This window comes from Protomyctophum parallelum (genome assembly GCF_964188405.1).
Source record: "Protomyctophum parallelum genome assembly, chromosome: 3".
NCBI lineage: Eukaryota > Metazoa > Chordata > Actinopteri > Myctophiformes > Myctophidae > Protomyctophum > Protomyctophum parallelum.
Genome location: NC_139698.1, coordinates 18,186,264 through 18,258,352, shown reverse-complemented (window position 1 = coordinate 18,258,352; position 72,089 = coordinate 18,186,264). Strand labels below are relative to the sequence as shown.

Genomic DNA, 72,089 nt, shown 5'->3' with positions numbered 1-72,089 from the left:
GACTATGAATGAGCCTTTACACCCCCCTCCGATTGATTGAATTCTTTGTATTTTGACCTGTACATAGTTATCATGTTTTTGAGATTGCCCTTGTTATGTTTGTGAATTAATGCATGGGACCCGAATGGAAACAATCCTTTTGTGCTTTGACTGTACCCTGTACTGTTTGCATTTTCTATTGTCTAATACAATAGTCAATCAAATCAATCAATCTTTAGTGAGGATTCACATGGTTGTTGTTCATTATGTCATCTATGTTACTTTGTTTGTTTGCTCGGCTATGACTACTGCTCTAGTGACTGTTTCTACAGCTCGTTATCTGAACTAATCAATCTACAGACCCTCATGAGACATGCAGCATGTCTGTTTCCTAGTTCCATGTGGGCAGATTATCATATGTAAACTGTGAATCCCTGTTGTTCAATGAGCCAGGTTTCCATTGCATTGACAGGTGAACAGGTCATGCAAAGTTTTGGCTCGATCCTTACTCGGGTAAAATCACTCAATCTTTTGTCTGAATTCTTGTCTTGGACTCTTGGCCTCATTTGCAGATCTACACGCTCACACCGCTTGTAGGCCTGGAACTTTATGGCAAAGTCAAGAGATAGGGTACAGAGGAACACATGAGGGGGCGTACTGTACCATAGTACTGATCCCACCCCGGTCAATAAAGTATGTGGGATTGTGACATTAAAAAAAAAAAGTTTTTGTAATTTTTCTTAATTATTTTTAGGTTTTCTGAGCTCAATTGCACCCAAAACACCTGAACTAGATTTTCTGTGTCCTGGGGTTTTCTGGCTCAAACAAGTGCTCTGATTTTCCTGCTGTTTGTGATGTCACAGGGATGTCACCGTTTTCACTTGTTTTGCCTGTTTTCATTGCAGCTCAAAAGTCTTCCAAACCACAGAGAAAACTCCAGACCACAGAAAATCCACTGAATGTTCAAAGTTCAGGTTTTTTGGGTATAATTGAAGTCATAAAACTTAAAATAATAACCTAAAATAAATGAAAATTAATGTCATGAAGCCTTTAAAGCCTGATTACTTAGGGCGCGTTCGGAAATAGCACACTGAGCGCACTGTGCAATGCAAACGAATAGGCGAGTGCGCTCCCGGTGCGCATTTCCGAACGCACCCTTTAGTGTCTTGCTGGTGTTGAATGCCATAAAATAGCAGATCTACAAGCTCACAGTGAGCTTGTAGATCTGCTATTTACTGAGCACGACACGGACACGCAACTACAACAAGTATACTGTATAACTGTCTGAGGCGGACATTTTGACACTAACCACTAACCAGAGAGGCTATAGAGCGGATTGAACTGAGGAGGACCCTCCGGTTCCCCAGTGACTGCTCTCTACCTCCTCCTGGGTCCCTGCCGGCCCATTTCATTAATGCACTGCAGCCTCATTTCCCTCCATTTGCGTGGCCGACAGAGTCGACTTCCCTGGACGCCATTGTGGCCGAGCAAGCAGGGTGGGGACAGCTGGCCCGGTAATGTCCTATTTGCAGCCCGGCCTATGCCTATTATAGCGTAATATGCCCGGTTCCTGTTTACACAACCGAATATTACCATTTAAGGGTGGCTCGCTGTACTAACGCGAGAATGGCAGCCCTATACTCTCTATGTGCGAGGAACACTAAAGTATAACAAGAATTTGCTCCCTGGGACTTAGGAGTTCTGGTTTGAAGGAGGGACAGAGAGGAGAGTATTTTAGCTCAATATAGGCCTTGAGGGCTATTGGGCTATGCTAGAAAACAAGGCTGCTGCTTGCGTTTTTTTTTTTATGTTTTCTTCTTCTTCTTCTTCTACTTCTTGTTCGATGAACTTTACCCCCTATGCCTTCACCCTGAGTGGAGGTCCGTCCAAAAGGTTTCCATGACAATAAACAACAACACTGTTCCTCGCTCCCAGCAGGCCTAAGGGAGAGGAAATTATCACCCCCCCCCCCTTTACTCCCCTTTTTTCCATTTTCTATTTTGTGATGATATTGAATCATATTGTCATGTTTATGAATTGAATACATAGGACCAGGGAATGGAAATGAGACCCTAAGGACTTTTTTTTGGTGCCAGATATCCTTTTGGATTAAGTGTTTGACTGTACTCTGTACCGTTTGGCAAATAAAAATGGCAAATAACTTAAAGGGATATATGGGAGGTATCTCTTCGCCGAAAATGGCCGCAACGCAGTGCATTGTGAGCTTATAGATTGCTTACTTCCGCAGAATGTTTAGCATTATTATTTATGGCATGCCCAGAATAGGGGCCACTAGTGCTGGGCATGTACATGTGTGGTTGAAAACAGAAAGTGCTTGGGTTGGATGCACGCAGGCTCTGGGCGGTGGCACAGAGTGGGTTTGCTTTTAGCAGAGAGAGAGAGAGAGAGAGAGAGAGAGAGAGAGAGAGAGAGAGAGAGAGAGAGAGAGTGATGACGAACAGATGACAACGCTAATGACCGACTGGTAACTAAAGAGGTCATTAACGGAGGCTAATGGAACTGATGAATGTCTAAGGAGGGCATGCTTCCTTCCACATCCTGTAGGCCTATAAGCTCATCTCTGTTTTCACCACGGCAACAGAGAAGACATGGGCCGCGTCAGATTTTGATTCAGGATGTTGCACGCGCGCGCACGCACACGCACGCAGGCACTCACGTACGCACACGGCCACACGCACACATACGTGTCTTTACCCAGAATTAGATTAATAGTAATTGATAGCCGTTTCATTGAATGAACCTCGCTCACGCCTGTGGTGTAACAGATAAAAATATACAAGCTATACTATAAACAAAGTATGAAATGAGAGTACTTTTTCCACAGTTTAGCGTTGGAGTTGGGATTGGGGGGTTAGGTTGGGGTCAGTGTAGGAGTCATGCAGGAATCAAACCAGGAACCTATAGTTTCCAGAAGGCTGCTCTTTTCTCTCTACTTCCTGAGCCATATAGTCCATAGATATAGTGCTGCTGGATTCATGAATTATATAATAGAAGATATGAATGAATTTGAGAACAGACACAACAGGAGGGCTTGTTCACCGTCAACGCTCAGAGAAAGAGAGGCGCTCTGGCATGAGTGATACGACAACAATACTTTTCACCATGTAAGCCCAATTCCCTCTGGAGGGAGGGAGAGAGAGAGAGAGAGAGAGAGAGAGAGAGAGAGAGAGAGAGAGAGAGAGAGAGAGAGAGAGAGAGAGAGAGAGAGAGAGAGAGAGAGAGAGAGAGAGAGAGAGAGAGAGAGAGAGGATCCCATAGTTCACAGGGATGGCCCGCCTCACTATTTCTACCAGTGAGTGGGCGTGGTAGAATTAGCAGAATAAAACTTAATATTAATATTGTATTACTATTCCTCTTGGTGTTCATACTCATAGCATGTAAAGCAACTAATTACATTTACTCAAGTACTGTAGGCTACTTGAGTTTTTTTTTTTTTTTTACTTTAATTTTCAAGACTTTTTACTTTTGTAAAATGTTTGATTACTTCTTTTTTCCACTATATGGGCGCGTTCCGGTGCGGAATTTTCCGAACGCGCCCCCAGCTAAAAATAACATACCGGGCCGTTGCCCTGACAACCGCGCCAACCAACAAATCACAGTCAAGCCACGGCCCCCCGGGCAATGGGAACCTATAAGAGTACCCTGTTAATGGACTCTTGTTTCACGAAAAAAGGAAAAAGGGGGCGAGAGAGCTCCACCCTTGAAACATCAACGGGTGCACACACACACACACACACACACACACACACACACGTCACACACACACACGCAGTAGTTAGTTGTTAATACTGATCGTTAAATAAAATAGTTACACATTGTAACTTTTTTAGTGTCAGAAAATAATCATGTCGCACACCGTGGTGACAACGACCACCACCACCTCCTCCTCTTCGGATGGGAGTTTTCTAAACCTGGGATACAGCCGATCCGTGCCGGGATTACTGAAAATAGCACAAATCGTAAGTTAAAAAAAAGAAACAAGAAGTTGTTCAAACTCAGAGTTGGTTGTGAAAGTATGGAGTATTATAATCTACAAATTTACGACGCGTCATCACTTCGAGCAGTGTTTTTTTTTTCTCCAACCTTTTTCATTTTGACCATTTGTTATTCTGCTTTTTTTGAGAGACGGACCACCATTAGATGACATTTAGCCTCTCGATCAGACCCAAAACGTTGAATATTTTGTTGTGTGTCGTTGTCGTTGGATAAGATATTGTGTCCATAATTCCATGCAGTATTGATGTTGGTATAGGAGAGAGATAACAGGCATCAATTCTTCTATATTCTGTAATTGTGTAGAGTTGATCGTGTAAATAATAATAATACATTTTATTTATAACGCACTTTACATTTGAAACAAATCTCAAAGTGCTAAATGAAGTAATACAGATGTTTAACAAAAAAGTAGCCTACAGTTTACTAATTTTTACACTCCAGTGTTAAAGCTCTATAACGGTCCATTTGGTTACCAACTCCCCATCATTTAAGACCACCTGTAACCCCCTCAAGAACCACTGGCGGTCCCCGGAACACTGGTTGAGAACCAATGTTCTATACAACTTTAGCTACTCGAGTATAAACTCCCTTTATATTGCTTGTATGTAGGCTATATTCCACTAAAACGGTTTAACGACATTAATGAGCAATAATTAGTTCAATAGGTCAATATGAAATGACATACTGTGTGTGTGTGTGTGTGTGTGTGTGTGTGTGTGTGTGTGTGACTGTGTGTGTGTGACTGTGTGCGTGTGCGTGTGCGTGCGTGCGTGTGCGTGTGCGTGCCTATATAGTATTATGCAGGGCATGAATTCCAGGACACAGAATCAACTAGTGTGTGTCTTTGGGGAAAAGAAGCAGCTGTTACATGATGATCTGACAGAGACATGACTATAGCTCTATATGAGAGACAGACAGAGAGGCAGACAGAGAGGCAGACAGAGAGAGAGACAGACAGACACTTCTTGAAGTGGGATCCACAGTGGGCGTGTCACTAATATATTCAGGTTCAGAACCCTCGTAAAAATAAAGAACGGAACCTAGCTCTATAACAATAATATAATAATAATAATAAACAATAATAATAAAGCTCGTATAGCGCAGCACTCGGTGCCTAAAGTATGACATTATGCTTAAAACACCAAGAGGGGTTCCCGGTGCCAGAATGGGTTAAAGCCAAGGTTCAGGTCATTCCAGAGTCTGGGGCGCCCGGGCAGCAAAAGGCCAGGTTGCCCATGGCGACCAGGCGAGTCCAGGGAACTTCCAACTATTAGTTGGAAGTTCCCTGGACTCGCCTGGTTTGGCCCTCTTAACCCATTGACGCCTGGTGTAACGTATACGTTGTTCTACCCTTGATGCCGGCGCGCTCTCTGTGTCTCATCAGCTATTGCTATACATGTAGCAACATAACATTTTTTTTTTTAAATCATCAGAATTTGAAGGTTTTCAGAAACCTTAGGTCAGGCCCTAGAAGGCGTTCCCAGATTCGGCATCAGGCATCAATGGGTTAAAGAGGGCCAAACCTGAGGATCTATAGACCAATTCAGAAACGGTATAGGTACAAGGCTGCTGTACTTCATACCTCCATAGTCCATACTAAGCGGAGCCGACATAGCTGCGGTGGTAAACCTGCACCTCTTCTACTACAGTGAATGGTAGAGTGACTGATGTTAGTCTGCTCAAACGTTACTATTTTACCCTGCTTTTTACTAACACTAACTTCACAAAGATGCCCAGAACATCTGGATGAACCTGTGTAGTTTATGGCTGCTCCAACAGTGGTGGCGACATTCAACTTTTTGGAGAAAAACGGAATGTCGAAAAATACAGAGAGCAGAGCCATAGAGTAATGGTTGAGACAAAGCAGTGAAAGGTCCTGAAAGATACATAACGTCAGTCTTACCCAATACCCAATCTTTCTGTTTCATGAACACAAGGCTGCTGTACTTTCATACTTGAAATGCTTAATATGAGGTATATAGAGTACAGCAGCCTTGTGTTCATACAACAGAAAGATTGGGCATTGGGTAAGACTGACGTTAATGTATCTTTTGACATTCTGTTTTTCTCCAAAAAGTTGAATGTCGCCACCACTGTTGGGAGCAGCCATAAACTACACAGGTTCATCCAGATCAGGGGTGCCCACTCTTTTTTGACATGAGAGCTATTTTCAAAATGACCAGCTCAACAAGATCTACTCACTTAAAACATTATAATACCATTGCTGAAAATGTCTTTGGAAGAGCTAGCGCAGCGCTGGCATTACATTTAAGACAAATGCACCTGGAATGGGAAAGGGGAGAAATGGAATAGGTAGTTTTCTTTTTTGTATTTCATTTGTAATCTACCGTCATTTGTGCGCATGAGCAACACTCTTGAAAACAAAGTATTGCATTATGGGTTTGAGCTGACAGGCACTTTTTTCAATCAATCAAGTCAACTTAATTCAAGTGGCAGATGCCAAAATTGTTTTTATATTTAAATTAAATATATTTTAGGGGCATGTCATCGTCATGTGATCTACCTGCACAGCCTTTGAGATCTACTGGTAGATCACAATCTACCTTTTGGGCACCCCTGATCCAGATGTTCTGGGCATCTTTGTAAAGTTAGTGTTAGTAAAAAGCAGGTAAAAGAGTAACGTTTGAGCAGACTAACAGTCTCTCTACCATTCACTGTAGTAGAAGAGGTGCAGGTTTACACAGAAGATAGATTGGCCTATGTCGTCTCCGCCTACAGGAAATACGTTCGCTGGGACCATGGGGGACCCGGCGTTTCTGAATTGGGTCCATAAGGGTGTGTGGCGTGCGGTGCTGGCCTGTATGATTCCAGCATATCCCAGATATAAGCAGGCCTCGCCTCAGTTCTAGAACCAAAGTTCTTTTGATGAGAGAGAGAGAGAGAGAGAGAGAGAGAGAGAGACTGAAACATAAACATGCTGATCGGCCGTGTCAGTTGTCAGCATGCCATTAACCCCGGCAACTGTGTGTATATTTGTGCGTGTGTGTGTTTATACTGTACGTACTGTATATATGCTGACCACATGTCCCTGTCCTTACAGTTGGTTGCATTAGAACTTTCTATAGAAGGCCAGCTAAATGACTGCGTGTGTGTGTGTGTGCAAACACAGCAGCAAGATTTGTGAGTTGCTGTGATAGGAGAAGGATATCAAATGGAACACAACCACCCTAAAGACTAATCATTGTGTATATTCCTATGCAACTATACCTGCATCGAGTGATCTTGGTACATAGAAGTTGATCTATTGAATATTCTGACCTTCAAATGTACGTAATTTTTTGTTTTGATTGTATTGCTGTATTGTTCTTCTGCTTTGGCAATGTAAACGTATGTTTTCTCATGCCAATAAAGCCCATTGAATTGAAGTGTGTGTGCGTGTGTGTGTGTGTGTGTGTGTGTGTGTGTGTGTGTGTGTGTGTGTGTGTGTGCGTGTGTGCGTGCGCGCGCGCAGATCACCCTCCTCATAGCCTTCCTGTGCGTGCACTGTGCACGTGGGTGGACGGACTACTCGGCATACCGCTACTTCGAGGTGGTGACGCTCTGGTTCCTCTTCGCCTTCCTCATCTTCTTCCTCATGTACATCTTCAGGCTGCAGAAGAAGATCCCCTGCATCAACTGGCCTCTCACTGTGAGTAAACGGTGTGTGTGTGTGTGTGCACGTGAGTGTGTGTGCGCGCATACGTGTGTGTGTGTGTAACCAATGTGTAGCGTGCAGTGCAAAGGATGTGGTTATAGTGTGTTTATCTGTACTGTGTAATGTGTATATCATGCGTTGCCATGGCAAATAATGAAGCAAAAAGCCCTCTTCACAATGATCATCATTCATTGCTGTGTTTTACTAGATTAATATTGATGATGATGTCACGTGCTCCATCCCTGATGATGTCACATGCCTCATCCCTGATGATGTCACATGCTCTCTCACCCCGACCAGAGCCATAGAGTAAAGGTCCCTTCACACTCGGACTCGTTCTTCCGAGTTTTTCCGTCGGTTTTTCCGAAATAAACGGGTCCAGTGTGCAACCACCGTAACCCATTTTGAGATCAGATTAAAAAAATGTCTGTTTGAAAATGACAGTTTTCTGAAAAAGCTACGTTTCCATGTCAGTCGTTCTTCGATTTTTCAAAAATAGCAGACCTACAAGCTCGTAGCGCGCCACTCGGTGGCGCGCTATGAGCTTGTAGATCTGCTATTTTTCAATAGCTAAAGCATAGCATAATGCTAACACCTAAATGGGTTAAGAGTTACACAAACTCTGTTCACTTCATGGGGCTTCAGTCCAATGGCGGCGGCTCTTCTACATAGACATCTATTGGTTTGTCCCTAATTGAAGGCTCCACATATATATAGGGACAACCGGAAAGTTTACGGAATGCATTGGAGTCTATGGGGGAACGCGCGAGCACGTGAACCACGTGACGGGGCTGTTTTCTGCCCCCTCAATGTCGCAACTCTTCTATTAGACGGCTCTGACCCCGACCGACCAACCAACTGACCAACCAACACACACGATTCCATAGTTAACTGTGACTTTCGGTCGCTACAAGTGTCAGTAATTTCGTGGTATATTTCAGTCATTTGCCGTATCTGCCCCGTGCACTTTTTTAATACGAAGCCTAAAAGGCAAAACGGAATTGTCATTTCTAATTCTATTCATATTGTTCCAATATCCAATCCCCAAAACAATTAGGCCTGCAACGATTCATCGATTAATCGTAATTTAATCGATTATTCAATTAGTTGTCAACTAATTTAGTAATCGAATCGGCAAATAATCACTAGAGTTTTTTGCAATTTATCATAGATGATTTACAATCTGATGATAGTTGCACAGTACCGACTGCAAAGCAAAATATGACACAACGATTATAGTATCAACATATCGCTTTTTTTCATGACCGATTTTTAAATGACCTATTTGAGTTCAGAAGAGTACTGTTCCTTTAAGACACATGTGTAGCCATTCTTTAATCAAATGTATGCAGCCAGAATAAGCCTAAAGACACCATGAGTTGCTTTAATTAATTTAAATTTTGTTAGTTAGAACATGTCTAAAATAACCTAAAATATATATTTTAAGGTGATAGCTAAATAAGTGTCATAATCCGATTAATCGTTTAAATAATCGGCAGATGAATCGATTATGAAAATAATCGTTAGTTGCAGCCCTAAAAACAATGAAACCGCCAATTACAATTATTTCCGTGACAATTAATCGTAATCGCGACAGCCCTAAGAGTGTACTACAAAGTCTCCCTGAGTCTCGTTAGCTCTGAGATTGAACAAACGTCTCATTATTTTATGTGTGTGTGTGTGTGTGTGTGTAAAGTAAAGCATCCTGTACAAAGGCTGATCTCAACATTCTGAGAACTGTAGAGAGAAAAAAAGAAGAAAAAAACGTAAGAAAAGAGATGTCCATGAAAGAAAGAAAGTAGTGTTTAACCATGCACTTATAAGGGTCATGTAGTCCCCTAGGCTGATTTTGTAGTTTGTTTTCCAGTTTAGCCCATTTAGACTTGAGAACGATTCTACAAAATGCCTTCTAAATTCTGTCAGTTTTCTATGTCAGTGGTTCTCAAGCATTTTCATGTCAAGTACCCTAAAACATATCTGTAATTGGCCGCCGGTCCCAATCTGAAAATATGGTGTTCCAGGGAACCCCCCAGAAGCAAAGATTTGATTTTAAAACGTTCGCTCTCAAAGAATATATATTCAAAGATTTGCACCACATTTTCACGATTTTTCAAAAATAGCAGACCACACACACACACACACACACACACACACACACACACACACACACACACACACAACACTGTGGCCGCGTTTGGAAATAGCACACTGTGCAATGCAAACTAATAGGCGAGTGCGCTCCGGTGCAGTATTTCCGAACGTGCTCACAGTGTCTTACTCAGTCTCCGCTCCGCAGTTCATACAGCCATGCAGTTGATAATACACAATACACCGGAAACACCTGGGCCCAGGCCCAGGTAGGACCAGGTGTGCATATACGCCCCTGCGTGGAAGGAACACGTTATCCTGACCAGTTCCTTTCCCCTCCATCAGGTGCCCCGGCTGGCCAGGGGGAGGTAGTTTAGAGACCAGGATTACTGCATGTTTTTTGTGAGGGTACCTACAACCCTAGGGGACACGGGGAGAACATGTGAGGGTACCTACAACCCTAGGGGACACGGGGAGAACATGTGAGGGTATACCTACCCTGTCAAAATCAACTCTTCTCTAATTAAACTGTTCTACAGTGCATTTTTTGAGTCAATTATCTCCTCCATCATTTGCTGGTACAGAAACCTGAACATAAAGGGACAAAAATTGCCGGAGTACATTTTAGTAGCCTGGATCATCTTTAAAAACCAGGTGCTTAACCCATTTTGGACGGGAACCCTTTGAGCTATTGAAAAATAGCAGATCTACAAGCTCATACAAGCTTGTAGGTCTGCTATTTTTGAAAAATCGTGAAAATGTGGCACAGATCTTTGAATATATTTGAGTTTGAGTTTTTAACTCAAATCTTTACTTCTGGGGGGAGGTCCCTGGAACAACATATTTTCAGATGGGGGTCCGCGGCCAATTACATATAATCTTGGGGGTCCTTGACATGAAAATGTTTGAGAACCACTGACATAGAAATATAGGGTTTTTTTTCAGAAGACTGTCATGATTTAGAACACATTTGTAGAATCGTTCCCAGGTCAAAGTGTTAAGAAAGCCAAGTCCATTTGTACGGACAACTCTCATCCCCTCAGCTCTGAGTACATGCTGCTTCCTTCCGGCCTTCGCATAAAAGGTTCCAGGGGCCAAAAGTAACAGGTATAAATCCTCCTTTGTGCCTGACTGTGTCTATCCAGGCTTTAAATGCCGATATGAGGAGGAGGTAACTTTGTCGCTGTTATGAAACCCCATTGCTACACTGTATACCTTAGAACTGCCATCCTGTTTTTATTTTCTACATTTACGTGTACTTTTTTTTACTGTGTTTTATGTGATTCATGTTGTCTGCCTGTTATGCTTTGCTGTAACACCAAATCGCCCTTCGGCGACAAACAAATAAATGAAACTGAACCTGAACTGGTTCAGGTTCAAGGTTTTACCTTGATTGGTCAACGCCACTGCTGTCGGCGAACTTGAAATGCCAATTTTTTTATAAACGGTGCCCATGCAGGGTGTCGTTATGGGAGTGCTTAAGAAAGTGATCCATTTTTTGGGCCAAAAACTAGTGTTAAAGGACCACTTCACCACTTTTCAACTTATCTTCATATAATTGGTCCTCACTAATGTTCATGATAAAATACCACAATTCTTTTCCCTACTCAGTCTGGCTCTCATAGGAGGGCTGTGCGCAGTTCAGAAACCCGTCCACCAGTGACATCATCGTTAGGCAGATTAACAAGATTAAAAAAATATATAATAGTTAGATTTTTATTATCATGAGAACGATGGCTTCCATTATCGTATTGCAACTTTTCAGGAATTGAAAGACTGCAGTTTCTATTAGCTTCGATTCCCCCATTGATGATGTCACTGGTGGACGGGTGTCTGAACGGCCCACAGCCCTCCTATGAGACACAGACTGAGTAGAAATAAATTGTGGAATTGAACATTAGTGAGGACCAATTATATGAAGGCAGGTTGAAAAGTGGTGAAGTGGTCCTTTAAACGTATATTCAATGATTTCACTTAGTTCAAAAATCACTTATTTTTTTGTTTTGTTGTGATAATCCTCCCTACTATAGAGTAATATAAGGAGTTCCTCCCTGTCCCCAGTTAAACCCTGGGGTAAAAAAAACGTAGGTTTAATTTTTGGCTATAGGTGGCCCAGTCTTCATCCAATCAGGATAGACGGGGGCCTTCCGCCAATCATGATCGAGTGGGGGGCGGGCCTTGGTGTGTGTGCTGTTGGCCTGTTACGTGTCCCCCCCCCCCCCCCCACTGTAGTGGGTGCATGTGCACATCTTGTTACCGGGGCGGACCGGGGGAGTTTTCCAAATCACCCAAATCACTGAATGCTCCTTTAAACAATATAGAAATAATGGAGTGTTGGTTCAGGAACAAGAGGTCTCCCCGTCTCCCGGGAGCTGGTGAGACAGACTGGTTGAAAACCCCCAACCAAAAGATGTGCATCAACTGTTGCGTAAACCAGGGACGTGCACACATAGACATCAAAGACTTCAACAAGCATGAGCTTGACGAACAACTTCACAAGCATGAGTTCAAGTCCGTTGCTCTCCCCATGTCCCTCATATATAGGGATTAGGTTGGCGGAGGGTGTGTAGAGCCCAGGATCACATTAGATAATTGACACAGGGGTGAAAAATGGGTTACAAAATCGTGGGATAGAAAATTATTAAAAAAAAAAGGGGGCTTCAGCCCCTGCCCTTTTACCCGTCTGTAAAACAACTGCCCTCTCCAGACCACGAATGCAGCATTTTACTACGGTGAAAGAAATGCGAAATGCCTCTCCTTCCCTTGCCATGCCTGAAGGCAGCATTCAGGAGAATTGCTTTTTTCCCCCGAAAGTCTCCTGAACTTTGGAACGCACCATTTTGCGTTGAACAAATCTGTTTCGAAATCCATGTCGTTTACACCGCATCTCCCCCCAGCTAAAGAGTGCTGGGAATTGCGCCCCGAAAAAAATAGCTGATCTACAAGCTCTCAACGCGTCGCAGCGTGACGTGTTGTGAGCTTGTAGATCTGCTATTTTCGCAATTTTTGCCCCTGCCTCTGTAACAACCATGCACGTGTCTCCATTCTGTAGGAGTTCCTGCACTACGCGGTGGGGACCCTCCTCATCCTCATCGCTTCCATCGTTGCCGCCGTGAAGAGCGGAGGCTGGTCTGAGTTAGTGGCTGGATCGGTACGTACACAGCACAGCACACACTCCTTTGTACACCCCCCCCCCCACACACACACACACTGGTTTATACTGGTTTGGACTGGTTCATACTGGTACTGTATTGGTACGTACAGCACAGCACAGCGCACACTCCTTTGTACACCCCCACACACACACACACACACTGGTTTATACTGGTTTGGACTGGTCCATACTGGCACTGTATTGGTACGTACAGCACAGCACAGCGCACACTCCTTTGGACACCACACAAACACTGGTTTATACTGGTTTGGACTGGTCCATACTGGTACTGTATTGGTACGTACAGCACAGCACACACTGCTTTGTACACCCCCCCCAAACACACACACACACACACACACACACTGGTTTATACTGGTTTGGACTGGTTCATACTGGTACTGTATGTATTGGTACGAACAGCACAGCACAGCACACACTCCTTTGGACACCACACACACACACACACTGGTTTATACTGGTTTGGACTGGTTCATACTGGTACTGTATTGGTACGTACAGCACAGCACACACTCCTTTAGGCACCACACACACACACAGACTGGTTCATAGTGGTTTGGACCGGTTCCTACTGGTACTGTATGTATTGGTACGAACAGCACACACTGCTTTGTACACACACACACACACACACACACACACACACACACACACACACACACACACACACACACACACACACACACACACACACACTGGTTCATAGTGGTTTGGACTGGTCTGAGTTAAGGCCTATTCATAGTTTGGGTTTTCGGCGGTGTGGTGACCACCAAAGTGGTGGTTTGGATGTCGACCAATGTTGTGGTTGGATGAGCGCAGGTGAGTAAAAACAGAGAGAAGGGCTGCATGGGGAGAGCATTGGTTTGTTCTTCACCGCGGCTCAGTGACGTCATGTTGTAGTTGCGGTGGTCACCCCACCACCCAAAATCCAGACTATGAAAGAGCCTTTAGTGGCAGTACAGTGACGGCACACACTGCTTTTGTACACTACACACACACACTCACTGGTTCATAGTGGTCTGCAGTGTTGTTTTCGTCGACTAATACTATGACGAAAGATTTCCGGTGGTCGACTACCTTTTTTTCCACTGACAAAAACTACATAAAAACGAAGCCATGATGACTAAAACTATGACTAAATATACTGACAATTTCGTCAACAAATTAGACTCAAATGTTAGGAAGGATCCAGTATAAGTCATTTTACACTTGGTTGCATGCTGAAAATAGCAGATCTACAAGCTCTGCGACGCGTTGTGCAAGTGTAAAAACAGTCATTACGACGGAATCAACGCCCACCAAAATACATTTTAGTCGACTAAATCAACAGTAGATTTAGTCGACTAAAATCGTATAATATTTCGTCGACTGAAACTAGACTAACACTAAAACATTCCGCGTGACTAAAATGTGACTAAAACTAAATGGAAGCCATTCAAGAGACTAGGGGCTCCTATTCCGTCACCGCCAAACCCCTTATCCCTACATTTCTTTGCCTTTTTTTTTACTATTTTGAAAAAAACATTTTTTAATAGTTCAACTAGCCAATCTACATTGACACGTTGTGAGCTTGTAGACATATAAGTACCGTGTGCGCCTTTGAACCATGTGCAGATGGAAAGATACCGTCTCTCACTGATGTTTCCACCGGTGTTGATTTTGTCGACTAAAACTAAGACGACTACCTTATTTCACCGACGAAAACTAAGCTATGCTGACTAAAACTAAGACTAAATATACTGACAATTTCGTCAACAAATAAAAACTAGACAAAAATGTTAGCAAGGGACTAGTGGACAAGAAATCGGTATGCAACGCTACCGTCCCGGATACTTTTGTACTTTTACTCAAGGACATTTTCAATCCCATACTTTTACTCGCAACGAAGTGCTTCTAAATTGCAGTATTGGTACTTTTACCTAAGTAAAACAATTGAGTACTTTTTCCACCACTGCCTAGCAGGCAGATAAAGTGCTAAAAGTCCCCCAAAATAGCATTTGTAATTCAAAACTGCTTTAGACGTCCCCACCATGTTTTAGTAATTCAATTGTGTGTCCCTGTGTGTATGAACAATACAATACTAACTACTGTCTATTGTTAATTTTTGCAGGTGTTTGGTTTCATCGCTACATTCCTGCTGGCCGTCAGTCTGTGGACTTCTTACAGAGTCACCTGTGGCTCCCAGCAGACAGGTAAACAACACTGCTACGCCTGATCCTAGATCAGTTACCTGTGGCTCCCGGCAGACAGGTAAACAGCTGCTACGTCTGATCCTAGATCAGTTACCTGTGGCTCCAGGCAGACAGGTAAACAGCTGCTACGTCTGATCCTAGATCAGTTACCTGTGGCTCCAGGCAGACAGGTAAACAGCTGCTACGTCTGATCCTAGATCAGTTACCTGTGGCTCCCAGCAGACAGGTAAACAGCTGCTACGCCTGATCCTAGATCAGCCACGTTACAATATATTGGTCTCACGGAGTCAGACGGTTGCCTCGCACAGTTTTCAAATTCTTCCCGTCATACGGTCTGAAGCAACGGAAGCTCTGATTAGGAGGATATAGCAGGGGGTGTGACGCGGTTCGGTTTGGTTTTAGAACGTCTTAAAGGGATAGTTCAGATTTTTTTTTACTTAAGCTGTATTAAATACTTGCCATTAATATAGTGGTTGCAACTGTATTAACTGATTGCCCGAGTCCCGTGGTGGGAGTTCTGCTCTGGTTTTGGTCAATATTAAGTAGTTCCGGTCATTTTGTGTGGGGCACTGGGGGCCACGCATTAAAAGTAAATTAATCCACAAAACTAACGTTATTTGTATTGTTGACCTATTTCTAAAATATCACTACGCCAAAAAAAATGTGATAGAGGGGTCAAAGTTGAACGAAAGTATTTCATGCAGCTTAACCCCTGGCCTACAATTAACGGAAAAAACGGAATTAATCTAAAAATCTAAACCTCCCGTTTACGGAAAAAACGGAATGACAATCAATATCAGTTATCGCGGGGTCAAAAGAGCAAAAAATAATATTTTTTCGCTAATATCACTAATGTTGGATGTAATTTACCAAAAAACGGCTGAAATCCGCGTGATCGTGCGCTATCGTGCACGCGCGCCGTCTCTATGTGTGTCGCTGTAAAAAATGTGATATTTCGCGATCTTTTGGGGTTGATTTGAGGTTAATTTGACTTAGTTATGAAAAATATAGCATTAGCTTAGCAATCCGTACCAGCCAAGCTATTGACTAGGGTCAAAATACTACAGGATGTTGTTGATCGTTGAACCGGAAGTGACTTAGGAAGATTCGTCTATTTTGGCCAAAATCAGCATAATGGTGCTTTCCCGCCATCTGGTGGAAATTCGAGAGAATACACTATCAATGAAAAAAAAAATACATCTTTTCAAACCACCAGATCTTTCTTGTATGTTAAAACGATGAATTAAAAATATGCCAATTTCGTGCAAACCTAAACCTAACCGCAAGCACGGGAGCAGTGCATGTTCGGACTAACGGGACTTCGGATCTATGGGCAGTTCCCCACAGGACTACTTCCTCAAAGGGAAACGGTAATGCCGATGCGTAATGTGATAAGCGTGAGTCAACTGCCAACACAATGGGGACTTGGGTTACTTTCAGAATGATTCATAGGAGGAAATGGTGCATTGGTAGTAGTGAAGAAGCGGGTCGGTGCAGCTGGGATTCAATGCAGCTGGAGGGAGGGAGCCGGTATCATGGCTGAAATCGGATGTTGAATCTGAGGCTAACCGACAATTCTACAAATGCCTTCTAAATCCTGACAGTTTTCTGAAAAAACTATGTTTCTATGTCAGTCACCCCCAAAAATATATGTAATTGGCCGCCGACCCCCCATCTAGAAGCAAAGATTTGAGTTAAAAATGTTTGCTCTGAAAGAATATACATTCAATGATTTGTGCCACATTTCCACGATTTTTCAAAAATAGCAGATCTACAAGCTTGTATATCTGCTATTTTTCAATAGCTAAAGTATAACAATGCTAGAATAGAAACACCAAAAGGGCTTCCCGTCCTGAATTGGTTTTTGGATTTTCGGTGGTGAGGTGCCCACCGAACTACAACATGACGTCACGAGCCGCGGTGAAGAGTAAACCACCGCTCCAGCCCTTCTCTCTGTTTTTACTCACCACCGCTCAGCGTTATTTCAGCTCCGGTGGTCAGCTCACCACCGGAGGGGTGGTCACCTCACCAACGAAAATCCAGACTATGAATAAGCCTTATGTTGTAGACGTAGAGGGTGTCGGTGTTGATTTCGTCGATTGAAACTAAGACGAAAAATGTTCGTCGACTAACTTTTGTCACGGATGAAAACTAAACGGAAACTAAATGAAATCTAAGCTATGATGACTGACAATTTCGTCAACAAATAAAAACTAGACTCAAATGTTAGGAAGGGACTATAGTGGACAAGAAGTATCTGCGTAGCTGCGTTTTTCCTTCTGTTTTTCCGAAGAAAACACCTTTATTCTGTAAAACGTATACACGTCAAATGATGAATACTGCTGTTCTCTCCTCTCCCTTCCTCTGCAGGTGCAGCAGTTTAAACTTTAACGGGGATCGTTGTTGGAGAATGTTACAGAGGTAATGGACTACTGATCTAGGACCAGTGACCTCAGAGCAGCTGCAATTACAAACACGCACGCACGCACGCACACACGCACAAAACCTTGATAACAGAGACATTTCATTTGACCTAAGCTACACGTTTTGAAAGTCAGACGGCAGTTTCAGTTCTGACCTTTTCAGCAGGATGAAAGACAAGCACTCGAGAGCCTAATTTGATATGCTGTATGATGGAAATTGAATTACATTTCAAACCTCTTTACCGGACATTGCTGCAATCAGTCGCTTTTTGAGCTGGTGAAGGGGGGGGTGGGGGAGAGAGGTGATGAAGTGATTTTAAGTTTTTGTTTTTTAATTTGAAGAAGAACGTTTTGGAGTTGTGTGTTGCTTTTTCTGCGCATGTTAAAATAACTGATTTGAACTGTTTTGGGTTTTTGCACGTTTACACATTGAAGGCTCACTTAAAGGACCACTTCACCACTATTCAACCTATCTTCATATAATAGGTCCTCACTAATAATAATCACTATGAGGCACTCGGTCCGTGTCTCATAGGAGGGGCTGTGGGCAGTTAAGAAACCCGTCCACCAGTGACATCATCTGACATCATCGATGGGGGAATCTAAGCCAATAGAAACTGCAGGCTTTCGAGTACTGAAAAGTTGCAATGCGAAAATGGAAGCCATCGTTCTCACGATAACAAAAATCTAAACATTTTTGAACAAAAAATAAAAACATATCTGCCTAACGATGATGCCACTGGTGAACGGGTTTGTGAAATGCCCACAGCCCCTCCTATGAGACAAAGAGTAGAAAGAGTAGGGAAAAAATGGTGGCATTTTATCATGATTTATTAGTGAGGACCAGTTATATGAAGATAAGTTGAAAAGTGGTGAAGTCAGCTCATTTTAGAAATGGGTCCAATCATTTCATATAATCGGAGCTCTGAGTGCCCGTCGAGGACTGACTTAAGGGAACCAAGAACCACACCGAGAACCACACCGAACCACACCCAACCACACCGAGAACCATACTGGAAATGCTATGATCTACGACAGTGGCCGAATGATATCGCCACTTTCAGAGCAATGTCGCGAGCAATAGAAAGACGGAAGGAATGGCTTCCACATCAAAATCTGCCTGAATTTACAGAACTTTATAGTCTAGTAAGCCTGTCACGATTACAAAATTAAGTCAACGATTAATTGTCGAAACAGATAATTGCGATTAACATAGTATTTCTATATTTGCCTCTCGGGCTTTGTAATCACAAATTGCACAGGGCAGATATCACAAATTACTTCACTGAACGTCACTTCACTAAAAATCACTGAGACATTTAATATTTTCAATATTTTTTTCTTTCCACCTTTAATAATTAAACAAATCTTTCCAATAAAAACGTACAAACTAGTGGAAATAGTTGATCTACAAGCTTACAACACGTCACTTTGTGTCGTGTTGTAGATCTGCTATTTCTGCTATTTTGCGATTAACAAAAAAAAAGAAAATCAACGTGGAAACGATTGACGATTATGATTGCGATCATCATAAATAATTGCGATTAGGCGACTATGTAATAATTGTGACAGGCCTACAGTCTGGGTGTGGACCAAAGGAGCACAAACGTTTTTTAACAATGACCCACCAATGAACCATCCATCATTAGAATGACCCACATGTAGTATTTATTCATGATTAGCTGCTCAAGCCCTGTATGTTTGTATGTATATACACTTTGTTGCCAGACCAATAGCAAAATGATCCATTCCACAAACACAAACACGCAACGTTCCGTGAACTCATAGATTTGCTATTTTCAGAGTAAAAGACTCAAACAAGCAACATGTTTGACTGAGAAGGACCCTGCCCTTAAAAGTACATATAACGGGTAAGGGCGGATATGAAACCACGATTATTTTTCAAGCAGTATAATCACGGTCCACGATATTCTTAAAAGGATCCCTGGCTAATAAGACAAATATGTCTTAAAGCATACTTGCCCTCTATAACTAAAATGACAAAAATAATAACGCCATACATATTTTATTTATTTCATAAATAGAGAACCTTTCACTCAATTAGGGACTGCTCCCGTCGCAAGTTGATGATGTCATATGCCCATGTGTGGTCTAGCCCTATGGGATTATGGAATGCATATGCTAATAAAAAAACTACTTAATACTTCCTACAGTTAATGTGCATCAAAGCAATATTTAAAATATTTTTTATTAGCACTTGCGTTCCATAATTCCATAGGGCTGGACCACACATGAGCATATGACATCATCAACTTGCGACAGGAGCAGTTCCTGATTCTCTATTTATGAAAGAAATAAAATATCGAAGGTGTTTTTATTTAATTATTTTTAGTAATAGAGGGCAAGTATAATGTTTTAAGACATATTTATCGTATTAGCCAGGGATCCTTTTAACGAATCTTTTTCATGTTGGTTTTTTCTGGTTATTTTTCAAGTTACTCAACAGTACAACCACCTACAAGGTAACATATCGCCCCCTAGTAGGATGTAACGCCTATACCAGTAAACCACATACAGTATGAGTAGCAGCAAACGCACGTAAAACTCCACCATGTTTAGCTCCGCCAACAACACAGTCTGTGCTCAGACTGTGTATGATGATAGTGTTATGATATGCTGTGTAAGGCTGTTTTTTTATGTATATATGCATGCCAAAAAAAGGAAAAGAAAAAAATATCTAGCTACTGTATTTTTTTTTCTTTTGCTGTATTCTACAGACCAGTTGAGTATTTAAATGCTTTTCTTTCCTGTCGGGATGTTGTGCCTGATTGATGATATCCACTGGACAAAAAGAAAAACACATTTCAAAAGTATGTGAACGCTGCCGAATGTTTTATTAAAGTTGTGTTTTTTTCACGGTATGGAGAAGCCTCTGTCTTGCATGAAGCTATAGCACATGAATAGGTGAAGGTTTGATGTATACTTAGCCAATCTACAAGCTCACAATGCGTCATACAGTGACATGTTGTGAGCTTGTAGATTGGCTATTTCGGTGTGTGACACTGTATAGACCGATTCACAGAGGGGTGCCCTGGGCGCGGCCATTACTGAGGTGTAATCCATGGAGCAGGTGCTCTGTAGGCCAGGTGTAGCTAATCAGTGCTGTTGCGCTTAATGGTACACCTCGGTAATGGCCGCACCCAGGAAACCCTCTGTGAATCGGTCTATACAGTAACTCACTCGGAGTGAATGTAGTTTTACCTCATGTTTAGTTCTCATCGTAGATAGCAGATGGTTGATTAAAATATATCAATTTCGTTGTCAAGCAATCTGATAATAGTGACAACATGATGTGTTATATATGTATGCTATATTGATTATATTTCACTCACATTCCTGTCCATGGAGATCTGATTGTTCATAATCCTTGGAATCAAACCAGTATAGTTTATGTACTGGTCTGTTTAAATTAAAATAATATGAATCATTCCAGTATACTGGTTTATGAGACGATAATCGGTATTATCGTTTATCGTGATTAAAGATCGATCACAATAATCGTATCGTGGAGATTTTTGGGTAGATTTTGAAGGTGCGTTTTACCAATGGAAATACATAAATTGGCCACGCTCTGCGCACATTCGTATTATGAAAGGCATATCGGCCCGTGTTGAACGCACTGACCCGTGTTGAATGCACACACATTATGGCTTACCGCGGTCCTGAATATTTTAGCATTGTGGGAGTGTCCATATGTTAATTATTTTCGCTTTGCGCAATTTGCTATTAAGCCCCTTGACCTAAAGACACTCAGCGCATAACGATTAGACGTGGGTCTGACCACCTCATAAACGCAAAAAGCACTGTTTGATTTGACACTTGAGCGGCTCTGGGATGCTGGTAGAGTGTTGCCATGTCTGTTTATTATAAGCGGCTTATTTTTCTGTAAAGTTGCTTTCTGTGTGGTTGTTTTTCTTGTTTCTAAAGTGGTTATTTGGGCTTTTCTCCTAATGTTGTTTAAACCAGTGATCCTCACACAGCACATTCCGATGTCAATGATCCCCAGATGAATGCATTTGCCCAACTAAGGACAGCTAATCCAAAAATTTAATAAAAAGATTACTTTTGAAAATAGCAGATCTATACCAGCTCACAATGCATCACATTCATTCATTAAAACTATGAACTCTGACTGCAGGGGGATATATAATGATCATTATAACAATGTGCAAGAACATATTTAAAAAGAAGGAAGAACTTTATATTTGTGGACAATCAAAATATGTTTTTTTATTTTAATGTGGTGTCATTCAAATTAATCTGGATATGGCAGACTCACTATTTAGAAAATAAAAACATGGCACTTCATTTAAAATAGGTTACAGACCCCTGTTATATGCGCTTATTTTTATAGACCTATTTACTTGTTTCTATGAGACATGGCCGTTTTGCGTCTTTTTAAAAAAAATGTTGAGATTAGAAACGGCCATAATTCTTTCATTTCTCAACCTTAAAAATAAATAAAAACATCTCCATAATCCGTGGGAAATGTGCTTTCATATGCTGTATCACACCCGATTCAAGTCTTCTTCAATAAAATGCTACGAGCGAACTCAGCGAAGACCATACCATCGGGGGGAATGCGTGCTGCGTAATGCGTGCTGCGTAATGCTGTGGCCCCGATTCGGGGCCACAGCATTACGCAGCACGCATTCAACTCATTCCTTCGTCGTGACTTGAATGAAATAAAATATAATAAACGTTATTTTACTGGTGTTTTTCAATAGAAACAAATAAAGAGCGTGTGTAGGCTACTGTGTGCAAGTGCAACAGTGCATATACATGCATGCACTAGGCTATATTTCTTCCGTGTCGGGATGGTGATTGAGCTCTTCAAGTTCACAGCCCGTTTGGTCTTTCATAAAAAAACGTTGATATTAGCCTATAAACACTCATGGTTCTCTCATTTCTCAACCGTTTTATTAAATGTAAAAATCTCCATATTCCTTAGGAATCTTGCTTTCATTCGCTGTATGGTACATGGTTCTATCGTTATCGAATTAATTAATTACGCATGGATAGCCAATTTGCCAATATGCTGCTATCTACTCGCAATTCCATTCCGATCTGAAAGGTGGGTCTGTTCTTTTGAGGCATAAAGGTGACAGCATGCAGTGCAATAGGAATAATTAACCCAAATGTGACAAAGGCATGTCATGTCTTCTATGGTGCCAGCCTGAAGAAATGTCATACCACGATCCCCAAAGTGCCCATTCCGTATGTGACATCAGCTGACTGGTAAAGAGAATAGTACGGACATGTTGATTGGGTACGTCTCAAACACGCCTTAAACACACCCATGACTAATTCAAGGCCGTTTTGCGCACTCCGCGGGGTGTCAAAAGCGCTTCTTAACATGCCCAAAATTGCAATATGACATACTACACGCCCCCAGATCATAATACTGTAATTAGATTAGTAATATAGAAGTAAGTAAAATAGAAGTCCTAAATCGACCCCTTTATCTCTTATCGTGAAATTGTTGTACACTAGGATGAATTCTCCTCTGTTGAGCTGCAAATTCAGTACCACTTAAACCCTGTACTCGATACACAAACTGAGAGTGCATAATTGGTACATTCTTAATTCACTCTAGTGAAAATAGCCTATCTACAATCTCACAACGTGGTGCGAAGCGTCTCGTTATGCGCTTGTAGATCTTCCGTTTGAGTTCATGCCTATGTTCCCTCAGTCAGCCCTATGTTCCCTCAATCCCTAACATTGTTTTAAAAATCCAAATTAGGCCCTTTCAAAAAAAATAGTTCACTAGTTTGGGTCCCGGGGATTTTAAGTTTTGGAACCGCTGGTCTATATTGCTTAACTGTATATCAAATAAATAACGGTAGTGGACTGCAATTCAAAAAAAATATTTCATTTTTAACAGGGAACAAACGTTTCGGCTATCCAGCCTTCATCAGTGTGAAGTCTGGATAGCCGAAACGTTTGTTCCCTGTTCAAAATGAAATAAAAAATTTTAACTCCAGTCTTGGTGTGTGCGACCCACTACCGTTATTTATTTGATATGTTTTGAACGGCTAACGCACCTAAAGTCAGAGCGCGGTGTTCACATGAAGAGTAACGGTAATTTAACTGCATAACATGAATAAGGGACATATCTGGGGGTGACTGTGACGTGTAAATATGGGGACTTATTTAAGTCAAACTTTAGGCCAGCCCTGGAAAAGGCTAAACAGGACCTTGCTCGTTGGTCAACATTGCCTCTATCACTGGCCGGCAGGGTTAACTCAGTTAAGATGACAATCATGCCTAGGTTCCTATTTTTATTTCAAACTGTGCCCGTTTTCATTCCTAAATCCTTCTTCAAAGAGCTAGACAAATCCATCTCAGCCTTTATTTGGAATAAGACCACCCCGCGTATTAGAAAGGCATTTTTAGAAAGACAGAAAGAGGATGGAGGACTAGCACTTCCAAATTTCATACAATACTATTGGGCAGCAAATATTCAGAAGTTGACATATTGGATGGCAGCGTTATATGGGGGAGGGGGAATGGTATGGGTTGACATGGAGCAACACTCCGCTCACCCTGCGTCACTATCCTCACTGATTTGTGCTCCACTTCCACTCAGCAAAAAACGCCTTACGAATAACCCTTTGGTGATTGGCTCACTCCGTATATGGGCGCAGTTTAGGACACACTTTAAGTATAAGGAAGCCTCACCTTGTCTCCCACTAGTGTCTAATGCGCTTTTTCTTGAAAAGCTCAAATATTCTACCAGGGGCTCCGCCCAGAAATTTTATAAGGTCTGGCAGCCATTTTTGGACTACTTTAAACAAAAATTCCCGGCTGAGGATGTTCAGGTGTAGGACTGCTGTCTAAAGGTTTAATTATTCTTGTTTGGCAAGTGACGATCTGATTGAGAACATTGTAGTGTAATGCAATATGACATGACCTTGTTACCTTTAAATTAGTTTTGTCTTATTTTGTTGTCGGTTTTGGTCCTGTATTTCAGTCTTTATTTATTTATTTATTTATTATTATTTTTTTACGTAATGTTCTGTATGCTTATTTGTAGTCTAGTTGTGTATGTGTATATATGTTGGTGTGTGTGCTGAAAAATCAATAAAAACAATTTAATAATAATAACATGAATAAGGGAAGACTATTGGAAATACATGTGTTTTTTGATTATTTTTCAAGGAACTTCTCTAATGACCTCAAGCTGGTGATAAGCAGCCTGTCTTTGAAGGTCCTGCGACGTCTTTGAAGTGACTTTCAAACACACTGGCTGACTCCAGGCCAGCAAAGTAAACCGTTTACATTATTGATTTAAACACTCTGTGTTTGTACGGAAGGAGACGGATTGCTGACAGATTGAATAGGTTCTATGCACACGGAATAACTCTTCCTACTTCCGGGCCCCTTCCCTACTTCCTTGGCTTCCACAGGTGTTACCGATGATACTAATGAAGGCTCTGCTCCATTTAGTGTACAGTACAGGCTCTCACATTTTTACATTTCAAGGACCCCCATAACTCTGAGAGTGTACAAATGGAACCATGGACCCGTAAGCGTCCATTTGTACACACTCCGTGTAAGAGCCATTTGAGCCACCATATTGTTTAAGTATTTCATTGTCATTTGTCAATCAAGTTCAGGTTGCCATGCAGGTTACAGGGAGGGTATTTAATCCCGTCCCTAATGAGGTGCAGGTGTTGCCAGTGGCAGAGGCAAACAGTTTTCAGACGGTGTTCTGATGACCTGTATCCTGTGTGCGTCGACGGTTTATTTATGTTCATTGACGATGAAAGATTATAGGACTTTGAGCAGAATAAATATCATCTAATATAAACTCAGTGAACGTTTGGATATCAGTTTCTGGAGCACATGAACTGAACTTCCTCGGCAACCAGTCCAGTATCACCCAAGTATAGGGACTTGGGGCGTTACACTCAGAGTTACACGCCCATTATTTGGAACCCATTCAAGGACACTTTGAGACCCAGTGGTGTAGCAGTGTTTCCAGTGAGACAACATGCACAATAGCAGAACCCTGACTTCTGTTCCAGAATGGAACGCAATGGAACAGCTAGAGCCTATATAGTATCATCGGTATCAGTTTAAACAAAATAATGTATCTACGTCTCTGGGGCTCTCTTTTGTAACGTAGCCTACTGCTGTGATTTGAGTGAGATGAGCCGTTTGTTGGTGCATGAAATGTCCCTTTTACTGTTGGGTGTGGCCTGTATTTACTGGTGATTACTCTTACTCATATTTACTCTAGTCTGTGGTTCACTGCCATGTGACACACACACACACACACACACACACACACACACACACACACACACACACACACACACACACACACACACACACACACACACACACACACACACACACACACCTCAGTGCTTGAATCCAAACAAGAATGTACAGAATGTAAACAACATACACATGAGCTTATTCACAGTCAACATTGGACTTCAGTCTGCCGTATTATCAACAGCAGAAAGCTGCAGCTTCTCCTCCAAATAGAGTCTATTTGGAGGAGAAGCTGCAGCTTTCTGCTGTGATCTGTGATCTGACAACTGGTGGCCAACAGTCGTAACCAACACCGCCACCGACCCACATAGAATACCATCACACAGTGGTATCAGACCAACCACAATCAGCCAGCCCTCAAACCAAACCCTTCGACCTAGAAGAACTCGAAACTGCAATGGGAAGGTTGAAACCCGGAAAAGCAGCAGGGATTGATGACATACTGGCAGAAATTATACAGCACCTGGGACCTAACGCAAAGACCTGGCTTGTGGGGATGCTGAACACATGCATAGCACAGAAAACCATCCCTTCTGTCTGTAAAAAGGCCAAAGTGGTTGCAATCCCTAAACCTGGCAAAGACCCATTATCCCTGAAGAGCTACCGACCCATTTCCCTCCTCTGCATCACCTACAAGCTCTATGAGAGGCACTAACATTTCTGAACAGACTATATTTACATCAATATGTCTGGGTCCCCACCTACTCACTCAGGGTTGACGTGTCACACCTGCAGTGATGGGAGGGGCACCAAAATGTGGTGTTTTGATTGGTTAATGGGGGCACTCCCTTAGTATAAAAGGGTATGTTTTGTGTACACATGACCTGATGAAGATCAGAACGTCTTTCTTATACCTGTTGTGGTCTCAGTTCATTGAGTGGCGCGCTATAGTGTGCGATTCTTCATCATTGTTGAGGATTTAAAAAAAAGGTGAAAATCAAGGAAAAGTGAAAGGCTATAGTCCATGGTCACGGACCGCATACTGGTCAAGTTCATTTATACTGGTGAAGATCATTTACTAGTCTTATGAAGGTCATTTATACTGGTCAAGGTCATTTACTAGTCTCATGAAGGTAATTTATACTGGTCACAGTCATATACTGGTCACGGCCTTTATACTGGTGAAGGTCATTTATACTGGTCAAGGTCATTTTGTACTTGTCAAGGTCATTTATACTGGTCAAGGTCATTTACTAGTCTTATTGAAGTTAATTTATACTGCTCAAGGTCATTTATACTGCTCAAGGTCATTTACTAGTCTTATTGAAGTTCATTTATACTGCTCAAGGTCATTTATACTGGTCAAGGTAATTTACTAGTCTTATTGAAGTTCATTTATACTGCTCAAGGTCATTGATATTGGTCAAGGTCATTAAGTGGCATGCTATAGTGCGCGATTCTTCATCATTGTTTAGGATTTGAAAAAAGGTGAAAATCACGGAAAAGCGAAAGGCTAAAGTCCATAGTCTCGGAGGGCATAAAAAAATGTGTGGTGCTATACAGGCCGTCCTGGAAAATTTGGGACAGAGGTTCATCGTTGGCATCCAGGGAGTGTGTGTGCAAAATTTGGCATCGACCGGGTTAATGGTGCCGGAGATTAGCTGTTAACAAACTGACGGACACACACACAGACACACACACACACTCAGAGTGCAAAACATACTCTCTCCCCATGGCTTTGGCCTGGTGCCATACCGTAATTAATCATTGCCTACAATGTAAATTGTGAAATTACTTTACTGTTAAAATGCAAAATTTACATTTCAACGAATGGACCTCGTAAAACAAAACAAAAACCAAGGCACTGGTTGTGGTACTTCTGGTTTACCGGAATGGGGTTCAACTCCCTGCAGTGCTCTGCTTAATTTGTTGTATTTACATGGTTCATTTGATTCAAGGTTCATTAATGTGCTCAGTGGCGTAAAGTACATTAAAGTACACTTTTGAGGGAAATTGGACTTTTATACTGGAGGGTTTGCAATAGTTTTCACTACGTACATCTCAGAGACAAATATAGTACCTTTACTCCACGACAATTATTTGACAAATTTAGTTAGTTTACTTTGCAGATTTTTTATTATTATTACAAAACATACATTGACCACTTCAGCCCTTCAGTAAAATATACATTTTGGCCTTTTTAAAATACCGGACCTACAAATGCATTGTGAGCTTGTAGATCTGCTATTTTCAAAAGATTTGTACACATTGAATACATTTGAAAACTTGTAAAATGGGACTTTCTAATCTACAAAATGAGTATACTTTCTATACTTTTGGCTCCACAGATGAACTTTGTTTTCAGTCAGTAGTAGTCAGTAGACATGAATTATAACACAAACACTAGCATCTCTATATACCAGGGGGGCGAACATTCAACCAATTATAATACAAACACTAGAAAAAGTGCCCTTCTGGGCACAGGTCTCCACCAGGATGAGCAGATGTGAAGAATTCCAGGCAAAGGTTTTTCCTTGGCCTCTAGGGAGTTGGCATAGAAAGTTATCCACAGATCCTTGCAGTTAAAAACACTTTTCGGCCAGTTATAGCGCCACCTTGAGGCTGAGTTGAAATTGTTCATGTGGCATTTCGTCCTCGGCCTAGTGGGAATGTGGGTGCACAATTTCACGGAAATCACGCGATGTGTTCATGATTTGCAGCATTTTGTTTGAAACTGAGCACTCCTGTGAACTTTGGAAGCCAATCTTAACCAATCAGGATGGAGTCTGAGAAATCTGAAAGACTGGTTTCGTTGAATGGCTCTAGAGAGACTGTGTACCAATTTGCGTGATGAGTTTGGACAAAATCTGTAGGTGTACTGTGCAAAAACTTGTTTTGCACAAAGCGGCCTCCTGGTGGCGCTATAACAGGCCGTTCTGGAAAGTTTGGGGCAGAGGTTCATCGTTGGCATCCAGGGAGTGTGTGTGCAAAATTTGGCATCGACTGGGTTAACGGTGGCCGAGATTAGCTGCTCACGGACGGACACACACACACACACACACACACGGACGGACACACACACGGACGGATGGAGTGCAAAACATACTCTCCCCCCATGCCTTCGGCCTGGTGGAGACAACAATGAGCTGACACTTATTAGCCTCCTAGACTAGTCTAAAGTCGACTGTTCTGATGACGATAGCCTACTGCTTAACCACTTTCAGTCCATGTGTCCCTATTTTGAGCATACTATAGGCTTAATATAGGCGGCCTGCGGTCTGTTTTCATGCAACACCAGTACAGCGAAGCATAAAAACGGGGCTTATACAAATAGTTGTTCTAGCATTAGAGGAGAGAGGGAGAGGGGAGTGGAAGGAGCGAGGTGGAATGTTTGTTTGGGTGAGAGAGAGAGAGAGAGGTATGGAGGGAGGAAGAGGGGAGAGAGGCTGGGAACTATGACTCATGATTCAGCACTCCCTAGCACAGGGGTTCTCAACCTGTGGGTCGCGACCCCTCGGGGGGGGGGGGGGGGGGTCGCCAAATTATTTTGGGCGGTCCCCAAATAAATGTAAAAAAGAATACAAATAATAAAATAAAAAAACTGAATGCCTGGAAAATGAGTTTACATAATAGTACATGCATACACCTTCCCTATAATGATTATATCTGGTTTCAGTAACTTATTATCAAGGTTATTGTAGCAGTCAATTTATGTTGGGGGCGGGGCGGGGGTCCCGAGACGTTGCCAAAGCATTTTCAGGGTCCCCGGCCAAAAACGTTGAGAACCCCTGCCCTAGCACAGATTAGATTAAGGTGTGGTTTCTCTCTCTCTCTCTCTCTCTCTCTCTCTCTCTCTCACACACACACACACACACACACACACACACACGCACGCACGCACGCACGCACGCACACACACACACACACACACACACACGCACGCACACACACACACACACACACACACACACACACACACACACACACACACACACACACACACACACACACACACACACACACACACACACACACACACACACAAATATAAAACAGGTTCTTTCCTCTCTTGATTGATGCAGGATTTATTCTTATAGACGACGCTGTGACATTCAAACGCAAACTTGTTTTACTGTTACAGGCCTGTGTGTGTATTTTTTTTTATGTTGCAGTTCTTTATTATAAATGAACTGTTCCGTCATTCAGGTTGTCATACAGCTCCACCTGCTGGACGCTTAATGTCACGTCACTACATCTTTTTGCATGAACATACGGACTATAATGTAGGCTACAGTAAGTTACGGCATTGGGTTTGTGAATGTAGTTCAAAACTTTTTTTCCCAAACATTTTGTTTTTATGGGATATCCCATATTTCTTTAAGCTTTCCAACAAAAAACCTTTCCTCCTAAAATTTCTATTTTGTTTTAAAAAATGTGTAGAGATATAAATGTAACTATTTTCATTATTATTTTATTCATATCGATTCACAATGTATATATTCTTTTGTATATTTTTTGGGGGGTGCCAAAGATAACATCAAACTTCTCTTTTGGGTTTTTCAGCTGGTCCATTTGGTTTCATTTTACGCTCTCAAGAGTTAAAGCGCAAATAACATGCATTTTAAAATAATATAATATTGAATGAATCACCACTGATATAACCAGGCCTTGTCATTTCTTTCTGGACTTTGAAAGCAGTTTTAGCTGCAGTACCGCAATGTCCTGAGGTGGTGGGGGTGCTGATATGCAGATTATTTAATATTTGTGTCATTATAATACTGATGCTAGATAAAACCAGGCTTGTTTCCATTCCATGCCAGCTTGGAAAATCAACAATGGTGGACATTGTAAACAAAGTGGAAATGCAAATTTGGAACTGAAGACTGAAGAAGAGGAGGAATTATACAAAGTAGGGTGACATTGATGATATCACGATGAGGCCAAAATCAGTTGAGCTATGAGAGCAATTTCCATTAAAACACCTACATAGGCCCAGGCCGTAGCGTAACGGTCTGGGCACCGGACTGGTGATCCAGTCGCGGTGTGCCGCGGGTTCGACTCCCGGACCCGACACGGCCTTTACCGCATGTCATCCCCCCATCTCTCTCCCGTTTCCTGTCAGCCTACTTTCTATCCCTTAAAAAATCAATAAAAGGCGTAAGCCGCAAAAAAAAAATATATATATAAAACACCTACATGATATGAAAGCCTGATTGTTCAAAATTGGTTATTTGTGGGGATAGAAAACACATAATGGGAGCCCCAAAAACACAAAATAAATGGAAAAAGTAGAATTTTATGTTGTCCTTTAAATTATTGTCAAACAACTGCATTACATAATTTACAATAAGTCTACACAATTAGATAATGTAGAAGAATTGTTATTTTGATCAACAATTTGCCTGTTATCTCTCGTAATGGTACCAACCTCATGAATAGTGTGGACAAAATCGTGTCCAACGATAGCAACATGTGCACAGACGCACACATGCCATGTTGTCCTATATGCTATATGTTGTCACATGTCTGTTGTGTTGTACGGTTTTACGTTCCAAACCTCTATACTGTACTTGCTGTAAACCAAATTACCCCCCGGGGACACCAATAAAGAACTTGAACTTGAACAGTATGCATTATACAACATTGAAGTAGCATGTGACATGTAAACTCTGGGGTTTTCATGATTCTGAATCCATTTCAAGCATTCGTTTTGCATGAAAAACACTCATTCGGCCATTGCCACTTTTTAGCCCAATGAGTGTTTTTCGTGCAAAACTAATGCTTGGAACGGATTCAGAATCATGAAAACCCCCTAGTTTGACAAACTCACATGCTACTTAAAGCATAATGAAATTAATGAAACATTTTGCCTTATATTGGTTGTTGATGGTATGCCAACTTTCAGCAGCTGTCAAAAAGTACCCTAGGGTGTTTGCATAGAAACCAATGTGGGATATGTTAGTAGACACCCTTACACACACACACACACACACACACATTGGTGGAAGAAAATTCTTGGTAAGAAATGTATTCCCAGATTTTATGCCGGAATGCTTACCGAGTGGCACAAAACTACTTTCTGGCCTTGACAGTCTGGGGACCCCCCCCACCCCCACTTCATACCATTATTTTAATCTCTAGGACCCCATTATATAATATTACACTGTAAACTCCTCAGTGTTTTCTTTGAACTCTGAGATGATTCATTGTACAAATGGAAGCACAAGTCCATTTGGTTCAAGGTGTACAGCACACTCTCAAGACTCCACAGAACCACTAGCTTAAAATTAAAAAATAAACAGACATAGACACTAATTCAGTGTTGCGGGGACCACCAGTAGTCCTTGAGGGGGTCCAGCCGTCCAGGTGGTCCCCAGCTAAAATTATGGAGCGTTGGGGACCAAATTCCATTCCAAATAAATGGAATTATAGATCTTTAACTCTTGAGCTCTTACGCTCTCAAGAGTTAAATCATTGTTAAACATCATGCATTTCTTAATTTACGTGAAGTCTGCACAATTAGAGAATGTAGAAGAATTCTATGTTTTGTGGGTCTGAGAGGCTAAATCTCATCAAAATGGTGCTCCGTGGTTAAAATGTACCCTTCACTAAAAACGCAGAGACAACGCTCCACACGTCCCAAACTCTTCTCCCTTCTGGCTCCAAAACTGTGGAATGCACTTCCCATTGCAGTCAGAACTGCAACATCACTCCCAAACTTCCGCCGCAGTCTGAAAACCCACCTTTCCATCATGGCCCGTAGCACTATAGCCCCTTAGATAGCACTTTTTGTAGATTTAGATAGCATTTGATACAGACTTATAGCATGTTATTGTAGTGTCGGCCCGATAAGCAGCTGGAAATGAGCACAGAGTCAGGAGGTAAAAAGCAGCCACACCGTGGTTTATTCCAAAAAAGGTTACAGCATGGAGAATGGCAGATCACAGGCAGCAAACAAATAGGGCATGTTGGTGTGCCGCTCCACCATGCCCTCTCACTGAATCCAACACTAAGTTGGTCTGTGCTTCCTGGCAGCCTTTTATAGTCAGCTGAGCCAATCAGTGCAGACTGTACCATATTACCTAGTTAAACATGCAACACTTTTCTGAACCCCACATAACCCACATCACTTGAACCTATAAATCTATATCCCTACACCGGTAAGTACATATCAATGATGCCCACTATTGCAAGATAACCCACAAATCACATTATCATTAGCAGCTCCAACGCATAACTCAAACACCCCCATGGCTATTTCACTGTGGTCCAGTCCAGACCAATACATGGTGCTCTGGTAGTCTGGGACTCTTTTGCCTGAACACACTGGAACAGAAGCAGTCAGTATTCAAGTACCCATAACACAGTCTCATATTGCATAATTGTATTTTCATGTTCATAATACTTTCAATAAACCAGTTCAACTCATGACTCTTCCTTTGTGTGCAAATATACATACTTAAATGTGCCCAATAACAGTAACGGAGGACCACTTCGTTACATTTCCCCCCTCCTCTCGATGCTCCTCAATCTTCATGGATGTGGGAGAGGCAGTCAGCCACCACATTGGACTTCCCTGACCGGTAGTGAACAGTAAAGTCATATGGCTGTAGGGAGAGATACCAACCCGCAATGCGTATGTTTGCATCCTTCATGCGATTCAGCCACTGCAGTGCACGATGGTCAGTCTCTAGAAAGAAGTGTCATCCTAACAGATAGTATCTGAGGGTGTCAATGGCCCACTTCATCGCCAAACACTCTTTCTCCACTGTTGAATACCTGGTCTCTCTGTCTTCCAGCTTACGACTCAGGAATGCCACTGGCTTCCTCTCTTCATCCACCTCCTGCAACAGCACCGCTCCAAGGCCCACTCCAGAAGCATCTGTCTGCAGGGTGAATGGCTTGTCAAAGTCTGGAGTGTGAAGGACTGGATGGGTGCAGATTGCTTCCTTGAGGTCTTTGAATGCTTTATCACACTCATCAGTCCATCTCACTTTAGTGGGGAATGCGTCTCTCGTGAGGTCTGTGAGCACTGCTGATCTCTCTGCAAAATGGGGAATACATTTCCTGTACCACCCGACGAGGCCAACAAACCCTCTCACCTACTTCTTGGTGGTTGGAACAGGGAAGGACCGGATGGCTTCAACTTTCCCAACCTGTGGTTTGATCTTGCCATAGCCAATTACAAACCCCAGGTATTGCACTTCTTTGTGCAATAGCACACTTTCGAGGGTTGATGGTTAGGCCGGCTGCACGAATGCATTGCAGGACTTGCTGTAGGTGGCACACATGCTCCTCCCAGGAAATTATACAATCATCAAGGTAGGCTGCAGAGAATTCAGACACATCCCTCAGTACATGATCCATTAGTCTCTGAAATGTGGCCGGTGCTCCATGGAGTCCAAATGGCATGACACGAAACTGGTACATACCAAACGGTGTCCTGAATGCTGTCAGTTCTTTACCGTCTGGTGCCAAGGCCAGCTGCCAATAACCTTTGCTCAGGTCCAGAGTGGTGATGTACCTCGCTTTGCCGACCCGCTCCAACATGTCATCAATCCGAGGCATTGGATAAGGATCAAAAGCAGATACAGAGTTAAGGTACCTAAAGTCAATACAAAAACGTAATGAACCATCTTTTTTCGGCACCAGAACAACCGGACTGCACCACTCACTGCTGGAGACCTCGATTATGCCTCCCTCCAACATAGACTGAATCTCATTCTTCAGTTCGGGGATCAGCCGCTCAGGAATCCTGTAACTCCTCTGACGAGCTGGAGCCTCCCCCTTCAGACGAATCTTGTGCTGTACAAGAGAGGTAATACCTGGAGTCTCCCGGAACAGCTCTGTGTCCAGGAGGGGCTTAATGTCATCCTGTTGAGAACGTGACAGATAAGACAAATCCACTGGGGTGGACTCAGCGGCACCAGTGGGCAAAAACTTCTCATTCACCTCCTCATCGTGGACTGCACGTGCAAACAACTGCTGCACTGGCTCTGGTCGAACCTGGAATTCCTTCAACAAGTTTACATGGAAATTCTGATATTTTTTCATTCGCTCTGGCATATGTATTTCATATGTGACTGTACCCACTCTTCTAGTGACCTTATATGGTCCATGCCATTGTGTAAGCAGCTTACTGTCACTCGTGGGAAGCAACAGAAGTACCTGCTGACCTGGGCTGAGGACCCGCTCTCTGGCCTTCTGGTCATACCATGTCTTTTGGTGGTTTCGCGCCACCTTCAGGTTCTCCTGTGCCAGTGCCGACATCTGCTCCAGCCTCTCCCTCATTTTGACCACATAGGCCACAACATTCTCCCCCTCTGGTTCAGACCTTTCCCAATAGTCTTTCAGTAGGTCTAGTGGCCCCCTCACTTGCCGACCATAGAGTAGTTCGAATGGGGAAAACCCGGTTGATGCCTGTGGTACCTCTCTGTAGGCGAACAGCAGGTATGGCAGCCATTGGTCCCAGTCAGCACCTGTGTTGGAGACAAACTTGCGCAGCATGCTTTTCAGTGTCTTGTTGTACCTTTCCACAAGCCCGTCCGTTTGGGGGTGGTAAGGGGTGGTCTTAATCCCCTTCACACCTAACAACTGGTAAACTTGCTGCAGTAATTTAGACAAAAAAATTGTTGCACAATCTGTCAAAATCTCCCTGGCTATGCCCACTCTGGAAAATAGTTGTAAAAGGCAATTAGCAACCTGTCTGGCCTTGATTGACCTAAGGGGGAAAACTTCAGGGTACCGTGTTGCATAGTCACAAATAACCAATATGTAGCGATGGCCTGATGAGCTCTTCTCTAATGGCCCCACAATATCCATAGCTATTCTCTCAAAAGGTGTCTCAATGATTGGCAGAGGTTGTAATTGGGCACGTGCCACCCCCCTCCCTGAAGTCAATTGGCATTTCTCACAGGAGCTACAGAACTGAGCAATTTGAGTATACATGCCCGGCCAGACAAAGTGACTAGAAATCCTACACAGTGTTTTGTGGGAAGCCATGTGCCCTGCCCACGGAATTGAATGGACCCATTCCATCACTTTTTGTCCAAACTGTTGTGGTAGTGCTAAGGCCTCAATATTTCCCTTTCTCTGGTAGAGTATTCCCCCTTTCATTATATAGGTAGCCTCTTCCAAACAGCCTGCCGTGCCCTGTTTAACTCCATCTACCTCAGTCACCTTCTCAAACCAAGGTTTTAAAGTAGAGTCCTCTCTTTGCAGCTGGTGGAATTTCAACATCTAAAGGACAGTCTGGTATTGAAAGCTGTTCTACACCCTTTTTGACTGTGCCAAGCAACTTCTCTCTCCTTCTCTGGGTCTTTGATTTTAGAGGCTTCACTGGGCCCGCCTCCCATTCTACCTCAGCGAATGGCAACTCTCTGAAAACTGTTCTTGCAGTCTGAGCTCTCGTGGTAACCACATTGCAAGGCTGTACTATTTTTGTAGCTGGTTTGCCTCCTTCACCTGAGCTCTGTACCTTGCTGGTCTGTACCGGCTGGTTCACAAGGTCTAGTAGAGTAGGAACATCATTACCTAGAATGACTGCATATGGCAAAGTAGGAGCTAGTGATGTATAAATTTGATAGTTCATGCCTCCAATTATCGGCTTATGTCTTAAAACACAGGTCACACTGTTATAACTTTAGTCTCACCCCAGGGGGGCCCCGGGAACTGGCCCGGAGGAAGGTTCCTATGCTGACACTATTTCAGGCTCCCATCTGTTGACTCCTTTGAAGTACGATTTAAAAACACCCCAATTGGTTGGTTTATTTGAAGTCATACAGTCATAGAACAGTACATTACATACAGTATGGTTATCTGGTTCCTGTCAAACAAAGGGGCCTTTTGTAGGTTGCTGTCTGCACTCCAGGGGGGTGGAGACGGTCCTTATCTCACGTGTAAAATCATGGTTACACTGGAACAGTATGAGGGTGTGTCCTGGGTTTTGGGGAACAGTAAATGCCACTTATTTTTAACCTAAAGTATAATTGTGTCTAATCAAGTTAATAATATCTTCTGCCTATTTTCATTACTTAGTTTCATATTCCGTTTGTTTAAGATTGAACTATAAAGTTATTTGAATGTAGAACATTACAGGGTTATTCTTAATAATGGTAATAGTGTTCTATTCTGTGGTAAACTAATTCAAGCTATTTTCATGTTCCATTGTCTTACATAGTCACCACTGATTGGATAAGTACCGAGGGGACACATTAGACCCACCTCCCGAATCCGAGAGGGGGCTGGGCTATTTGCATGCATATAGGTCTGTGAATTACTCTTTTCGAAGAGGCTCTACTTAATGTCAACTCCACTCTTTTGGGGCCTTTGTTTCCTGAAAACTTCTGTTAAGCCGAGAGTGACTTTGATCAATACAACTTTGATACTACAAGCTTATTTGGAGTCCCTCCGTCTGGAGTTCTTTGGGAGAAACACCGCCGCCGTCTGTACCACAACCGCTGAGCCTTGACCGTGAAATATACTTCACTAGCGCTACCAACAAAGAAAATGTCTGGCCTCCTACTGTCAAATAAACCTGTGCTGTGGGGTACTCATGTTTATCACCATGAACGCAGCTAATTGTGGCCTTCTCTTCACTCCACCTTTCTCTTGGGACAAGACTGGACAGTATTATTGACTGAAAACTCCCTGTATCAAGTAGGGCTTCCTCCCGCTGACCATTAACCAAAACAGGTACAGTACTGGCTTTCTCCTGACATGTAACTATGTTGGTCGCTCTAGGGGCTGCAGTGAACATAACTGGTCTATTGTCACCATTTGCTGGGCAAAAATATTGGGTGTGGCCTAGACCATTACATAGATAGCACCTAATGTCTTGTTTTGAGGATCTCTTAGAATTAGCTGATGGAAAATGCCTACCACTAGAACCCATCCCCAGACCAGAGCCCTGTTCACCCCCATTGGACTTACTGGACTGAGCTTTGTGGTTCTCGTGGCCAATGCTGCTCCCCTTTCTGGCTGATGTAAAGACCTCAGCGAGGCGTGCTGCTTCCTCTGCCGTCTTGGGATCGTGTTCGCGGATCCAAACATCCAGGTCAGGCTGCACCATCCTCAGAAACTGTTCAAGGATCAATGTCTCTGCAATATCTTCCTTTGTCGATTTGTCTGGTTTGACCCATTTTCCAAACAGGTCTTTCAAACGTACGTACAGCTCTCTTGGAGTCTCTCCCCGCTCGATGTTCAGGGACCGGAACCTTCTGCGATAAGTATCAGCTGTTATTTCATACTTTGACAAAATGGCTTCTTTCACTTTGGTGTAGTTGTCAGAGTCGGCAATGTCCATTAAGACATACGCACTACGGGCTTTACCAGTAAGCAATGGAACAAGGCGAATAGCCCACTCTTCTCTGTGCCAGCGGCATACGATGGCTATTCGTTCAAATGTGGTCAAAAAATGTTCAATGTCATCCTCTGGAGATAATGGAAGCAACTTGGGTTCCCTGTGGGAAGGTGGAGCGCTGTGGGCTGTGGAACCACGCCCCTCATCGGCTTGCCCATCAGGTTCTTCCTCCTGACTACTGACCTCCTGGTGCTGCTCATGTCCAGGGCCTTCTCCCATGTCATTGACCTGCAGCTGGAGCTGCTGGAACTGGTGCTGCATACCCTTCCATCTCTGCTCATGTCGAGAGGCTTCCCTCTCCATCTGCTGGTCTCTAGTCATCTGTGCCCGAACAAGACTCTTCACCATCTCTGTGAGCTCCTCCAGACCTGTCCCCGGCTTAGCCGCTGCCACGACCCCCGGGTCAGCTGACGCGCCCCCTTCATTCTTTGGTGCCTCCTGTCCGGAATCCATCTTTGCTGGTTTGGGTGGCATGACTCTGTGCTCTGTTGTGGGCCCCACTCACTGCCACCAATTGTAGTGTCGGCCCGATAAGCAGCTGGAAATGAGCACAGAGTCAGGAGGTAAAAAGCAGCCACACCATGGTTTATTCCAAAAAAGAAGGTTACAGCATGGAGAATGGCAGATCACAGGCAGCAAACAAATAGGGCATGTTGGTGTGCTGCTCCACCATGCCCTCTCACTGAATCCAACACTAAGTTGGTCTGTGCTTCCTGGCAGCCTTTTATAGTCAGCTGAACCAATCAGTGCAGACTGTACCATATTACCTAGTTAAACATGCAACACTTTTCTGAACCCCACATAACCCACATCACTTGAACCTATACATCTATATCCCTACACCGGTAAGTACATATCATGCCCACTATTGCAAGATAACCCACATATCACATTATCATTAGCAGCTCCAACGCATAACTCAAACACCCCCATGTCTATTTCACTGTGGTCCAGTCCAGACCAATACATGGTGCTCTGGTAGCCTGGGACTCTTTTGCCTGAACACACTGGAACAGACAGAACAGAAGCAGTCAGTATTCAAGTACCCATAACACAGTCTCATATTGTATAATTGTATTTTCATGTTCATAATACTTTCAATAAACCAGTTCAACTCATGACTCTTCCTTTGTGTGAAAATATACATACTTAAATGTGCCCAATATCAGTAACGGAGGACCACTTCGTTACAGTTATGTAGAAGACAGCACTAGAATTGCATTGTACAGTCATAGCACTTCATAGTGCATAGTATAGTATATAGTTTCATTATATAGATATTCCACTGTTACATTCTTAGCTTACGCATTTTTCATGATAACTACATTTTATGTAGGCCTATAATGTATTGCCATGCTTTTTGTTCTTTTTGACCTTGATATGAAAAAGGGTTGAAAAACCACTGCACTAATTGAATCACAACTGAACGATTGAAAACATCATTGATCTTTATTGGCGGGGTCAAGCGGTAAAATTGCGTCAATCTTTTTTTTCTTCATAAGTCTTGCATTCAATGACATTGTTTTTTTTCTTCCCTACTGAATGTCTCTAATGGTTTGCTTTTGTCGTCTTTATTAAAACAGTAAATTCATAATAACAGCAGCTGTGCTTAGCGTTTTAGCCCACACAGCAAGAAAGAGAGACCAGTTTGTTCCAAACACACGCGACAAACAGCGCGTTTTGGTCGCGAGTGTCGAGTAAAAGCCGGATTCATATGTCGTTGTCGTCGTCGCGCGAAGATGTCGCTCGCCGGAAACAAGACGATCTACAAGTTCGCAACATGGTCTGTCGGCCATTGTGGGGCACGGGACACTGTCGTACGACAACTCCATCAATTATTAACCACTTGAACCCTGTATATACACTGTGTCGACCGGGGTGTCCCTCAGGGTTCTATCCTCGGCCACCTCCTTTTTCCCCACGCTACACCACAGGAGGTGCCAACCTATTAGCACGACCCCTCCCCCCCCCCCCCCCCCCCCCCATTATTATTATGTATTGATTTTGACTGTTTTTTTTATCCCGTGATTTTGTAACCCACTTCTTCACCAGGTGCTAATTTCCTAAAGCTGTGCCAACCTGGGGAGAGCTTCGAACTGAGCTCACGCTTCCTTCAATGCATGAGCATCAATCAATCAATCAATCAATCAATCAATCAATCGTTTTCAAGGTTTGTGTGTTGCCAATTATTTGGGGGCCCACTTACAATACCCCCCCCCCCCCCCTCACCGTCAGGTGGGGAATCTACACCCCGAATCTCTTCCGCTGCGTACTATGTACTACACCACACCCCCTAACCCCCTCCTCCCCAGAACAGGGTTCAAGTGGTTAAAGCATAAAAAAACAAATCAATATTGCTGAAAGAATGCAAAATATAACAGCACAATATCATTATTATTATTAATTATTATTATTATTTTTTTTATACAATGAAAAACGAGATGATCCAGGAGTACAGAGAACAGAGAGAGAGAGAGAGAGAGAGAGAGAGAGCGAGAGAGAGAGAGAGAGAGAGAGAGAGACATAGAGGTGCTGCTGCATTCAACAGGAGATAGAAACGGTTTAGGGATGCGGTTCAGGTACACACAGAGATCACAGATATCACAAAGTAACGCCATGGCTTTTTAAAGATAAGTTCAGCTATAGACAGAAGAAGCGCAGAGAAGAGAACCCACCGCCTCTGCGCGCCCCAAGAGGGAAGCCTTATGTACAGTCAGGAACATTTTCAGAGTAATAATAACATTGCATGAGTTCAGAGAGAAAAGAGAGAGCGAGAAGAGAGAGAAACAAATAAGGAAAAAAAAATTGCTTGAACGAGTTCCATTCATTTGACATGTTTTAGCTTTTTTTGTTTCTATATATATATATATATATGAAACAAGAAACTTAAATTTGATTGACACGTCATTTAATTTTTTTTTTTTGCTTTTTGTTTTGCTTTTTAAAATGTTAAAATCTTACAAAAATGTAAGCCCTGAAAATGCTGTGCGGGACAGGGCGCGTCATGGTATAGCGATGATGGAGAGAGAGATAGAGAGAGAGTCTGGTTCATACGGGTTTAGAGACTCTCGACGTCGTCCTCGAGGACACACAAAGACTGCATTTGATGCTTAAAAAAACTCATAACGTCGTTCACGTCCGTAACGTACGTGCTAACAAAACCTTTGACTCTCCACGAGAGTCGTTCCTTAAAGTCTGTACTTTATTATATATTTAGTTTTAATACTTTATTCTGGCAGGAAAACAACAAAAAAAGCCAGTCACCGTATTGTGTATTTAATTCCTCAGTGAGACTTTTTTTTTTTAGACCAATGTTTTTTTTTTCTTTTTCATTGAGCTGAGATTGAAGTCTCCTGGGTGACGAATTCAAAGTTTTTCCTTATAGCTCTATATTCTGATAGTAGGTATTGTCATAAGAGTGTTTGTTAGGGGTCTTCCCATTTCTCCCAGTCTTTAATAAACAGAAAATACATTTTCTTTAGCTTGGGATTACCATGCAATATCACCCGATCAGGGGAGAGAATTCAACAACGATCATTCACTTGGATGGTAGTGGCTCAGGGGGATAGAGTGTCCGGTAGAGCGGCCGGATGGGAAAACCATGCTCCCAGATGAGCAGGCTGGTGCCTTGCATGGTTTCCTCCTCCATCGGTGTGTGAATGCGTGAATGTAATCTATGTAAAGCAATATGGATGAAAGCACTATATAAAAGCACAATTTTTTATCTCTCTCCCGATTGGATATAACTGGTATCCTGGCTTGAAAAAGCATTTTTCTGTTAAAGAACTAGAAAGAGACATACAGGGAGACGGTCACTGAACAAACATTCTATATATTTTCTAATGATTCATATCGAAATATAGAGCTATTTAATACTTTCTTTTTAACCAAAAAAAAAAACATCACTTACACCACCTTTAATGCAGAATACAATTGAGCGAAAACTAGTTGATAACGTGCGGTATGACTTGGTCTTTTTTTTTCCTTTTTTTGGGGGGTGGGGGGGGGGGGGGGGGGGTGATGCGTGCCACATTAAATGCGGCGAAAACTCAAAACGTAAAGCTAAGCCTCGTAGGAAAACAGCAGTAGCTGCAAGAAGAGATAAATAAAAAGGCTCAGTTTGTATTTGTAAGGAACTAAATACAAGTTGTGAGAATTTTATGATAAAAGAAGATTTAGAAGAACGTTTTTTTTTAAAGTTTTTTTTAGCCTCCAAAAAGTTTGGTCGGCCTTGCCTTGACAGACACATCGTCCTCGATTCCACACGTCCGTCAAAGGTGTGGTTGGTTAAATTTTTATCTCGTCCAATGGAGTCCATCCGTAAAACAGATCTGTCCAATCCGAGGTGGTCTTCTTCCGTCCTCCGGTAAAGAAAAAAAAAAAGAAAACCCATCACGGCACGGTCACGCACGTTATCGTCCCTGTCGAGGGGGGGGGGGGGGGAAACCTCATTATGTCCAAAAGTGTAACTTTTCAGGATTCGACTTCGGAAGCGTCAAGAGTAGCAGTCAGATCGACAAGCCCAAAATGTGTCGCTTTGCTCTGCGTCTCGAGCTTGTGGATCTGCGAACTGTGGGCGCTTTTGTGGGGAGGGGGGTTCCAGGTGGTCCCCAGCTCTCCAAGAGTTAAACTATTGTTAAACTAATTTATACAAAGTCTACAAAATTAGAGAATGTAGAAGAATTGTTATTTTGATCAACATTTGCCAAAAAAGCATGGAATTGTGGACACGATCATATCCAAACGACAACAACATATTCTTTAGTTTTGGGGTCTTTGAGAGGCTCATCAAATGGTGGTTCGATCCGTGGCTCAAATGCTGAATTAAAATAATGGGCTCTTTATATAAAAAAAAAGGGGGTTGAAAACCCACTGCTGTAGTGTGACGAAGTATAAGGGCGTTCGTTCATTTACGACACAAAACACAAGACAAGTTAAATCATGGAGATTAAGAGGTTTCATTGCCCTCGACAGCGAAGAGATGCTTCAGAAGCAGGTTAGTGTCCACGTTCACTTCCATCCTATGGGAGCACGCAGTGGGAGTGTCTTCGTTCTGACGCACAATTCAGCGCGTCCAAAAGCGTTGGGTTGGCTTTGACCGGGGTGTGCGGCGTCATCCAATAATAGGGTAATACGTTTGTGGTTGACCCCTACTTGTGGAAGGAATCTTTGCTTGCTTGGACACATCTTCCGGTGAGCCGGTGAACGCATGTTTTCCGGAGGCTGTTCCAAGTCAAACGAACTACACAACACACCCCCCAGGGGGGGGGAAAGCGGGCGGCACTACAGTGCCCCCGCCGCAACCCCCGACACGCGTTGGCTTATACAGCCGCTTCCGACGCAGAGGAGTGACCGTAACCCATGGACCCGTGGTTCTCAAAGTAGGGGGGGGTAAACTGATAGTCGGGGACCAAACGGAACCTTACAGGTCCGTAACTCCCGAGAGCGTGCAAATAATGGAACCAAAATGGAACCCGTATACGATACGGGGTTGGGGGAGAGGGGGGGGGGTGGCCATTTGGTTCGTCAGGCCCCTAAGCCAAGTACGTACTTGGCCCCTTATAAGCCATGCCATGACATATTTTTTAACGTTTTTTAAGAACCACTGCCTTTATAAGACAAACGCACACACAAAAAAAAGAAACCCAAGTCTCACATCATGGTTCTCATTTTTGCTGCACCAGTTAGTTGACCGACCACCACCACCACTGTTTGTGTGTGCGTGTGTGTGTGTGTGTGTGTGTGTGTGTGTGTGTGTGTGTGTGTGCGTGCGATCATCACATGCTGCTGGTGAGTGGAGGAGTGTTATTGGAAAGGTTGGGGGAGTTCAGACTTTGCTCGTCAAACAACAACCTTATACAAGCTCTGCTGTGTTTCCGTTTTCCTTTTCAGAAAGGGCTCCGGGTTTTTGATAGCAAAACATGCTATGGTCGTCGAGGGAGAGAAGGGTTCTTTATATGTGAGCAAAATCGGAGACAATCACAATGTAGCTGTAAAGAGAAGGGTTTGGAAGGGGGGGCAGGGGGGTATTTATGACCAGTCTAGAGACTGTGGGCTTTACAGTAGAGAGGGGGCGGAGGGAGGGTTTTATTTTTATTTCTGACCAGTCAGAGACTGGGATATAGAGCGGGGCGGGATCATGTCCAGGAGGTACTCTCTCTGTCGGTCGGCGAGGCTGGAGGACTTGGGAGAGGCCAGACTGGCTGGATTCAGGTAGCCCAGAGACATGCCTGCAGGACACGGAGAGAGAGAGAGAGAGAGAGAGAGATAGGTTTTAAAATAATGTCCGCCAGACGTGGTACATTAATATATTATTTATGTGTGATTCTGTCAAACTGGGGACAATTACATTTAAATGTAATTAAAAAAAATGCATCGCGATGCAAACAGCCGAGAGCACAATAGAGTTAAACTCCCTTCCTTGTTCAACGTCCTTAAAAAAAATAGCCTTAGACCAGTCATTAGTCCTACAACTACAACCCATCTCAAACCCTCACCCTAAACCTAACCTCCCACGGGGCAGCACACCTAAATCTAACCTTAACCCATGTCTAACCAATGACCAGTCTAAACTAAGTATGCACCCCGAATAGTTTTCATTAATTTGCAAAGAGGATATACCGTATATTACCAAATAGTAGCCCGGGCTGTTAATATGCAAAATCGATTCGGACCCCGGGCATTTATAAGTTATTTGCAATAGGCTGTTATTTATTTTTGCACCGGTCTGCACAAGGCCATTATTTGGTCCCTGAATCAACGCTCTGGACCAGAGCTAGTGGTTCCAGAACCAACGCTCTGGACCATAGCTAGTGGTTCCAGAAGTACAAATACCTCAAAATTGTACTTAAGTACAGCACTTAAGTAAAAGTTACTTTTCCACCACTGCTGGCCCACCCATGCAAGACTATCCCCGGTACCAATGCTAATACGTTTCAGAAACTAGTCTCTATAGTTCCTCACCAGGCAGGCTGTAGATGTTTCTGCGGCTGTCATGGTGGTGTTGGTGGTGGTGTTGCTGCTGTTGTTGTTGTTGGTGGTGGTGATGTTGCTGCTGCTGCTGCTGCTGCTGTTGCTGCTGTTGTTGATGGTGCTGCTGGTGGTGGTGCGAGCGGCCGTGTCCTCCCGCGCTGCTGCCCAGCGGGCTGCTGCTGTGTTTGCTGGCCTGCTGCTGGAGACTCATCAGGCCGGCGCTCATGGAGAACTGGGAGGAGTGGGAGGAGACCTGGTGGGAGGACTGGTGGGAGGACACCTGGTGGGAGGACTGGTGGGAGAAGGCGGACCCCGACACCGACCCGGACCCTCCTCTCTGTTGGACTCCGCTCTGGGGGTGGGAGGTCTGGTGCTGCAATGCCAGTGGCGGACGGACGGACAGACACACAGAACAGACAGTCAATTTATTTGGGCAGGTACAACTTCCTGGTCTCAATAATGAATTGCATTTATATGGCGCTTTTCTATGCACTACATGCATACTCAAAGCGCTTACAATGGTTCATTCATTCATACATTGGGAGGTGAAGCGGCCAGCGTCCTCACTTCCCACCCCCAATCCAACCCTTGATGCTGAGTGTCAAGCAGGGAGGCACTGCCTGGGTCCCATTTTTAGAGTCTTTGGTATGACCCGGCTGGGGATCGAACCCCGACCTCCCAGTCTCAGGGCGGACACTCTAACCACAAGGCCACTGAGCAATAGAGCACCGAAGTCCTGACGTAACTCGCTCATCCCTTTCGATTCCCCTGGTTTGCGGAAGTAATTTCTCCATGGAGAATAACATGGGGGTGATCTTAATATCGTCTACTATAAGCGTTGTGGTCCAAAAATAAACAAGCTGTCTCTGCGTTATTGTCGGGGAGGTGTCTCTGTATCGTTTGCAACAGTCAGTCACTCATACATGATACAGTCTGCTTCTAGCGAAAATGTAACTAATTCAGTAGCAGTAACATTAGCGTTTTCTCTCAGTCAGTTGATTCTTCATATCCATATGAGTGAAGCGGCCGGGATGACATGTTTATTTTTCAAACACAGTTCTTATATGAGGCGATCTAAAATCCCCCTATGGGGATTATAATGCAAATAAAAAGTACATGAACCTGAGGATTTGCGCCCTCTACCGATATTGATGTCAGACTTCGGTGCTCTATTGCGCATGTTTCTTTCCTTCCATGGAGCAACATGATGGAGTCCACCGTACGGTCTTTGCTTCCTAACCTTATTTAATTAACCTTGGGTTTCGGCAGAGCCTTCTTCAGAGCAGACTAAACAAAGTCAATTTACAATTTAGGCGATTTTAGCAGATGCTCTTTAGACACATTAAAACCGGGAAAGCATCCCGTGTCATTTTAGATGTCTAGCTCTAGATATAAATGTATATACTGTAGCAACGTTTTATTCAGAAAACTCATAGGATTTCGAAGACATTTTGTTATACTGTCCGACAGAAACAAATAAATGTTTGCTCCGATTAATGCTGCATTCACATGGGATCAGGCAAGCGGTATAGACAGCAAGCGGACTTCATCTTAGTGGACGGGAGCTCGACCAACATTGAGTCATGACCTTTGGCACGATCCTGTTTCTGGTCAAATCCCACGAGGGGTTAGAAGAGTAAAGTTACCGAGTGCAGCTTACAGTAAACCGGGATAATGTATAAGTCTGACTGAGTGGTCATTGTTGATAGATAAATCACAAAATGAATAAAGGTGTTTGCTCAGGTATACTATTAATTAGCACAGAGTGTGCTTTGGTAACAAGTTAACGACACGTTGATGTGTGTGTGCGCGCACATGTGTGTGTTTGTGTGTGTGTGTGTGCGTGCGTGCATGTGAGCGTATACCTGTCTGTGTTGTCGCAGTGCATCTTTGCTGCCACTAGGAGGCGTGTGGGCGGAGCTGCTGGACATCTGCATCCTCTGTTCTATTTCCTGTTAAACACGCAAAACAAACATTTGACAATATTGGTAAATCGGTACATTTTAGGTAAACATTTGACAGCTGAGGGCATCACGTCTCAAACGGGGGAAAAAAACCCCAGTTTTCGGTTTTCTCCCGAAATCAACAATGTCGCGTTCAAATCGATTATCGATGAACTTTTTCATAATCGATTGAATGTATCGTCTGTCCGGGCGAATACCTCGTGTTATGTCCCCAAACTGTTACCTTTCAGGATGAAAATAAAAACACTAGCGAGCAGGGACGTGCACAGAGTGTTAGAGACGTGCACAGAGTGTTAGAGACGTGCACAGAGACGTGCACAGAGTGTTAGAGACGTGCACAGGGACGTGCACAGAGTGTTAGAGAGGCAGGGACGTGCACAGGGACGTGCACAGAGTGTTAGAGACGTGCACAGAGTGTTAGAGACGTGCACAGAGTGTTAGAGACGTGCACAGAGACGTGCACAGAGTGTTAGAGACGTGCACAGAGACGTGCACAGAGTGTTAGAGACGTGCACAGAGACGTGCACAGAGTGTTAGAGACGTGCACAGAGACGTGCACAGAGTGTTAGAGACGTGCACAGAGTGTTAGAGACGTGCACAGAGACGTGCACAGAGTGTTAGAGACGTGCACAGAGTGTTAGAGACGTGCACAGAGACGTGCACAGAGACGTGCACAGAGACGTGCACAGAGTGTTAGAGACGTGCACAGAGTGTTAGAGACGTGCACAGAGTGTTAGAGACGTGCACAGAGACGTGCACAGAGTGTTAGAGACGTGCACAGAGACGTGCACAGAGTGTTAGAGACGTGCACAGAGTGTTAGAGACGTGCACAGAGTGTTAGAGACGTGCACAGAGACGTGCACAGAGTGTTAGAGACGTGCACAGAGACGTGCACAGAGTGTTAGAGACGTGCACAGAGACGTGCACAGAGTGTTAGAGACGTGCACAGAGTGTTAGAGACGTGCACAGAGTGTTAGAGACGTGCACAGAGTGTTAGAGACGTGCACAGAGACGTGCACAGAGTGTTAGAGACGTGCACAGAGACGTGCACAGAGTGTTAGAGACGTGCACAGAGACGTGCACAGAGTGTTAGAGACGTGCACAGAGACGTGCACAGAGTGTTAGAGAGGCAGAGACGTGCACAGAGTGTTAGAGACGTGCACAGAGACGTGCACAGAGACGTGCACAGAGACGTGCACAGAGACGTGCACAGAGACGTGCACAGAGACGTGCACAGAGTGTTAGAGAGGCAGAGACGTGCACAGAGTGTTAGAGACGTGCACAGAGACGTGCACAGAGTGTTAGAGACGTGCACAGAGTGTTAGAGACGTGCACAGAGTGTTAGAGACGTGCACAGAGTGTTAGAGACGTGCACAGAGTGTTAGAGACGTGCACAGAGTGTTAGAGACGTGCACAGAGACGTGCACAGAGACGTGCACAGAGACGTGCACAGAGACGTGCACAGACAATATTTGACAATATTGGTAAATCGGTACATTTTAGGTAAACATTTGACAGCTGAGGGCATCACGTCTCAAACGGGGGAAAAAAACCCCAGTTTTCGGTTTTCTCCCGAAATCAACAATGTCGCGTTCAAATCGATTATCGATGAACTTTTTCATAATCGATTGAATGTATCGTCTGTCCGGGCGAATACCTCGTGTTATGTCCCCAAACTGTTACCTTTCAGGATGAAAATAAAAACACTAGCGAGCAGGGACGTGCACAGAGTGTTAGAGACGTGCACAGAGTGTTAGAGACGTGCACAGAGACGTGCACAGAGTGTTAGAGACGTGCACAGGGACGTGCACAGAGTGTTAGAGAGGCAGGGACGTGCACAGGGACGTGCACAGAGTGTTAGAGACGTGCACAGAGTGTTAGAGACGTGCACAGAGTGTTAGAGACGTGCACAGAGACGTGCACAGAGTGTTAGAGACGTGCACAGAGACGTGCACAGAGTGTTAGAGACGTGCACAGAGACGTGCACAGAGTGTTAGAGACGTGCACAGAGACGTGCACAGAGTGTTAGAGACGTGCACAGAGTGTTAGAGACGTGCACAGAGACGTGCACAGAGTGTTAGAGACGTGCACAGAGTGTTAGAGACGTGCACAGAGACGTGCACAGAGACGTGCACAGAGACGTGCACAGAGTGTTAGAGACGTGCACAGAGTGTTAGAGACGTGCACAGAGTGTTAGAGACGTGCACAGAGACGTGCACAGAGTGTTAGAGACGTGCACAGAGACGTGCACAGAGTGTTAGAGACGTGCACAGAGTGTTAGAGACGTGCACAGAGTGTTAGAGACGTGCACAGAGACGTGCACAGAGTGTTAGAGACGTGCACAGAGACGTGCACAGAGTGTTAGAGACGTGCACAGAGACGTGCACAGAGTGTTAGAGACGTGCACAGAGTGTTAGAGACGTGCACAGAGTGTTAGAGACGTGCACAGAGTGTTAGAGACGTGCACAGAGACGTGCACAGAGTGTTAGAGACGTGCACAGAGACGTGCACAGAGTGTTAGAGACGTGCACAGAGACGTGCACAGAGTGTTAGAGACGTGCACAGAGACGTGCACAGAGTGTTAGAGAGGCAGAGACGTGCACAGAGTGTTAGAGACGTGCACAGAGACGTGCACAGAGACGTGCACAGAGACGTGCACAGAGACGTGCACAGAGACGTGCACAGAGACGTGCACAGAGTGTTAGAGAGGCAGAGACGTGCACAGAGTGTTAGAGACGTGCACAGAGACGTGCACAGAGTGTTAGAGACGTGCACAGAGACGTGCACAGAGTGTTAGAGACGTGCACAGAGTGTTAGAGACGTGCACAGAGTGTTAGAGACGTGCACAGAGTGTTAGAGACGTGCACAGAGTGTTAGAGACGTGCACAGAGTGTTAGAGACGTGCACAGAGACGTGCACAGAGACGTGCACAGAGACGTGCACAGAGACGTGCACAGAGACGTGCACAGAGACGTGCACAGAGTGTTAGAGAGGCAGAGACGTGCACAGAGTGTTAGAGACGTGCACAGAGACGTGCACAGAGACGTGCACAGAGACGTGCACAGAGACGTGCACAGAGACGTGCACAGAGTGTTAGACACGTGCACAGGGACGTGCACAGAGACGTGCACAGAGACGTGCACAGAGACGTGCACAGAGTGTTAGAGAGGCAAGGGGTTGAAATCCCGGAGGGAGGGCACTTTTGGACAAAAAAAGTGAAACCAAATGGAACCGCACGGGTCCATTTGGAGTGGCATTTGCATTTTTTGTTCGCCGTAGTAAATGTTGCATTCGTGGTCTGGAGAGGGCAGTTGTTTTACAGACGGGTAAAAGGGCAGGGGCTGATGCTGGTTGAAAACCCACTGCATTAGTTTGATTAACGGTTGCCCCCCCCCACCTCCCCTCTTAGACCGGATCAGAAAAGAGCAAGAGGAGTTGACTCCCGTCTAGCTGGGTTCAGTGTTCCCGTGTGTGTTTGTATTAATGGTTTTGCTCTCTCGTATTGATTAGCTTTGCTGAGAACAACAACACTGTATCCCTGGCTTGTTACTATGGCGACAGGGAAATGACCACTGTTGCCAGATTGCGTGAGATAAATAAGGGGGGAGTTCTATGAAAACAAGCCCAAAAGGCTATTTGAAAATAGCCACAACACAAATCTTGTATGGGGGTCCCTGGCACAAAATATGTTTAGATGTTTTAGGGTCCTTGGACAAATACATTAACACTCCGATTGCCCGGGGGTTATTTAATTTATAGCAGCGGAGCACTTTTACCGACGAACTGGATGCTATCCCGGATGTGGATGTAGCAGCTAAATGTAGCCAAAACACTCTAGAGCCGATCGACAACAATGGGAGGTATGATTAATTATATCGCGACTAGCGACGGGACCGCGGTGGGCCGTCTAACGCATGACCTTTTCTTAGAATTGGACGGGATGATTTAGATCAACATTGTAAGATTTTTGGTCTCGTCGGCTAAACAGGGGGGGAACATTTTCGATGACGTCGCACTGTTACGCAACAGAGTGAACTTCGTCCTGGGCGCTGGGTGTTACTAATTGAAAGGACGGTGAACTGTGGGTCCTTGACATGGAAATGTTTTGAACACTAAGAAACAAGCCCAAAATAAACGACTACACTTTTAGAAACAAGCGCCCATAAAACCTGCAACTACAAATATTACAAACAAGCAACTTTACAGAAAAAGAAGCCCAAGGTCGCTTATAATAGTAAGCGGGCATGGCAACACAACCGCGACAACTGACCTGCTCCTGTTGCAGGGCCTTGACGAACGCGTTCTTCAGCCTATTGGTGTGCTCCGCCTTCAGCGCCTTCTTCTGATTGGACGACATGCAGGTCTCGCACAGGATGCGCCCGCCCGTCTCCTGCTTCCAGTGGGGCGTGAAGTCGGTCTGGCACTGGGCGCAGGAGAAGGGCTCCATGGAGGACAGCGGGGAGCACATCTTCCCTGTTCAGACACAATGGAGAAATCAGGAGAAATCAGGAGAACAACAGGGGGCACATCTTCCCTGTTCAGACACAACGGAGAAATCAGGAGAACAGCTGGGAGCACATCTTCCCTGTTCAGACACAACGGAGAAATCAGGAGAACAACAGGGGGCACATCTTCCCTGTTCAGACACAACGGAGAAATCAGGAGAACGGCTCCATGGAGGACAGCGGGGAGCACATCTTCCCTGTTCAGACACAACGGAGAAATCAGGAGAAATCAGGAGAGCAGCTAGGAGAGAACATCTTCCCATTTCAGACACAACGGAGAAATCAGGAGAACAACAGGGAGAACATCTTCCCTGTTCAGACACAACGGAGAAATCAGGAGAAATCAGGAGAACAACAGGGAGAACATCTTCCCTGTTCAGACACAAAAGGAGAAATCAGGAGAAATCAGGAGAACAACGGGGAGCACCTGTTCAGATACAACGACGGACAGACACGCAGACAGACTGACACATGACCAGACTGACAGTGTCCACGGTCGATGGACTATGAGCACCGCCATCAAAACCACCGTTTTGGTGAAGAGGTGACCACCGGAAAGGTGGCCAACTCTACACCTAAAACTGGAGTATGAATTAAGCAATATCACACGAGAGGTTTTAACGTCAAGCAACGGAGAAGTGCATTAATGACGTCAAAACCACCCCCTCAAGTGTAATATTGCAATTATACAACAGTTACCCTTAAAACTAAGAAAATCGCTGAAAAGACAGATGTAGTCACTAGTACTACGACCACAAATGTCCCAAGAAACTATAGCTAGCCTATAGCCACCGAGTTTGCTAGCGCTCTGCAGGGAGAACAGAGCAGCTGAATTCTTTGTTTCGATTAGGTGTGTGAGTGGCACACAAAATTAAGTGGAAACCGAGCTACACTTCCTAACCATCTGTCCATTGTACCAAGACATCAGAGACACATACTTCCCACAGATTACCACACACGGAGATTTTGAAAACATGACCAATGACAAAAAACTCCCATATCTACTGGGTGAAGTACAACAATGTGCAAACACAGCAGCAAGATTTGTGAGTTGCTGTGATAGGAGAAGGCTATCAAATGGAACACAACCATCCTAAAGACTAATCATTGTGTATATTCCTGCAACTATACCTGCATCGAGTGATCTTGGTACATAGAAGTTGATCTATTGAAGATTCTGACCTTCAAAGTACATCATTTTTGTTTTGATTGTATTGCTGTATTGTTGTTATTGTTATTGTTATTGTTCTTTCTGCTTTGGCAATGTAAACGTATGTTTTCTCATGCCAATAAAGCCCTTTGAATTGAATTGAATTGAGTGGTGCTCGTTTGAACCATGGCCGTTTCAACCAATCAGATTGCTTATCCTCGCTAACGATGAAACGAGACTCACCCTGGCTGTCCAGCACCGAGTCCACCACCTCCTCCAGGCCGATCATGTAGATGAACTCTCCGTTGGCCGCCGACGGCAGGAAGTGGAGGAGGGGCGCCGGCGGGTTGGGTGGCGGGATGTCCAGCAGGGTCTTCTCCAGCTGCTTGCGCAGCGCCAGCTTGGCGGCGGCCTGGCTGCTGGCGGGGTCCGGGGGGGACGCGGCGGCGGCCGCGGCCGCGGCGGCCGCCTGCTGTTGTTGCTGTTGTTGTTGTTGTTGCTGCTGTTGGGACGACAGGTTCATGTACATCACCGCGGAGGAGGAGGAGGAAGAGGAGGTGGAGGAGGCAGAGGAGCGCTGCTGCTGCTGCTGGGACATCGCCACCTGGTGGTTTAGGGGAGAGAGACGGAGGGGAGCCCAAAACCACACCAGTTCAGTATTTAACCCATTTTGACCTGGGAACGATTCTGCAAATGTCTTCTATAAATCCTGACTGTTTTCTTGAAAAAGCTGTTTTTCTATGTCAGTCGTTCTCAAACACTTTCATGTCACTTTTCACGATTCTTCAAAAATAGCAGACCTAAAAGCTCGTAGCGCGCGCTATGAGCTTGTAGATCTGCTATTTTTCAATAGCTAAAGCACAACATAATGCTAACACCAAAATGGGTTAAGTCCGACGTCATTTTGTAGTGCTATACGTTAGGTCCGGGTCCATGTGGCACCTGCAGCTCCCGTCCGCATCTCATTGTTAAATTAGAATATCTAAACGTGTGAATCTTTTTACAATGACGTTATTTTTCAGAAAGGAAGCCATTGAGGGTTAAAATGGGTCTTAATGCTTCCAACTTGAGTAGAATTATTAATGTTTTCATGTTCATGACAACAAAAATATATGATGTGGAGACAATAAAGACTATTATTATCATTATTATTGAAGGTGCGGTAAAATAAAATATTTCGGGGGCATATTTAGAATGTGTGCAGGCTTGAGTATGTTGAATCTAGTTTATATTAATGAGGATTTAGTTGACACAATAAAATAAAATGGCGATAGTATTCCATGTGGGGCAGACGGCCTGTCACAGCCAGATTTGGGAGAGCAGCAGCTTTGTTGTTGCGAGGAAAGCGGTAAAATGAGACTTTCGTGGTTGTTTTTGTCTCAGATTTAGTCCGACAGAGCGTCACAGTATAACTCTATGGGGACACAAAAGCGACACAAAAGTAGGACCCGGAAGTATCTCAGGAGGGGGCGCTCACGTCACGGCTAAAATACTGAATGGGTCGAGAGAGAGAGACGCAACGAAACGGTTTAATGAAGCCCAGACCCACACCGGTAGGGACAAAACCGTTGTCGGGTCGACCACACCAATGCAACTCAATCTTGGTATTTGGATTGATGATTGAGAGACGTACTTTTAAACACCATGTAGAGGTCCTTGCTGGTAAATTGCGACAGACATTTAGCTTTTTGTATAGAAATAAAGCCAGCTTTCCGGTCATTAGCAGAAAGAGGGTAGTTGAGGCAGTGTTCCTGTCTGTCTTGGATTATGTGGACATAATCTATAGACATGCAGCAGCATCCACTCTTACATCCATAAACTCTGTTTATCACTCATCGGTTCGATGTATTACAGGTGATAGTTATGGTACTCACCATTGATTAGATTTATTACAGGTGATAGTTATGGTACTCACCATTGATTAGATTATATTACAGGTGATAGTTATGGTACTCACCATTGATTAGATTTATTACAGGTGATAGTTATGGTACTCACCATTGATTAGATTTATTACAGGTGATAGTTATGGTACTCACCATTGATTAGATTATATTACAGGTGATAGTTATGGTATTCACCATTGTATCTTATAGAACACGGTTGGATGGTCCTCCCGGTCAGAGAGACGAGAACTACCTGTTCTTGTATAAAGCCATGCTTGGAGATTGTCCTAAATGCATCTCATCTTTCCTGAAATGGGACCCTAATACACCCGGTCAAGTAATTTCCCCAAATTCAAGGTACCAAGAGTTAACTCTGAACTTGGTAGATCTGCTTTTAGCTTCTGTGGCCCTAGTACATGGAATGACCTGCAAACGACATTGAAATTGACCACATTGGTACCCTTGCATCGTTGTAAAAACCTTGGTGAGAATACAGACCCCCACATTGGCCCACAATACGTAACTGTTTTTAGATCATTTCAAAATTAGTATCTGCTTTTTTATTTGTAAACTTATGTAATTCACATTTACGATTTGCGTTTGTTTTTCTTGTGATGTTTTTTGTCTATATGATATTGTATTACTCGACGGCACTGAAAATGAGTCTGATTACTCAAGTGTAATTTCGAGAATAAATAAAACTTGAATGAATGAATGAGTCTCGTCCCAACCCTTTGGCGTGGTTTGGGCTTTAGTGTTGTGTTGCAGCAGTGCGACGTGTCCTGGTGGCGCATTGTCGACGCAGGTGATTCAATTCAAAAGGAGCTGTGGATATTTCACATCTTTCTTTTGCATATTTCACAACTTTCCGCATAAACTCTGCATATTTCATCGCACAATCAAGGATTTTAGCCTGCATAATCAAGGATTTTACATACACGAGGTGGGGTTGGCCTTTCTGTGTGGAGTTTGCATGTTCTCCCCGTGTCCCCTATAGGTAGCCTCACAAAAAAACATGCAGTAATGCTGGTCTCTAAACTACCTCCCCCTGGCCAGCCGGGGCGCCTGATGGAGGGGAAAGGGACTGGTCGGAATAATGTGTGCCTTCCACGCACTGGAGGGCTGACAGGAGTGTTGACCCCCCCCTCCATTGGGGGGTCTGTTAGGGTTAGTACCTGTTGCTGGTAGCTGACAGGAGTGTTGACCCCCCCCCCCCCCCCCCCCCCCCCCTAGTGGGGGGTCTGTTAGGGTTAGTACCTGTTGCTGGTAGCTGACAGGAGTGTTGGGGCCCCCGGTGGGGGGGCGGGGGGCAGGCTGCTTGGGGGTCAGTCTGTGGGTCAGGAGCTGGGCCGGGCTCGGAGCCAATGACCTTTGACCCATCAGCTGACCCATGGCACCGGTGCCGGCTGACCGGATCACCGACGGAGCCTGGAGAGAGAGAGAGAGAGAGAGAGAGAGAGGAACACATTGAATATGTTTAAGAAACAAAATGAGCTGAACCCAACACGACAAATTCACACGACTAATCGACCTAACAACTAAACCCGAACACAAGTGATTAATGTGACCAAACCTCACACATCTATTACCTACCAGGTGTTCATTCATTTGTCCACCAGCGGCAGTATTTTTAAAGTGACAACCCTTATTTTGAAGGCCCACGACGGGCCTTTGGCAGCGAAGCGTTTGGATTTGATAGGACGTCGTCTATAGATAAGACGTTCATGGCAGTCGGCGTGTTTACTTAAGCGAACATAAACACACTAAACACAGTCGCTTTATTTATCCAGCGCGATTTGAAATGGAACACTCTTAGAAAGGCCTCATCCACCACCTTCATCGGTTTTCAATGCATTGAGGCTGAAGGGGAAGCAATCGAACACGGAGCTGCCGATCGACGAGAGAGATTAGCGGTAAGCCAACTGTATAGGTCTATCATTAAATATCCTTAGCCAAGGATGAGTTAACAGTGATGGGCAAGCTACTTGGAAAATGTAGTAAGCTACACTACCAGTTACTCTCTATTAAATATAGCTCAACTACAAGGAAGCTATCCCAGAGAATTGTAGCAAGCTACACTATAAGCTACATGGCAAAAGTAGCTAGCTACATGGACACTACTTTTTTTTATTCATGTGTTTATTAAAGCTGGGACTCGATAATTTTTTTAATCTAATTAATTAGAGGCTTCTTAATTAATTAATCTTGTTTAATCACATTTTAATCGCATATCAATATTCGACCTGAGAACAGTGAGAAACCTTTTTTTATGTTTTGTTTTGTATCCCAGTGAATCAATGAATAGTGACTATGGAATTCCACTCATTTTCAACATTTTACTGTCATACCTTAGAGTTGTTGTGTGGAAATAATAAAACATTAACATTAACATAAATTCTAACACAATAATTCCTTTAAATGCATTGGAGAACATGTATTGCTTATAAAAAGTTAGTGCAAGAATAGCCTCGATACCCAGGCTTTCATTTCGTCTGCGCGAAAGATGAAAGCCTGGAAAAAGCCGTGGGCTGAACCAGTCTAAAAGTGGGAGTCAACCCTTCCGGGTGGGCGTCGCTCTAAATGATGTGACGTAGCGCTGCACTAGGGGGGAGAGGAGGGGCCGGGGGTGACGGACAGATCGATGAGATCCAATCAGGGTGCGCGCTTTTCTGAGGCGCGACCCTCCCATCTAGGCCAGAAATGTCTCTGCTTAGGTCAGGCTAGTGCAAGAAGCACCAACATCGTTTTCAGTAAAACACCCCCCCCCCCCCATCAAATGCAGCTTTAATTTAATTAAAGTGCAAACATGCTAATGTTGCAGAATATGGAACATAATAATAATAATAATAATATGGAACTAAAAAAAAGTTTTAAGCCTGTGCCTGCACTTCATACAGCACTGTATGAAGTGCAGGCACAGGTTTAAAACTCTTTTTTTTTTTTATCAGGGAAAAACAATCAGTTTATTTATCCAAAAAGCACATTGCAGCATGGCATGTTGAGAGCTTGTAGATCTGCTGCCCAAACTCCCCAAAGCCATGTGTTGTGTTTTACTCCACCACTGAAATTTGCCACTTTCAAGATCATCATTTTATAGCAATACAATAGCCTTGTATGTCTCAAAACACTGGCCTACAATTAAATTATTGTCAACTAAATAAATATGAATTAGAAATTAAGACAAATACTGACAATGCTACTGATTGGTTCATTCTTCATTGGCTTGCAGTTAGTTATTGCACATAGCCAAAATGCAATAATAATAATAGGAGGGGGAAAGAAAGTTGTCCTTTTAGAAAACATTCAGTTGGCTCGCATGCATGCACGCACCCACACACCCACACACCCACACACCCACACACACACACACACACACACACACACACACACACACACACACACTAGGGTTGCCACCCGTCCCTTAAAATACAGAATCGTCCCTTATTTGAGAATTAAATGATGCGTCCCTTATTGAACCAATAAGGAACGCAGTTTGTTCCTTATTTTCCTAAATAGCCCCTACACGTCAACACTGAATTTAACAATAATGAACAAAACAAAACACAGGAAATATTAAAGTCAGCACAATTGTTCTAGCGGGAGGCACACACTACCTAAAGTAGCCTAAACCAGTGGTTCCCAAAGTGAGGTCCGGGGACCCCCAGGGGTCCTTGAGGGAGTTCCAGGGGGTCCCCAGCTAAATTATAGTTTGGAACCAAATGGACCCTTATGGGTCTGTAACTCTGAGAGTGTGCAAATGGAACCAAATGGACCATCAGAGTTAAATTAACATTGATTTTACAATATGAATTGGGGGTCCCAGAGATAGAAATGCCATTAAATGGGGGTCTGTATACTAATGCATGTCAAACTGGTACTTGAAATTAAATGGGTTGAGAATCACTGTGTAAAAATCTTCTCTTATGGGGGTCGCTGGCATATATTTTATAATGGGCTGCTGATGTTGTTATGCTCATTTGGAAAACAAAATTCTACTTCAAAAGTTGTGGATAGCATACCATAAACAATAAGTTGAAGGGAAACTTCAACTTATTGCTTCGACTTATTGCTTCAACGTATTGCTTCAACTTATTGCTTCAACGTATTGCTTCAACTTATTGCTTCAACGTATTGCTTCAACTTATTGCTTCAACGTATTGCTTCAACGTATTGCTTCAACTTATTGCTTCAACGTATTGCTTCAACTTATTGCTTCAACGTATTGCTTCAACTTATTGCTTCAACTTATTGCTTCAACTTATTGCTTCAACGTATTGCTTCAACGTATTGCTTCAACTTATTGCTTCAACTTATTGCTTCAACTTATTGCTTCAACTTATTGCTTCAACGTATTGCTTCAACTTATTGCTTCAACGTATTGCTTCAACTTATTGCTTCAACGTATTGCTTCAACTTATTGCTTCAACTTATTGCCGGCCTTATTGCGGCAGGCGTAAAGAGTGTCCCTTATTTCAAGATCTCAAAGCTGGCAACCCTAACACACACACACACACACACACACACACACACACACACACACACACACACACACACACACACACACACACACACACACACACACACACACACACACACACACACACACACACACACACACACACACACACACACACACACACACACAAATCAAAGAACCGTTTACAGCTGCTGTAAGTTTGCAGCGTTAGCATAGGAGCTAGCGTTGGCTAATGTAGCCTTGTAGGTCTACCACTGTTACACCTTCTGTCCCTCTCAGTGTGGATTTTCCTCTCTCTCTTTACTCCGTGTGTGTGGAACTGGGAGGGAGGAGCAGTCAGAGCGTGCTGTGCTGTCACTGCTGTGCTCTGTGTCTACTCCTCCTCGGTGTTACAAGCCAAATTCCAATACCCAAAATCTCAGCCACTCGCTCACTCCCACTCGTTCACTACAGCATGGCAAAGTATGGTGAAATTGGTGACCTGCCGAAATATGTTACCATCTTGTGGACTTCACACAACTACATGGAGGTCTTTAAATATGTGGCCTGAATACCCCTAGGTTGAACTTTGCTAATGAACAAACTGCAACGATTTTCATTCGGACACTGACATTATGTGATGTCTGCAAGATTATCACATATTTCAGCAGGTCACCAATTTCACCATAACACCACCATGCTGGAGTGAGCAAGTGTGAGTGAGCGAGTGGCCGAGATTTGGGGTATTGGAATTTGGCTACAGAGACACGCAGCTAAGCTATACATCTCCTTACAATCGTACTCTACCGGATTTTCAATGAGAGTGGAGTGGTTGTTGTACTTTTTTGCGCATCACTACTAGAAATGCGCCCAATGAGAAACGTTCCGCGGTGAAAAATAAAAGTGCAAATCTTTATTTAACAGTCAATTTGTAACGTATAGCGTTTGGTGGACGCTACGTCACTACTTGGGTCTAAAAATTGCTACACTACAGAAAACGCTACTTGGTTCAAAAGGAGCGACGCTACCATCAAGCTACTGATAAATGTAGTTAAGCTATGTAGTGTCGCTACTTGTAGCTAGCTACTGCCCAACATCTAGTTAACTTAATATAACTAAACCTAACACAAGGAATGAATAACTAACCACAACACATCTAGTTAACCCAACATAACTAAATCCAATGAACATAGGTGGGCCACCATCTTTATTGTAGTTCTGACCGTCACAAGATAATTGTACACCTAAATCAAATGAACATAGGTGGGCCACCATCTTTATTGTAGTTCCGACCGTCAGAAGAGAATGGTAGGCTACACCTAAATCAAATGAACATAGGTGGGCCACCATCTTTATTGTAGTTCTGACCGTCAGAAGAGAATGGTAGGCTACACCTAAATCAAATGAACATAGGTGGGCCACCATCTTTATTGTAGTTCTGACCGTCAGAAGAGAATGGTAGGCTACACCTAAATCAAATGAACATAGGTGGGCCACCATCTTTATTGTAGTTCCTACCGTCAGAAGAGAATATGTTCACCTGAATTATATTCATTAGGAAGGAATGACACTCTGTAGGAGATGAGTCCATAGCGTGTCATTCTACCGTCTGGCCGCTAGGTGGAGACATTGCTCTATTTTTGAATTGAACTGTGAGTGGAGAGGATCTTTGGTGGATTACTCCTACAACCAAACCAAACCATCCCATTGATATATTTTACAATATGGCCGTTTAGATGAGAGCACACAGTAAATGTTTAGTGTTCATTTAACTGCGGAGAGTTTAATACTAAGCCGAGGACGGTTAGGGAACTGCTACACAGTGTTGATTTCCTCGGGTAAAACTAAAAACTAAAACTAAAAATGTTCGTCGACTACCTTTTTTTCACTGACGAAAACTACATGGAAACTAAATGAAAACTATGCTACGATGACTAAAACTATAAGACTAAATATATACTAACAATTTCGTCATCAAATAAAAACTAGGCTAAAATGTTAGGAAGGGACTAGTGGACAAGAGATCCAGCATGAGTCATTTTACACTTGGTTGCATGTTGAAAATAGCAGATCTACAAGATCACAACGCGACGTGCCAGCACCCGCTGTGAGCTTGTAGATCGGCTATTTTCAGCAAGTGTAAAATCGGTCATTTCGACGGCATCAAGACCCGCCAAAATACAGTTTAGTCGACTAAATCACCTGTAGATTTAGTCGACTAAAATCTTATGACAGTTAGTCGTAAGACTAAAACTAGACTAACACCAAAACATTCCAGGTGACTAAAATGTGACTAAAACTAAATGAAAACTATTCAAGAGACCGTGACTAAAACTACAATCTAAATTTGCTGCCAAAAACAACACAAAAACAAGTTGACTAACTATTTAAATTACACATTTACAATTGAGCCATTATTTTAGCAGACACTCTTAATCCAGAGCGATTCCTTTCCCCTCCATCAGGCGCCGGGGCGCCTGATGGAGGGGAAAGGAACTGGTCGGAATAACGTGTTCCTTCCACGCGCTACGTCCGGCCGGGGAAACTTCCCCCTGTCAAGTGTATTCTGCCCGCACAGAATACAAAACGCTGATGCTGGCATTCAAAGCAACCAAAGGTATGGCTCCCCCATATCTTGCAAGTATGATTGAACCCTACAAACCCTGTGCGCTCAGATCAGCCAACGCAGGGAAGCTGGAAGTACCCTCACTAAAAATGCCGGGACAACGCTCCACATGTCCCAAACTCTTCTCCCTTCTCGCTCCAAAACTATGGGAATGCACTTCCTATTACAAGCAGAACTGCAGCCTCACTCCCAACCTCCCCCGTAGTCTGAAAACCCACCTTTTCAGACTTTTTTTTCACACTTTTTGTAGACTTAGATAGCATTTGACACAGACTTATAGCATGTTATGTAGACAGTACTAGAATTGCATTGTATGTAGTCATATCACTTTATAGTATATATGTATAGCATATATGTAGGCCTATAGCATAGTATACTGTATGTATGTATATAGTTTATATGTATAGTTTCATTATATAGATATTCCACTGTTACATTCTTAGCTTACGCATGTTTGATGATAACTACTTTTTATGTATGTGATGTATTGCCGTGCTTTTTGTTCTTGACTAATGTCATGTTGCTAAATGCCTCAACTGTACATTGTAAAGAAGCAGCTTGGACTCCTCATGCACAGAAGGAAGCATGAGGTCAGTCCGCTGCGCCCGCTGCTGGGTGCGTCTCTGTAGGCTACAGTGGTACCTGTGAGGGTGGGTGTGGGTGTGTGGCTGTACAGTGGTACCTGTGAGGGTGGGTGTGGGTGTGCTGCTGTACGGTGGTACCTGTGAGGGTGGGTGTGGGTGTGCTGCTGTACGGTGGTACCTGTGAGGGTTGGTGTGGGTGTGTTGCTGTACTACGGTGGTACCTGTGAGGGTTGGTGTGGGTGTGTTGCTGTACTACGTTACCTGTGAAGGTGGGTGTGGGTGTGTGGCTGTACGGTGGTACCTGTGAGGGTGGGTGTGGGTGCGTTGCTGTACTACGGTGGTACCTGTGAGGGTTGGTGTGGGTGCGTGGCTTCGGGGGGGTGCACGGTCGCTCGGACAGACATCTTGTTGTTGGGTTGAGCTCCGTGAACGGAACCCGCTTGCAGCGATGCATTCTGGGCCCCCGGGACCTGCATGGCACCAGAACAAACATGTTAATTACACTTGTATCTCATAATGTCATTAAAACACTTTGACTTCTATTCGCGAGTTGCCCGAGTTATGTTTTCACTGTTTAATCCACGTTTTCTTTTTATCGGTTTTAAGTCAATCCACCTGGACAGAATTGGATGTGAGACGTGTTTTGATGACGTCGTCGCAAAAAAAGGTCTGTCGCTCCGGCATGCAAAGGGTTAAAACGGTGCAATCCCTTGTTGTTGTATATGGAAAAATATTCCAAAAGTGCCGACCACAACAACAGGCAGAACGGGGCAGCCGCATGCTCTGCTAGGCAGCTTTCCCATTGTAAACAATATAAGGACTCAATTTCCCTTGAAGTGGATTTTCATGACAAGCAACACAGCGGTCGGTGCAGTGGCTGTTCAAAGGTAACTTTAAACATGATAGGCAGTCTAGCCTGAAAGACGGCCGTGCATTTGTCGGCGTTCAACCTAGTGTTACAGGACACTTATCAGTGCGGCTTCAGGATGGAACATAAAATAGTTCGTTATTTTGGTACGTTCAGTTGAGAGGGGCGGGGAGGAGCAGCTGTGCTCAACTTTATTAATAATGTACATGGATCCAGTGTTGTCTTTGTCGACTAAAACTAAGGCGAAAAATGTCCGTCGACTACCTTTTTTCACTGACGAAAACGAAATGGAAACTAAATGAGAACTAAGCTATAATGACTAAAACTAAGACTAATGTATTGACAATTTCGTCAACAGATAGAAACTAGACTAAAATGTTGGACTAGTGGACAAGAGGTCCAGTATAAGTCATTTTACACGTGGTTGCATGCAAGTGCAAAATGAGCCATTACGACTGCCTCAAGGCCCGCCAAAAACACATTTTAGTCGACTAAATGAACTGCATATTTAGTCAACTAAAGTCTTTCATTCCAAAGACTGTGACTAAACTAAAATAGAAATTTGCTGACAAAAACAGCTTTGCCGCTGGGATTGCTCAATCGACAAATAGGCAAATAATAATACTCCATTTATTTACCTCGATTAATACCTCTCTCTCGCGATATTACTGTATGCCAGTGGTTCCCAAACGCTTTCATGCCCCAAGGACCCCCATGAAGTTGGCACTAATTGGCCCGCGAACCACCATTTGAAAAGATATGCCAAAGGACCCCCATTAGAGCAGATTTCTACGGCTCTAGTGGTGATTCTCAACCCGTTTAATTTGAAGGACCCCCAGTTTGACATGCAAATTAGTCTACGTGTAACTGTTGCCACTATGAGTAATATAATTAGTTTATTTCTCTAAGACAAAGTTCATAAGAAGGCTAAAATATGTTCATGATTGTTTATTATATTTCTAAAGGTCTAAGTTCATAATGAAGAAGTTCATAATTAAGTTACATTCATGTTAAAACATTATTTTATGCATTTTTTGGTCTGCTCTCATCATCTCATGTCAATTGGTACACAGAAGTTTTGTATATATGCAATCAAGCCACAAGCAACAGAAGCAGCAAGGTGCAGCAGCTCCGTTTGAACTGGTCGTGGTCACACAAAGACTTTAAAGTTAGAAGAATGTCATAAGAGACTGTCTAAGAAAAGGTTATAAGGACCTGAAGACTGGAGAGTATTCCCTTTGTTTTGCACGCAGCCAACGAGGTATTTGTTGTTTGTTTTATGTCTGCCTTTTACTTATATGTGAAATGTTTGCAGCCATCTACATGCTACGCATGTCATCTTGTGTTAATTGTACCGTGGTTGTTTTATTGTTTATGCTTAAGTTATCAGTTTGTTTATCAGTTTCAAGGAAACCACTTGTGTCTGTCTGTGCTCGGAGGGAGTTACACTACGGACCACCAATTTATATTTATATTATATATCAATGTTAAGTTAACTCTGAGAGTGTACAAAATGGACCCGTCCAGGGTTCATTTAGTTCCATTTGTACACTCTCAGAGTTACAGACCCATAAGGGTCCATTTGGTTCCAAAGTATAATTTAGCTGGGGACCCCCTGGAACTCCCTCAAGGACCCCTGGCGGCCCCCGGACCTCACTTTGGGAACCACTGTGCTGTATATACCTTGCATGGCGATACCTTGATGAAGGTAAATGTTCAATTAAAGATATCTGGCAGCCTTATACGTATCACTGTTATACTGCTAGTGATGTACATACATTACATTAGCGAGGACAATTTGTCCCAGTAGATTAGATTGTCCAATTTCCTGCCTTCCAGGAAGCCGCTGCGGGTTCGTGGTTCTTTGAAGCCGGTGAACCTCACGTTAAGCTTTTGTTTCTTGGCAAAAGTTATTGTTGTGCTTTTTTTTATTGCCTGTTGAAAGCATGGATTGATTTCAACAAGTCCCCGCGGAGGAAAGATTGTTTTATGAAGTTTGCGTAACGGTTCCGAAATAATAATAAAATGAATAATAATAATAATAACTGTGGTAAGCTTTGTAAAATAGTAGGAATGAATTAGGCTACAGACAGACAAGACAGGACAAGACAGACAGACACAGAGACAGACGCAGACAGAGATAGATGCTGAATTCCAAATACCCCGAATCTCGGCCACTCGCCCACTCACACTCTGTCACTCCAGAATGGCTCATGGTGTTATATACGGTGAAATTGGTGACCTGCTGAAATAAACATGTGACAAATCGAATCGTGTGCAGACGTCACATATAACGTATCACGTTATCACGTGACGTCAGTGCCAGAACGCGGACCGTTGCGGTTTGTTTAATTAGCAGATCGAGTTTCTGCGTATTTAAAGACTTCCATGTAAGTTATCTTACATGCATATGGGGCGGCTGTGGCTCAGGAGGTAGAGCAGGTCGTCCAACGACCCCTGTGGGTGGGCGGTTCGAATCCCGGCTCCTCCTCCTGTCCACATGTCGAAGTGTCCTTGGGCAAGACACTGAACCTCACGTTGCCTCCAATGAGTCGGTCAGTGCCATCTTGCCACCATCGGTGTGTGAATGTGGGAAGTGAGGACGCCGGCGTGGACTGTTCGCCGCTTCACCTCCCAATGTGTGAATGAATGAACCGTTGTAAAGAAGCGCTTTGAGCACTTGGGAAAAGCGCTATGAAAATGCAATGAATTATCTGAAGTCACACACGAGATGGTCACATATTTCGGCAGGTCAGAAATTTCACCGTAAGACGCTCGAGTGGCCGAGATTTTGGGAGTATTGGAGTTTTGCCAGACAGACAGACAGACAGACAGACAGACAGACAGACAGACCTTGTTGAGATTCTCCTTCTGCAGCTGACTGTGTCTCAGCTTCCTGAGGAGAACCAGACACGCCTCCTCCATGCGTAGCTCCTCCTTCAGAGACGTTATCACCTTCTGTCGCTCCTCCACCGATTTACCCTGGACACGCGCACGCACGGACACACGCACGCACGCGCACACGCACACACACACACGCAATGTTTTCAATACAGAATGACAGCAATTCCTTTTAACCCATTTTGGTGCGGGACACCTTTTGGTGTTTTAAACATTGTCATAATTCAAGCTATTGAAAAATAGCAGATCTACCGAGTGGCGCGCTACGAGCTTGTAGGTCTGCTATTTTTGAAAAGTGGTGAAAATGTGGTGCAGATCTTTGAATATTCTTTCAGAGTGAATGTTTTTAACTTAAAAATCTTTGCTTCTGGGAGGTTCCTGAAACGACACATTTTCAGATGGGGGGGTCGGCCTACGGCAGTACGGCAACCCGTCCCAGCTACGTCCCTGCCTACGGGGAGGTCTGCATTTACAGATTTCTTTTCCCCGCCGAAGGCGAGGCGAAGGGCCTGCGTGACCGCCGTAGACACACAGATAAAAAATATCGGTGTGAGCTCGCCACCATCGGTGTGTGAATGTGGGAAGTGAGGACGCCGGCGTCGACTGTTCGCCGCTTCACCTCCCAATGTATGAATGAATGAACCATCGTAAAGCGCTTTGAGCACTTTAAAATGCAATTCATAAAAATGTGATTCATTATTCCATCTTACCTTCAACAGCTGGACGTTGGGACGTCTCTCCATCTTGCAAACTGGTTTTGGACTCGACGCCTCGTTGTCAGATAGAACGATGACATCAGGAGAACCTGTCATGCACTGCCTGTCACTAAGATGCGAGCGCACGTGCACGCACACACACACACACACACACAGACAGACAGACAGACAGACAGACAGACAGACAGACACACACACAGACACACAGACACACACACACACACACACACACACACACACACACACACACACACACACACACACATCAAGATCATAGTTTAGATGTCATATCAACACGGCACTGTTTACTTAAGTAACAACAAATACTTTTTGTCAACTATTGTACAACGTAACTCCTGTTAAACTGGCCTAACTTATACTATTCTAAGTAGCGTTTAACAGGCCTATAACTCCTGTTAAACTGGCCTAACTTAAACTATTCTAACTAGCGTTTAACAGGGCTAACTCCTGTTAAACTGGCCTAACTTATACTATTCTAACTAGCGTTTAACAGGGCTAACTCCTGTTAAACTGGCCTAACTTATACTATTCTAACTAGCGTTTAACAGGGCTAACTCCTGTTAACCTATTCTAACTAGCGTTTAACAGGGCTAACTCCTGTTAAACTGGCCTAACTTATACTATTCTAACTAGCGTGTAACAGGCCTAACTCCTGTTAAACTGGCCTAACTTATACTATTCTAACTAGCGTGTAACAGGCCTAACTCCTGTTAAACTGGCCTAACATACTATTCTAAGTAGCGTTTATCAGGCCTAACTCCTGTTAAACTGGCCTATAACTTAAACTATTCTAAGTAGCGTTTAACAGGCCTAACTCCTGTCAAACTGGCCTAACTTAAACTATTCTAACTAGCGTTTATCAGGCCTAACTCCTGTTAAACTGGCCTAACTTAAACTATTCTAACTAGCGTTTAACAGGGCTAACTCCTGTTAACCTATTCTAACTAGTGTTTAACAGGAATAACTCCTGTTAACCTATTCTAACTAGCGTTTAACAGGGCTAACTCCTGTCAACCTATAGCCTAATGGCCTCTACACACTGTAGGAGTTTTAAAGTTGTGGGAGAGTCCTCAAATCATTTTGTATTTCACACTACAAGAGTCTTTTTTTTTTTAAAATCGGCTGTCATATCATATTATGATTGTGGCTTTCACACTAAACGATTGATAGCCGACTAGGCATCACACACTGCTAGAGCTCACCAAGATGCGATCCAGACCCGATATGCATAATAGGCTACAGCATTTGTTTTTTATTCCAATTCATTTTGACATCTCATGCCACATCTCTCTCTCTCTCTCTCTCTCTCTCTCCTCTCTCTCTCTCCTCTCTCTCTCTCTCTCTCTCTCTCTCTCTCTCTCTCTCTCTCTCTCTCTCTCTCTCTCTCTCTCTCTCTCTCTCTCTCTCTCTCTCTCTCTCTCTCTCTCTCTCTCTCCTCTCTCTCTCTCTCTCTCTCTCTCTCTCTCTCTCTCTCTCTCTCTCTCTCTCTCTCTCTCTCTCTCTCTCTCTCTCTCTCTCTCTCTCTCTCCTCTCTCTCTCTCTCTCTCTCTCTCCCTCTCCCTCTCTCTCTCTCTCTCTCTCTCCTCTCTCTCTCTCTCTCTCCTCTCTCTCTCTCTCTCTCTCTCTCTCTCTCTCTCTCTCTCTCTCTCTCGCCACACACACAGGGCGAAATGTTTGTGGTAGCGTGTAGCCTATGAGACATGACGTTAAATCTTGATTTTCATGAAATAACTCTCTGTCTCTCTCCGTATGTGCGCGCTATCGATACAGTCGACAGACAGACAGACAGAGTCAGTGAGCACAGCTGTCCTGTGCTCTCATTGGCTGTAATACAGGACTTCTCGGTGTGCGGTCGCAACCAAGTTTCATACTGTAAGATGTCCAGTCGGCGAGAGAGCCAAATATCAAACCTGCTATAGGTATTCAGAAAACGAACCTTTTTATCGGCGCTATATCTTCTCGCAGAGCCTTTCAACACACAGCGAGCAAAACCTCGCCGGTCAAAGCCCGATCTTGCGGGAGTTTGTCCCCGACAGCATAATCGGAGCATATATATCGTGCAGCGTGTATACGAGGCATTAACCCATTCTGACCTGAGATCAGATTCTAAAGACGTCAGTTTTCTGAAAAAGCTATGTCAGTCGTTCTTCGATTTTTCCAAAATAGCAGACCTACAAGCTTGTAGCGCGCCACTCGGTGGCGCGCTATGAGCTTGTAGATCTGCTGTTTTTCAATAGCTAAAGCATAGCATAATGCTAACACCAAAAGGGGTTCCCTCACAGTGTTCGTCCACTTGAGTTACAAGGATTTTGAACAACCATCACATTTATAGTTATAGTAGCGGTGCTTTAGTGTGAATGGCCCCTCAACTCCCGTTCAAACTATAGCTCTAAAGGGCCGTTTAAAACCGAGAACCATAATAACCCTTAAGTGTAGGGCGGGCGGCTGTGGCTCAGGAGGTATAGAGCAGTGTCTATACATGTCGAAGTGTCCTTAAGGCGAGACACTGAAACACAGCATAGCCTCCATGAAGTCGCATGGAGTGTGGGGGAGTGTGGGGGACGTGAGGACGCTGCATGGCCAGACCCTCCCAGTGTATGTGTCACATTCTCTCTCCCCCTCAGTCTGTGACTCCACCATGGCCACTCCCACATTCATTTCCGCCACACTGCAGTCCCATTTACACACCTGTCTTCAACTCCCTCGTCAGCCACCTGTGAACACTTTGCCAATCAACCTGCTCACTATAAAACTGAACTCTTCACAAACTCTCATTGTCAGTTCATAGTTTGATGTCACGGTTGCTTGTCTGTGGATTCCTGTTTTGACTACTTTGTCATTTTGCAACTGCCTGATTCCTGCCTACTACTCGGTGTAAGATCTGCCTTATTCTTTATTAAATACTTAACTTCTATTCGTGTTTGTTGTTGCTCTGCACTTGGGTTTGACTCTGTCTAAATCCGTGACAGTATGAATGAATGGGACCATTGTAGAGCGCTTTGAGTATAGGCACGTATAGTGCATAGAATAAGCGCTATAAAAATGCAATCAAATAATTATCATCTCCCCTTATTATCGCCTCACCTCTTCTTGGCGCTCATGTCCACGGGCTCCTCCCCCATGTTCTCCTTCCGGCTGCGTCCCATTGGCTGAGCGTGAGACGACGACGACGACACGCCCCCACCCGGCAACGAGGACGAGGGCGGCGACGACAGGCGCAGGCTCCCATTGGTCCTCTCGTCGTAAGCACCACCGCCCCCGCCTCCGCCTCCCGCCGCTGCGGCCGCCGCCGCCGCCATCCGGGCGGCCGTGGCCGCCGAGGCCGCCAGCAGCGCGCCGTGGTGCGCGGCGGCGTTGGCGTGGTGACCTTTGAACTCCGTCAGGCCCATCATGGCCTCCAGCCCCGCCAGGTCTTTCCTCTTCAGGAAGGCCAGCATCTTGAGCCTCTCCATGGCCTGGTGGCCCTCCACCTGTACCAGGGGGGGGGAGAACAAGCACTTTAACATGAGGCCCTCCACCTGTACCAGGGGGGGGGGAGAACAAGCACTTTAACATGAGGCCCTCCACCTGTACCAGGGGGGGGGAGAACAAGCACTTTAACATGAGGCCCTCCACCTGTACCAGGGGGGGGGAGAACAAGCACTTTAACATGAGGCCCTCCACCTGTACCAGGGGGGGGAGAACAAGCACTTTAACATGAGGCCCTCCACCTGTACCAGGGGGGGGGAGAACAAGCACTTTAACATGAGGCCCTCCACCTGTACCAGGGGGGGGAGAACAAGCACTTTAACATGAGGCCCTCCACCTGTACCAGGGGGGGGAGAACAAGCACTTTAACATGAGGCCCTCCACCTGTACCAGGGGGGGGGGAGAACAAGCACTTTAACATGAGGCCCTCCACCTGTACCAGGGGGGGGAGAACAAGCACTTTAACATGAGGCCCTCCACCTGTACCAGGGGAGAAGAACAAGCACTTTAACTTTATGTATATTGCAAAACAAAAGGTTAATTTAACTCGTCCTAATCATCATTTAGCTGGGGGACCCCCTGGAACTCCACCAAGGACCCCCTGGGGGTCCCCGGACCGCACTTTGGGAACCACCGGCTGTAAAGTATTGAAATATCAGACCCGTCTGAAGTGAGTGGTGCTGTACTGTGCTGTACTGTGCTGTACTGTGCTGTACTGTACTGTGCTGTGCTGTGCTGTGCTGTGCTGTGCTGTGCTGTACTGTACTGTACAAGCTCTCCTCCTTGGCCTCTCTCTGTGTGTGTTAGACTACACAACAGTGACACTTGGTGGTGACAATATGCTACTTCCGTGCTCGGACACAGGGACACACACACACATAGCCGTCTAGAGGAGTGGTTGCACCACTCAGAAAACGGACACACTGAAGTAAAGTCGAGTGTATACAAAAAAAAGGGTACATGACCCCCTGACCCCACACTGACCTTCACACGCTTACACAGAAGCTCCTCCCTCTCTGCGGCCGCCGCCGCCGCCGCGGCTCCGGCCCCGCCCCCCACCAGAGAGGAGGAGGTGGAGGAGGAGGTGGAGGAGGAGGTGTCCAGGCTGCGCTTCAGCAAACTCAGTCTCAACGCCTCCTCGTTCAACCGCTCCATACCTGCACAGGAGAGAGAGAGAGAGAGAGAGAGTTCACATAATTATTATTTAGGACGACCGTTGAGCCGATTCTACTCTATGGCTCCGAGACATGGACAGATTGGACACTTTCAAAGAAACTAGAGAAACGGTTGGATGGCACTTACACCCGCCTTCTAATGAGAGCGCAAAATCTGTCTTGGAAGAGCCACCCATCGACTAATCTAATATCCGGCAACCTTCCCCGTGTTTCTTCACTGGTCCGATCCAGAAGAACACAGTTTGCCGGCCACTGCTACAGAGCTGACAATGAGGTTATATCTTCCATTCTTCTCTGGTCGTCCTGCCTCAGAGCAGACCAGAGGTAGAAAACTGTCGTTCCCTGATGTCATCACTAGTAGGGACACATGATGTCATCGCTATAGGGACACATGCATCAGTAAGCAGGAACTGGGGATGGCGATGAAGGACCGGAAAGTCTGGCGTGGCGTTGTGAAATCCATGATCTCGACAGCGGTCGAAAACAGATGATGAGTTCACATGACTCACCTTTATTTATTATGTCTATCTTTTTTCACTGACGAAAACTACATGGAAACTAAATGAAAACCAAGCTACGATGACTAAAACTACAAGACCAAATGTATTGACAATTTCCGTCAACAAATAAAAACTAGATTAAAGTGTGGACTAGTGGACA

General features: G+C 44.1%; 2 protein-coding genes across 2 annotated transcripts; one reads left to right on the top strand and one right to left on the bottom strand.

The window, feature by feature from the left end:
- The first annotated feature begins 3,761 nt into the window (after window positions 1-3,761).
- cmtm7 (CKLF-like MARVEL transmembrane domain containing 7) lies at window positions 3,762-20,411 on the top strand. Its single transcript, XM_083760922.1, has 5 exons — window positions 3,762-3,959; window positions 7,469-7,645; window positions 12,792-12,890; window positions 15,025-15,106; window positions 17,477-20,411. Exons 1-5 carry the CDS (start codon window positions 3,846-3,848, stop codon window positions 17,488-17,490), a joined length of 486 nt encoding a protein of 161 aa, XP_083617048.1. The 5' UTR covers window positions 3,762-3,845; the 3' UTR covers window positions 17,491-20,411.
- A 20,633-nt stretch (window positions 20,412-41,044) lies between these two features.
- Window positions 41,045-71,409, bottom strand: LOC310856456 (transcriptional repressor p66-beta-like; the record flags this gene model as incomplete). Its single annotated transcript, XM_083761905.1, has 11 exons — window positions 41,045-44,367; window positions 45,101-45,482; window positions 46,975-47,061; window positions 51,344-51,546; window positions 52,972-53,332; window positions 55,872-56,042; window positions 62,625-62,750; window positions 66,002-66,130; window positions 66,760-66,874; window positions 69,871-70,256; window positions 71,239-71,409. The coding sequence occupies 11 exons, from the start codon at window positions 71,407-71,409 to the stop codon at window positions 44,231-44,233; spliced, it is 2,268 nt and encodes a 755-aa protein (XP_083618031.1). The 3' UTR covers window positions 41,045-44,230.
- Between the last annotated feature and the right edge of the window lie 680 nt (window positions 71,410-72,089).

Coding starts and splice junctions, on each gene's coding strand:
- cmtm7 (XM_083760922.1), top strand. CDS start 3,846: ATGTCGCACACCGTGGTGACAACGACCACCACCACCTCCTCCTCTTCG. Junction 3,960..7,468: donor TACTGAAAATAGCACAAATC/GTAAGTTAAAAA, acceptor GCGCGCGCGCAG/ATCACCCTCCTCATAGCCTT. Junction 7,646..12,791: donor GCATCAACTGGCCTCTCACT/GTGAGTAAACGG, acceptor TCCATTCTGTAG/GAGTTCCTGCACTACGCGGT.